We start from the raw sequence: 57231 nt of genomic DNA, 5'->3' as shown, positions 1-57231 counted from the left end.
AGGCCAGGATAAGAAATGAGCAATTTTCTGTCCAGAACTCATTTTTAAAATGCCTGATAATACAAAATCACAATTTTTTTAAAAAAATCTTAAAATATATAAAAAATAAAAAATATAAAAGTTTAAATCACCCCCCTTTCCGTATAATTAAAAAATAAATACCTAAATAACAATAAATATAAAATCATGGGTATAACCGCAACTGAAAACGCCCATACTATAAAAAAAAAAAAATTTATTCCAATACGGCAAATGGCGTAACAGAAAAAAGGGTCAAAATGGCCAATTTGCAATTTTTTCATTGCTTCTGTTACAAAAAAAAGTTGTAAAATGTGATCAAAAAGTGTAAAAAAAAGTTATGGGGGTCAGAATATGGTGATGTAAATTTTTTTTAATCAAAGTTTACATTTATTTTTACACTATTTAGACATAAAAAACCTATACATATGGGGTATCGTTGTAATCGTACTGACCCAGAGTAAAAAGGACATGCAGTTTTGCCACAAACGAAATGCCGTGGGAACTAAACAAAACCCCTAAAACGGTGGAGGTATTTAATTTTTCCAATTCCACCCCATTTGGAATGTTTTTACCGCTTCCCACTACATTTTATGCCATAATTAATGGTAGCATTAAAAAGTACAACTTGTCCCGCAAAAAATAAGCCCCCATACAGCAATGTGAGCAGAAATATAAAAAAGTTATGGCCCAAGGGAGATGGGGAAGAAAAATAAAAACGCAACAACGAAAAAACATCTGGTACCCTAAGGGTTAATGCTTCCTAAATGCTGTTAAGACCGGCTCAGGCAACATGGCTGCCCCCTTAATCATGTTCAGAAAATAGAAAATCTGTTTTTTATCTGGCAGATATCATTTTTGGTGACACATTTCCTCTAAGTTGGTCAGTAAAATTTAGGGTCAGCGCGGCACGTGTCCATTTTATAAGTTCAGATATGGACATGTGGCGGCACTACAATGTGTAGGAAGGGCATCTGTTTAGGGAGGAGATGAGCGGGAGACATGAGGATGGTGTGAAAGTCCTATTATATAGGGAGCAGCCTATTGACTTCTTTTATTTAGCCTATCCTATAAAGCTTTAGGGTAGAAAAAACTAAATCAATAAATACAAGGGGCCTGCAAGTTCCCAACGGAGAGGTAACGAATTGTTAAAGAGAATGCAACGTCTGTGGACCACTACATCATTATTTCCCCTCGTCATCATGCACTATTGAGCACACTGGTGGTCACTAAGACAAAAAGTCACGTGGGTGGTTGGTAACCTAAAATCATACTCGCTAACTTTAATGAGCAGGCTCTGAAATGTTTTCTGGGCATCCTCGCCCTGTTTCCTGCATAGTCACGCCCTTCAGAGTACATATGGGCGCTGAGGTTGCAGTATCCCACAACTGCATAAAGTTAGGGCTCATTGAGGTCTTCTTTCCAGGAAAATCAGTCCTCTCCATGATCCGCAGGAGATTCACCAGATCTTCCAGGAGGCCTCCCCTTTTTCGTGGGCATCCAGAACATTCCGAGAGAGTATGCCCAAAATTCTGCAGGTTAGAGGTTACAAAGGGGGGAAGGACCCCGATCATGTTTTTCTTCTGCACATTATAGTAACCATGGCAGATGACGGTTCTCTGACGTGTGCTTTACAGGAAATAATGGGATACGTTTGACATTACAATCTCAAAAAAATTCTCCTTGCAGTAACTGGTTTCTCCACATTGTTAGCTGTGATGACGTGTGTGACTGTTACTGTTACAGGTCATATCCGCCATCCACTGAACACGTACAAACGGAGGCATTCCTCACTGTTATGTTCAAGCTTCTTCCTACATAGGGCTGTCCGTGTCTGCACTGAAGGTGTGGGCCGATTAATGCCATAGAAAAGATAAGGATTTTCCCCCTTTAATAAGTGGGATTTCTTGCCTTATAAATGGGGTTGGGACCATCAGTTGCGTTGTGGAGAAGTCAGGTGGATACACAGCGGATAGTCCTACTGAATAGACTGTTAGAATTTGTATTATGGCAAGAAAAAAGCAGCCAAGTAAAGAAAAACTAGTGGCCATCATTACTTTAAGAAATGAAGGTCAGTCAGTCCGAAAAATTGGGAAAACTTTGAAAGTGTCCCCAAGTGCAGTCACAAAAACCATCAAGCGCTACAAAGAAACTGGCTCACATGCGGACCGCCCCAGGAAAGGAGGACCAAGAGACACCTCTACTGCGGAGGATAAGTTCATCCGAGTCACCAGCCTCAGAAATCGCAGGTTAACAGCAGCTCAGATTAGAGACCAGGTCAATGCCACACAGAGTTCTAGCAGCAGACACATCTCTAGAACAACTGTTAAGAGGAGACTGTGTGAATCAGGCCTTCATGGTAGAATATCTGCTAGGAAACCACTGCTAAGGACAGGCAACAAGCAGAAGAGACTTGTTTGGGCTAAAGAACACAAGGAATGGACATTAGACCAGTTGAAATCTGTCCTTTTGTCTGATGAGTCCAAATTTGAGATCTTTGGTTCCAACCACCGTGTCTTTGTGCGACGCAGAAAAGGTGAACGGATGGACTCTACATGCCTGGTTCCCACCGTGAAGCATGGAGGAGGAGGTGTGATGGTGTGGGGGTGCTTTGCTGGTGACACTGTTGGGGATTTATTCAAAATTGAAGGCATACTGAACCAGCATGGCTACCACAGCATCTTGCAGCGGCATGCTATTCCATCCGGTTTGCGGTTAGTTGGACCATCATTTATTTTTCAACAGGACAATGACCCCAAACACACCTCCAGGCTGTGTAAGGGCTATTTGACAATGAAGGAGAGTAATGGGGTGCTGCGCCAGATGACCTGGCCTCCACAGTCACCGGACCTGAACCCAATCGAGATGGTTTGGGGTGAGCTGGACTGCAGAGTAAAGGCAAAAGGGCCAACAAGTGCTAAGCATCTCTGGGAACTCCTTCAAGACTGTTGGAAGACCATTTCAGGTGACTACCTCTTGAAGCTCATCAAGAGAATGCCAAGAGTGTGCAAAGCAGTAATCAAAGCAAAAGGTGGCTACTTTGAAGAACCTAGAATATGACATATTTTCAGTTGTTTCACACTTTTTTGTTATGTATATAATTCCACATGTGTTAATTCATAGTTTTGATGCCTTCAGTGTGAATCTACAATTTTCATAGTCATGAAAATAAAGAAAACTCTTTGAATGAGAAGGTGTGTCCAAACTTTTGGTCTGTACTGTATATGGTGTATGTATATGTAAACATGTCGTGATGCCGCGTATTTGCCGCTGAGTAGGGAACCTGTTCTTAAAAATTTGAATCCCACCCCTGCTCCAGGCCCCTCTTGAATTCCTTTATTGTACTCACCATCACCACCTCCTCAGGCAGAGAGCTCCATAGTCTCACTGCTCTGAGCGTAAAGAATCCTCTTCTATGTTTGTGTAGAAACCTTCTTTCCTCCAGACGCAGAGGATGTCCCCTCGTCACAGTACGATGCATCCGAAGTTGGGCCGGAAGCCACAGTATTATAAATCATGAATATGCGTTCATGTGACAGGAGCAGAGTTCAGCCCGGGAAATACTGTTGTCACACGGAGCGTGTTTTCCGGACTAAATACATACTCCTGTGGTATTGCCCATACATTGGTTTGACACGGCGACATTTGCCAATGAGTATACAAAAAAAATTACGGAAATTATTCATCAGTTTGCTAAAAAAAATAAAAAATATGTACGTCTCTAGCTATGAACGTTTGGCTAGTTTTTCACTTTCACTGTTGCTTTTTCAGGGAATTCTGGGAGAACCATCAGTGCCCCTGCTAGTGCCCCTAGTGCCATCAGTGCCCCTGCTAGTGCACCTAGTGCCATCAGTGCCCCTGCTAGTGCCATCAGTGCCCCTGCTAGTGCACCTAGTGCCATCAGTGCCCCTGCTAGTGCCCCTAGTGCCATCAGTGCCCCTGCTAGTGCCCCTAGTGCCATCAGTGCCCCTGCTAGTGCCTTCAGTGCCCCTGCTAGTTTATGGGAAGACTCTGGCTGTAAAATGTACATTGGAGCAGATTCTCTAATCCTAATATTTAGACCATGTAAACTTCGAATAGGTAAGGGTCCATTCAGACGCCCGTATTTTGTAATCCGCATCTGTTCTGCAAAATTTGCAGAACAGAATGTGGACCCATTCATTTCAATGGCCCCGCAAAAAATACGGACAGCACTCAGTGTGCTATCCGCATCCCTTGTTCCATTCCGTTCTGCGCATCCGCAAAAAAAAATATAGAGCTTGTCCTACAATTGTCTGCAAAATGCGGTCCATGGTCCCATTGTAGTAAATGGGTCCGCAAAAATGCGGATGACATGCGGAATGCATCAATATGTCATCTGCATGTCATCCGTAATTGCGGATCTGTTTCCAGGAAATAGAAAGAAATTTTATTTTTGTACCCTAGCAACATATTTCGCCTTCCGTTTTTTTGCAGAAAAACGGAACGGATGCGGATGTACAATTGGTAAAAACAGAAGATTTTTGCGGAAACACGGATCCGCAAAAAAAAAAAACGGAACGAAAATCTGGAAAACAAAAATACTGACGTGTGAATGGACCTTAAGGGCTTGTTCACACGACCGTATGGCTTTTTCAGTGTTTTGCGGGCCGTTTTTAACGGATCCGTTTTTTGTTTCAGTAGCAGTTTCCGGTTCCATTCCGTTTTTCCGTATGGCATATACAGTATACAGTAATTACATCAAAAAAATTGGGCTGGGCATAACATTTTCAATAGATGGTTCCGCAAAAATGGAACGGATACAAAAGACATACGGATCCACAGACTTGAATGGAGCCACGGAATGTGTTCTATCTTTCAACAGAACGGAAAAACGGAAACGGAATGCATACAGAGTACATTCAGTTTTTTTTGCGGAACCATTGAAATGGATGGTTCTGTATACGGAACGCCAAAAAAACGGAACGGAAACAGGAAGAAAAAAACGCTCGTGTGCAAGAGGCCTTTGTTTAACGCTCTGTTTTTAACGGATTCGTTCCGTTTTTCCATATGGCATATACCATAATTACATTAAAAAATTTGGGCTGGGCATAACATTTTCAATAGATGGTTCCGCAAAAACGGAACGCATACAAAAGACATACGGATCCATAGACTTGAATGGAGCCACGGAACGTGATTTGCGGGCAATAATAGGACATGTTCTATCCTTCAATGAAACGGAAAAGGAATGCATACAGAGTACATTCAGTTTTTTGGGCGGAACCATTGAAATGGATGGTTCCGTATAGGGAACACAAAAAAACGTAACGAAACTGGGAAAAAAAAAACGGTCGTGTGAAAGTGGTCTTTTTTTAACTTGCTGTTTTTAACGGATCCGATTTTCCGTTTCAGAAGTGTTTCCGGTTCCATTCCGTTCCCATATACAGTAATTACATTAAAAAAATTGGGCTGGGCATAACATTTTCAATAGATGGTTCCGCAAAAACGGAACAGATACGGAAGACATACGGATGCATTTCCGTATCTGTTCAATTTTTTTGCGGACCCATTGACTTGAATGGAGCCATGGAATGTGATTTGCGGGCAATGATAGGACATGTTCTATCTTTGAACGGAACAACGGAAATGAAATGCATACGGAGTACATTCCGTTTTTTTTGCAAAACCATTGAAATGAATGGTACCATATACGGAACTCAAAAAACGGCCCATATACCCTAAGGCCTCTTGCACACAAACGTTTTTTTCTCAGTTTACGTTCCGTTTTTTTGCGTTCCGTATACGGAACCATTAATTTCAATGGATCCGCAAAAAAAAAAAAAGAAGGTACTCCGTATGCCTTCCATTTCCGTATTTCCGTTCAAAGATAGAATATGTCCTATTATTGTCCGCATAACGGACAAGGATAGTACTGTTCTATCAGGGGCCAGCTGTTCCGTTCCGCAAAAAACAGAATGCACACGGAAGTCATCCGTATTTTTTTGCAGATCCGTTTTTTGCGGACATGCAAAATACTGAAAAATCCATACGGTCGTGTGCAAGAGACCCAAGGGCTCGTTCACATGAACGTGTGCTGCCCGTTGCCGTATTGCAGACGGCATTTGCGGATCCCCAATACACGGGAACCGTTCCCTGTGCATTCCGCATCACGGATGCGGACCCATTCACTGCGGAACGGAAGCACGGAACGGAACACTATGGATGACAAATTTGGTGCATCCTTAAGGCCTCATGCACACGACAGTATTTTTTCACTGTCCGCAAAACGGGGTTCCGTTGGTCCGTGATCCGTGACTGTTTTTTCGTCCGTGGGTCTTCCTTGATTTTTGGAGGATCCACGGACATGAAAAAAAAGTCGTTTTGGTGTCCGCCTGGCCGTGCGGAGCCAAACGGATCCGTCCTGAATTACAATGCAAGTCAACGGGGACGGATCTGTTTGACGTTGACACAATATGGTGCAATTGCAAAAGGATCCGTCCCCATTGACTTTCAATGTAAAGTCAGGAGTCCCTTTTATACCATCGGATCAGAGTTTTCTCCAATCCGATGGTATATTTTAACTTGAAGCGTCCCCATCACCATGGAAACGCCTCTATGTTAGAATATACCATCAGATTTGAGTTACATCGTGAACACTCATATCCGACAGTATATTCTAACACAGAGGCGTTCCCATGGTGATGGGGACGCTTCAAGTTAAAATATACCATCGGATTGGAGAAAACTCCGATCCGATGGTATAAAAGGGACTCCTGAAAACTCAGCTCTGAAAAAGCTTTTATGCAGACGGATCTTCGGATCCGTCTGTATGAAAGTAACCTACGGCCAGGGATCACGGACACGGATGCCAATCTTGTGTGCATCCGTGTTCTTTCATGGACCCATTGACTTGAATGGGTCCGTGAACCGTTGTCCGTCAAAAAAACAGGACAGGTCATATTTTTTTGACGGACAGGATACACGGATCACGGTCTCGGCTGCAAAACGGTGCATTTTCCGATTTTTCCACGGACCCATTGAAAGTCAATGGGTCCGCGAAAAAAAAACGGAAAACGGCACAACGGCCACGGATGCACACAACGGTCGTGTGCATGAGGCCTAAAGGGAACCTGTCACCAGGATTTTGTGTATAGAGCTGAGGACATGGGTTGCTAGATGGCCGCTAGCACATCCGCAATACCCAGTCCCCATAGCTCTGGGTGCTTTTATTGTGTGAAAAAACCGATTTGATACATATGCAAATTAACATAAAAGAGTCATATCTTACTTGTGTGACCAGAGAAGAGTCATATTTTCAAGCTCTGACTCATCTCAGGTTAATTTGCATATGTATCAAATCTTTTTTTTTTTTACACAATAAAAGCACACAGAGCTATGGGGACTGGGTATTGCGGATGTGCTAGCAGCCCTCTAGCAACTCATGTCCTCAGCTCTATACCCAAAATCCCGGTGACAGGTTCCCTTTAAGCGCCTTTCACACGGATGAGAATTCCGTGCTGGTGCAATGTGTTAACTTCCCGTGAACGCATTGCACCCGCACTAAATCCGGACCCATTCATTTCAATGGGGCTGTTCAGATGAGCGGTGATTGTCACGCATCACTTGTGTGTTGCGTGGTGAGCGCGATTACGTCATTAAAGCTCCTTTTGCAGGTCCTGAAAGAAGAAGAAAGAAGACGATGGCGGCTGCACGATCAAGCAGATGAGGTGAGTTAATTTTTTGGTATTTGTTAACCCCTCAATGCACATTTTAGTAAAGCATTCTGTATTGAGAATGCTATTATTTTCCCTTATAACCATGTTATAACGGAAAATAATAAAATCTACAGAACACCGAACCCAAACCCGAACTTCAGTGAAGAAGTCCAGGTTCGGGTTTGGGTACCACATTCAGTTTTTTGCACCCGCGCGATAAAAACTGAACAACGCAATGGCAGTAAAAACTTACTGAAATTGTGTGTGCACTCGCGCGGGTTTCCCGCAATGCACACGCGACGCATCCGGAGCAAATCCGGGACACCGTGTGAAAGAGGCCTCAGTCACACAGCTGTGCCCATTTGACGTTAGTGGAAAAATGGTCAGTGTTTCATCCGTGACTATGGCCGCGTGTAATCCGCATTCCGTTTTCACTGAGCTGTAGACTCCAATGGGCATGTTTGGTCAGCAACACGGACCAAAGCAGTGCATGCCTACATGGTCAGTGGAAAAACAAGGATGTGCGAATACGTACATTATTTTGCAATTAGCGGCACCTTGACACTGGCCGGTTGTCAGTAACAAGAGTTAAAGGGGTTGAGCCATCTCATACATTGGGAGCATAGTAGTAGGATATGCCCCAATGTCTGACAGGTGCGGGTCCCACCTCTGGCACGCACAGCTATTTTCGGAAGTCCCATTGAAATGAATAGGAAGCGTACCGAAAGTGCAGCCACCGCTCCATTCTATCAGAAGTCGCCAAGTCGTGCATGTGTGGGGCGACCTTCACTTTGTGGGCTCCGCACCCATGAGACATTGGGGGACATATCCCAGCGATATGACCCAAATGTATGAGATGACACAACCCCTTTAATGACCGTATGCCCGCTTTTATTTCTAATGTCGCTCTCGGACTATGAAAGCTGCCCCGTCATTGGTTGTTAAGGGTTGCCCCGTTGTGTTACATTTTGCCAATTACCTTTGATGACAGAATTGGCTTTGTGTGAACACACCCTTGCAGAGCAGTGCTCCGTTCTGGCTTTAAGAAGGGATTCCAAAACGAAGGACCCCCTCTAGGATGCCGATATGCAGGGGCAGGGTAGGTTACCGTATATATGATTGCTTCTATTGTGCAGTTATTGCTGGTGAGATTTTAGTTGAGTCTCATTTTGGTGGCATTTTATTAGGTCATTTTTTGTTCCACACTCCTGTTGCCTTAGGCCTCTTGCACACGACCGTATGTATTTTGCGGTCTGCAAAAAAAAAAACGGATGACATCCGTGTGCATTCTGTAATTTCCAGAACGGAACAGCTGTCCCTTCATAGAACAGTACTATCCTTGTCCGTAATGCGGACAATATTAGGACATTTTCAATTTTTTTGCAGAACGGAAACAGAATGCACACGGAGTAACTTCAGGTTTTTTTGCGGACCGATTGAAGTGAATGGTCCGCCAAAAAAAATGGAACGACATGGAAAGAAAATACGTTCATGTGCAAGAGGCCTTAGGGCTTGTTCACACGACCGTGCAGTTTTTTTGCGGTCCGCAAAAAAGGATGCTGCCCGTGTGCCTTCTGCAATAGGAGCGGTACAGGAGGCCCATTATAGAAATGCCTATTACAGAACTCATAATTTGTGCGGGGCCACGGAACGGAGCAACGGATGCAGACAGCACACAGAGTGCTGTCCGCATCTTCTGCGGACCCATTGAAATGAATGGTTCCGTATGCGGAATGTATGCGGAACGCAGAAAACGGCCCATATACGGAATGCTAAATATGTTCGTGTGCAAGAGGCCTTAGGCTTTATTCACACATCAGTGAATCACGGATGTGTGCTGTCTGTGTTCTCCACTGGTTTTCATCTGCTCAGTCACACATTCTTGTTTTTCCACTGTCCGTCAGACATGCATGTTGTGGAGCAAATAAACCTATTGAAAACCGCTGATGGCATCCGTGATCTGACAGTGTTTTTCACTGACCAGAAGACAATCCCATTTTCAGCTTAGGCTACTTTCACACTTGCGGCAGAGGATTCCAGCAGGCAGTTCCGACGCAAACGGATGGCATTTGTCAGATGGATCCGGATCTGTCTGACAAATGCTTTGAAATACCGGATCCGTCTCTCTGGTGTCATCTTGAAAAACGGATTCAGGTATTTATTTTTTGCATTCTTAAAGGTCTGCACATGTGCAGTTCCGGCAAGTGTTCAGGATTTTAGGCCGGAGAGAAAACTGCAGCATGCTGCGGTATTTTCTCCGGCCAAAAAACGTAAGAGGGACTGAACTGATGCATCCTGAACGGAATGCTCTCCTATCAGAATGCATTAGGATAAAACTGATCAGTTTTTTTTTCCAGTATTGAGTTCCTGTGACGGAACTCAACACGGGAAAAGAAAACCGCTAGTGTGAAAGTACCCTTAGCCGTGCACATAGAATACACATGACACAAGGAGGGCAAAAATCGGACATGGTCCAACAACAGACCCTTCACAGATGGAAGTTAACTGGGCATGGACATATGAAGAAGACCTTAGGCTGGTTTTACACGGGCGAGATTTCCGCGCGGGTGCAATGCGTGAGGTGAACGTATTGCACCCGCACTGAATCCGGACTCATTCATTTCTATGGGGCTGTGCACATGAGCGGTGATTTCCGCGCATAACTTGCGCGTTGCGTGAAAATCACAGCAAGCTCTATTTTGTGCGTTTTTCACGCAACGCAGGCCCCATAGAAGTGAATGGGGCCTGCGTGAAAATCGCAAGCAAGTGCGGATGCGGTGCGATTTTCACACACGGTTGCTAGGAGACGATCGGGATGGAGACCCGATCATTATTATTTTCCCTTATAACTTGGTTATAAGGGAAAATAATAGCATTCTTAATACAGAATGCATAGTACAATAGGGCTGGAGGAATTAAAAAAAAAAATTTTAACTCACCTTAATCCACTTGTTCGCGCAGCTCGGCTTGTCTTTTGCCTTCATCTGTGAGGAAAGGAACCTATGATGACGTCACTGCGACCATCACATGGTCCATCACATGATCCATCACCGTCACTGCGCTCATCACATGGTCCATCACACGATCCATCACCATGGTGATGGATCATGTGATGGACAATGTGATGAGCGCAGTGACGTCACCACAGGTCCTTTACCCAGGTCCTGAAGAAAGAAGAGAAGCCAGGCTGCGCAAACAAGTGGATTAAGGTGAGTTAAATTATTATTTATTTATTTTTAACCCCTCCAGCACTATTGTACTATGCATTCTGTATTAAAGAATGCTATTATTTTCCCTTATAACCATGTTATAAGGGAAAATAATACAATAATACAATGTACACAACACCTAACCCAAACATTACCAAACATGCAGATTTTTCTCACGCGCATGCAAAACGTATTATACAATGTTTTGCACTCACGCGGAAAAATCGTGCATGTTCCCGCAACGCACCCGCATCTTTTCCCGCAACACCCGTGTGAAACCAGCCTTAGTCTGGTTTAAGTTATAAATTTTTAGGCTACGTTCACATCTCTGGTGAATGTTTCCAGCAGGTTGCTCCGGCAGAGAACAATCTGCTGGATGCAACACATCTCCACCAAATCCCTATTGACTATAATGGGATCCGGCTGTTTTCTAGCATAAAAGCCGTGTTTCTGTCCGTCTGACATCTAGCATTTACAGTTGCAAGAAAAAGTATGTGAACCCTTTGGAATGATATGAATTTCTGCACAAATTGGTCATAAAATGTGATCTGATCTTCATCTAAGTCACAACAATAGACAATCACAGTCTGCTTAAACTAATAACACACAAAGAATTACATGTTACCATGTTTTTATTGAACACACCATGTAAACATTCACAGTGCAGGTGGAAAAAGTATGTGAACCCCTAGACTAATGACATCTCCAAGAGCTAATTGGAGTGAGGTGTCAGCCATCTGGAGTCCAATCAATGAGAAGAGATTGGAGGTGTTGGTTACAGCTGCCCTGCCCTATAAAAAACACACACCAGTTCTGGGTTCGCTTTTCACAAGAAGCATTGCCTGATGTGAATGATGCCTCGCACAAAAGAGCTCTCAGAAGACCTACGATTAAGAATTGTTGACTTGCATAAAGCTGGAAAGGGTTATTAAAGTATTTCCAAAAGCCTTGCTGTTCATCAGTCCACGGTAAGACAAATTGTCTATAAATGGAGAAAGTTCAGCACTGCTGCTACTCTCCCTAGGGGTGGCCGCCATGTAAAGATGACTGCAAGAGCACAGCGCAGACTGCTCAATGAGGTGAAGAAGATCCTAGAGTGTCAGCTAAAGACTTACAAAGTCTCTGTCATATGCTAACATCCCTGTTAGCGAATCTACGATACGTAAAACACTGAACAAGAATGGATTTCATGGGAGGATGCCACAGAGGAAGCCACTGTTGTCCCAAAAAAACATTGCTGCACGTTTACAGTTTGCACAAGAGCACCTGGATGTTCCACAGCAGTACTGGCAAAATATTATGTGGACAGATGAAACCAAAGTTGAGTTGTTTGGAAGAAACACACAACACTATGTGTGGAGAAAAAGAGGCACAGCACACCAACATCAAAACCTCATCCCAACTGTGAAGTATGGTGGTGGAGACATCATGGTTTAGGGCTGCTTTGCTGCGTCAGGGCCTGGACGGATTGCTATCATCGAAGGAAAAATGTATTCCCAAGTTTATCAAGACATTTTGCAGGAGAACTTAGGGTCATCTGTCCACCAGCTGAAGCTCAACAGAAGATGGGTGTTGCAACAGGACAACGACCCAAAGCATAGAAGTAAACCAACAACAGAATGGCTTAAACAGAAGAAAATACGCCTTCTGGAGTGGCCCAGTCAGAGTCCTGACCTCAACCCGATTGAGATGCTGTGGCATGACCTCAAGAAAGTGATTCACACCAGGCATCCCAAGAATATTGCTGAACTGAAACCGTTCTGTAAAGAGGAATGGTCAAGAATTACTCCTAACCGTTGTGCACGTCTGTTACGCTGAGCGCTCCGGGTCCCCTGCTGGCCTCGGAGCGCTCACAGCGTATGCCCCCAGGCAGCACTCCAGTGTCTCGGCGTGTGCGTCCTCGCTCTCTAGGGCGCGCGTGCGCCGGGACTCTTAGATTCAAAGGGCCAGTGCACCAGTGATTGGTGCCTGGTCCAAAGGGGTTATTAAGGGTTAAGGTTTGTGAGAGGCAGTGCTGACTTAATTAGGCTGCACCTGTGCACTGCCCATTTATACCTTCTCCTCCCACAGCTTCCTGCTGGATCTTTGTGCCTTGTGCCTCAGAGAAAGCGTTCCACTGTGTTAGTTTGCCTTGCCTGTTGCCGAACCCGTTGCTACCGTCTACTCGCCTTTGAACCTTGCCGCCTGCCCTGACCTCTGTTACGTCCGACTACGCTCTTGCCTTCTCCCTGTGTACCACGCCTTATCAGCTGCCAGAGAGGTCGAGTTGTTACTAGGGGACACGACCTGGTAGTTACCGCCGCAGCAAATCCATCCCGCCTTGTGGCGGGCTCTGGTGAAGACCAGTAACTGCTTAGAACCGGTCCTTTAGTACAACCCGCGCCATCGCCTCTCTGGTCCAGAGGATCCACTACCTGTCCTGCCGGTACGTGACAGTAAGATCCGGCCATGGATCCCGCTGATGTTCCCCTGCCAAGCCTAGCGGACCTCACCACTATTGTGGCCCAGCAGGGTCAACAGCTGGCCCAGTTGACCGCTATGTTGCAGCAGCTCCTGCCTTCTCAGCAACAGCACGCTCCTCCGTCTGCTCCTGCTGCATCACCTCCGCCTGCAGTTGCCACCGGTTCCAGAATCCGTTTGTCCCTACCAGACAAATATGACGGAGATCCTAAGCAGTGCCGTGGGTTCTTGTCGCAGTGCTCTCTCCAACTCGAGCTTCTGTCCGACCAGTTTCCTTCTGAGCGAGCCAAGGTAGCCTTTATTCTCAGTTTACTGTCCGGGAAGGCCCTGGCCTGGGCTACACCACTATGGGACCGCGCAGATCCTGCCACCGCTTCCGTCCAGAGCTTCTGCCTAGAGTTCCGGAATGTTTTTGAGGAGCCTGCCCGGGTTACCTCCACAGAGACTGCCTTACTAAATTTGACCCAAGGAGGTTCTTCCGTGGGTGACTATGCCATTCAGTTCCGCACCCTGGCCTCTGAGCTGAACTGGAACAATGAAGCCCTTTGCGCCACCTTCAAGAAGGGACTTAACAGTGAAGTAAAGGACGTTCTGGCTGCACGTGAGCTTCCTTCCACTCTTAGTGACCTCATCTTGCTGGCCACTAGGATAGACAAACGTTTCGCCGAAAGACAAGAGGAACTCCTCCTTGAAAAGGAAAAAGCTCGTCCTAGACGCTTTCCTCGTCTGGCTCCCGTTTTTCTGCGTCCACCTCAACCCGCTACTGGGTTTTCCGCCATGGAAGCCATGCAGGTGGATCGGTCACGCCTGACTCCGCAAGAATGAAGCCGTCGCAGAAACGAGAACCTGTGTCTGTACTGTGCCAGTACCGAGCACTTCCTTAGAGATTGTCCTCTCCGTCCACCGCGTTCGGGAAACGCTCGCACCTAGTAAACGTGGGAGAGGCGTTGCTAGGTGTGGATTCTTCCTCTCCACGTCTCATCATACCCGTGCAGTTGATCATCTCTTCCAAGTCCTCTTTCTCCGCAGCCGCCTTCTTGGATTCCGGTTCAGCTGGCAACTTCATTCACGCCTCCTTGGTTGACAAGTACCGTATTCCAGTAATCCGTCTACCCAAGCCGTTTTTTATCTCTACTGTTAACGGTGAGAGACTCTCTGCCACCGTGCAGTTCCGTACGCAGCCTCTGCAGATAGACATCGGAATATTTCATACCGAGACTATAGAGTTCTTTGTCCTTCCCTTCTGTTCCTCTGAACTCCTCCTGGGTCTGCCGTGGCTTCAACGTCATAGTCCTGTCCTGAATTGGTCCACCGGTGAGATCCTGCGTTGGGGTTCCTCCTGTTCGGACCGCTGTCTCAAGCCTGCTCTGGTCAAACAGAACCCGCAAGTTTCTCCGCCTTCTGGGCTGCCCAAGCCATACCATTCCTTCGCGGATGTCTTCTGCAAGAAACAAGCTGAGGTCCTTCCTCCTCACCGATCCTATGATTGCCCGATCGACCTGATACCCGGTTCTACTCCACCTCGGGGCAGAATTTATCCTCTCTCACCTCCTGAGACTCTTGCCATGTCCGACTATATACGTGAGAACCTACAGAGAGGATTCATAAGAAAATCTTCTTCTCCTGCTGGGGCCGGTTTTTTCTTCATGACAAAAAAAGACGGCTCCCTCCGCCCCTGCATTGACTACAGAGGTCTTAATAAAATTACCATCAAGAACCGTTACCCTCTGCCTCTAATCTCTGAGCTATTTGATCGTCTCCGAGGGGCTAAGATCTTCACTAAATTGGACCTTCGAGGGGCCTATAATCTGATCCGTATCCGTGAGGGAGACGAATGGAAGACCGCCTTTAACACAAGGGACGGCCATTTTGAGTATTTGGTGATGCCCTTCGGCCTCTGCAACGCACCTGCTGTCTTCCAGGAATTCGTCAATGATATTTTCAGGGACTTACTTTACACCTGCGTGGTCGTATACCTGGATGATATCCTCATCTTTTCCTCCAATTTGGATCAACACAGGGTCCATGTGCAACAAGTTCTTACTCGTCTTAGGAGAAATCGCCTGTACGCTAAACTTGAAAAATGTCTTTTTGAACGGACCTCCCTGCCTTTCCTGGGATACATTATCTCAGCCCAAGGACTTCAAATGGACCCAGCCAAGCTCTCGGCGGTTCTGGATTGGCCACGCCCCTCTGGTCTCCGAGCCATACAAATATTTCTGGGCTTTGCGAATTACTACAGGCAATTCATCCCTCACTATTCCACTCTGGTAGCTCCTATCGTGGCCCTCACAAGAAAAGGAGCTAACCCCAAATCCTGGCCTTCCCAAGCCGAGGAAGCCTTCCAGTCCCTGAAATCCGCCTTTGCCTCTGCACCCGTTCTCTCTAGACCAGATTCCACCAAGCCTTTCTCTCTTGAAGTGGATGCCTCCTCGGTGGTAGCCGGAGCTGTCCTCACCCAGAAGTATTCCCGGGGCAAGACTTCTACTTGTGGCTTCTTTTCAAAAACATTCTCTTCCGCAGAGAGAAATTACTCCATTGGGGACAGGGAACTGCTGGCTATTAAATTGGCACTGGAGGAATGGAGACATTTACTCGAGGGCGCCACACATCCTGTGTACATCTTCACGGACCACAAGAACCTGGTTTATCTCCAGTCTGCTCAGAGATTAAATCCCCGTCAGGCTCGTTGGTCTCTGTTCTTCGCCCGCTTTAATTTTGAGATCCATTTCCGTCCGGCTTGTAAGAACATTAGGGCAGATGCTCTGTCTCGCTCCTCTGATGTGGTGGGCGACGAGTTAACACCTCGATATATTATCCCTCCAGAACGCCTTATTACAGTCGCTCCCGTGGACCTGCGCCTTCTTCCTCCTGGCAAATCCTACGTACCTCCAAGTCAGCGGCTGCGAATTCTCAAGTGGGGCCACGCCTCCCCTTTTGCCGGTCATCCAGGGGTGCAAAAGTCTCTCCAACTAATCTCCCAAAGGTACTGGTGGTCTTCTCTGGAGAAAGATGTCTCGGACTTCGTCCAGGCCTGTATGATTTGCGCCCGGGATAAATCGCCTCGCCAGAAACCAGCGGGTCTCCTCTTGCCTCTACCTGTTCCTGAAGTTCCCTGGTCTCACATCGCCATGGACTTTATTACAGATCTTCCCTCCTCCCATGGCAAGTCCGTTATTTGGGTCGTGGTAGATCGCTTCTCCAAGATGGCTCACTTTGTACCCCTGCCCGGTCTACCCTCTGCACCCATGTTGGCCAAACAATTTTTCCAACACATCTTCCGTCTCCATGGCCTTCCCAAACATATTGTCTCGGATCGTGGGGTACAATTCGTCTCCAAATTCTGGAGGGCTCTATGTGCTCAGCTCGGGATCAAATTTGACTTTTCTTCTTCGTACCATCCTCAGTCTAACGGCCAAGTAGAACGGGTGAACCAAATTTTGGGTGACTATCTGCGTCACTTTGGATCCTCACGCCATGACGACTGGGCTGATCTACTTCCCTGGGCGGAGTTCTCCTACAACTACAAACAATCCTCTGCCTCTAACAAGTCTCCTTTCTTTGTAGTTTTTGGCCGTCATCCTCTTCCACCTCTGCCGCAGTCTCCCACTCCTTCTTCTGTACCTGCCGTTGACAGTCTTGTACAGGATTTTTCCTCCATCTGGCGAGAAACCCACACTGCTCTCCTCAAGGCTTCCGCCCGTATGAAGGTTCAAGCTGACAAGAGACCCAGATCTCCTCCGGAATTTCGCCCGGGTGACAAGGTGTGGCTCTCCTCTAGGTACATCCGATTTAGGGTCCCAAGTTACAGGTTGGGCCCTCGTTTCTTGGGACCCTATAAAATCAACAGTCGTATCAATCAAGTTTCTTATCAGCTCCATCTTCCTCCCTCCCTCCGAATCCATAACTCCTTCCATGTCTCCCTTCTTAAACCTGCTGTCTTTAACCGTTTTTCTCCCAAGCTTGTTTCTCCCACCCCTGTCGCCGGTACCACCGATATATTCTCTGTCAAGGAGATCTTGGCGACCAAGATCTCCCGGGGGAAAAGATTTTTTTGGGTCGACTGGGAGGGCTGCGGTCCTGAGGAGAGGTCATGGGAGCCGGAGGAGAACATCCTGGACCGCAGTCTCATCCGCAAGTTCTTCGGTACCAAAAAGGGAGGGAGACCAAAGGGTACTGTTACGCTGAGCGCTCCGGGTCCCCTGCTGGCCTCGAAGCGCTCACAGCGTATGCCCCCAGGCAGCACTCCAGTGTCTCGGCGTGTGCGTCCTCGCTCTCTAGGGCGCGCGCGCGCCGGGACTCTTAGATTCAAAGGGCCAGTGCACCAGTGATTGGTGCCTGGTCCAAAGGGGTTATTAAGGGTTAAGGTTTGTGAGAGGCAGTGCTGACTTAATTAGGCTGCACCTGTGCACTGCCCATTTATACCTTCTCCTCCCACAGCTTCCTGCCGGATCTTTGTGCCTTGTGCCTCAGAGAAAGCGTTCCACTGTGTTAGTTTGCCTTGCCTGTTGCCGAACCCGTTGCTACCGTCTACTCGCCTTTGAACCTTGCCGCCTGCCCTGACCTCTGCTACGTCCGACTACGCTCTTGCCTTCTCCCTGTGTACCACGCCTTATCAGCTGCCAGAGAGGTTGAGTTGTTACTAGGGGACACGACCTGGTAGTTACCGCCGCAGCAAATCCATCCCGCCTTGCGGCGGGCTCTGGTGAAGACCAGTAACTGCTTAGAACCGGTCCTTTAGTACAACCCGCGCCATCGCCTCTCTGGTCCAGAGGATCCACTACCTGTCCTGCCGGTACGTGACAACGTCTGATCTGCAACTACAGGAAACGTTTGGTTGAAGTTATTGCTGCCAAAGGAGGTTCAACCAGTTATTAAATCCAAGGGTTCATATGCTTTTTCCACCTGCACTGTGAATGTTTACATGGTGTGTTCAATAAAAACATGGTAACATTTAATTTGTTGTGTGTTATTAGTTTAAGCCGACTGTGATTTTATTACATGACACGGAGGCTCCTATTGCTATCTCTTTCTTTACTTAAATTAATAGAAGCAAAGAAAAAAGGTACAACTAACACGTTACCAAGGCAACAGAACCCTCCCTATATGTCCTAGTATAAAAGGTCTGAACCCAAGACACTCCTCCTCTTTCTTTGCTGCTGTCCACAAGATAAGTACTTTGTTCTGTGGGCAGAATTTTGTGGGAAGATTACCTTTATCTAAGATAGTTTTTTCTTCCTCTCCCTTATTTTTATTCCCTTATGATTATTCCCCTTATCTCTATCTGTTAACTGTTTTTCCGTTTTGGTTGTTTCTGTTTTCACAGCGTTTGGTCTGTTTTGTTCAGGGGGGGGGGGTTTCTCCACAGGTTACTGCCTGGTTTTTTATCCACAGGTCCCCCCTCCTGTTCCTTTCTTCCCCAGGGCAGAACTCTGTTTGTTCTCCCTTTGTGCTTACCTCCGGTCTCTCCCGCTCTTGCGCTCCTCTGCTGGCGGCCGCAGTCTCGGGGGACTTCGGCCGCCATTGCCGTTCTTCTTCTTCTTCCCCTCTGCAGGTTCGCGCCGTTTTCCCCTTCTATCGCGAGATCTCGCCGCATCGCGAGATCTCGCTCCTTGTGGAGTGTATACCGCTCCTTGCTGTCCCCTACATCCGGTTTTCCCTGCTCTTGCTGCCGGCCGCTGGTTGCTAGTTATAGTGGGGTTTACAGTACCTTGGCCTTATCGGGGGTTATAGATTTGCTTGTCATATTCCTGCTGCATTTGTCTTCAGTGTATCCATCATGTCTGATCATAATCAGCGCACCTCCACTCCTAGGGACTTGGAGCAGTTGTCCCTTGTTCAGGATCCCTCCTCTGCTCAGCCTGATGATCAGGCTTTAGCTATACAGCGCTCAGTGGCTATGGCCATTCAGTCAGCTATGGGGTCTATGGCTAATGCCATTTCTCACTCCATTTCTGAGGCCTTTTTGGCACATAATCCGCCCGCCAAAGCCAGTGGTGTCCCTTTGCCCTCTGGTTCTCAGGCAGCTGCCCCTGATTTACCAGCCTCCAGAACTACTACTGTTGGTGAGTTACCTGCCACCCAAGATAGCGTGCCTTGTCCGCGCAAAAGAGCCTACGCCCGCCAGGCAGAAAAGGCGCGGCACTGGAAATGCGCCAGAGCGCAACATGACACTGATTCAGACTCCGACCATGGTTCGGATGAGGAGGCTCAGGATATATCTTACCTTAGCGCAGAGGAGGAGGGGTTGGCCCTATTAGATACTGACCTTCAGGGGCCATCTACTGCCCCGGCCGCATCCCTTGCCACTAATTCTGGCGGTCTGTTTGAGTCATCTTTGACGGTTTTAGACCCATCAGGTGAACCCCTCTTTGACCCGGATGCTCTCCACCATCCGAGGTCCTCTGAATGGCTCTCCTCTGACCATGTTGCTAAATACTTGGAGGCCAGAGTGCGCCAACCTCTCAGTAAAGAGGCGAGAAATAAGTTGAGGGCTGAATGCCCCAGACCGATTGTCCCTAATAAGGTCTGTGAGACCCCTGTTGTGGACCCCAAGATGTCTCAATATTTGACTAAATCGGGTTGGAATCCCCGCAGAGGACTTGAATCTGCTCTGAAAGCCTGTCAAGACAAGGTTTTGTAAATTTTAGGCCCCCATGACAAAAATTTTGAGTTGGCTGAGTCCGCTAAAGCTCAAAACACGCTAGTTGACCCAGAAGAGCTACGTGGCTGGGTTCAGCGTGCTGTGTGTATCACAGGTAATATTAATACTTCTCTCTCTATTGAGAGACGGAAGGCTATTCTGTTTAAGATTGAGCCAAAGCTCTCTAATCTGGCATTAACAGAGGCGGGTAACGACGCTCAGGGTCTCCTTTTTGGAGACTCGTTCATAAAAGATCTCTCCCGTTTTGTTGGAGCCTTTACGGCCTTGGATAAGGCTCAAACTTCTATGAGACGCGTTTTCCAGGGGCGGGTCTCTACCAGGGCCGGCAGCTCTAGGGGCCGCCTGTCCGGCCGTTCGTCCGATCCAGACCCGTGGTTCGGGTCGAGGCTCCCTCACCTACCGTGGCTTGAATCCAGAGTCTAGACAGCAGTCTTCCTTTTTCCCCTCCCGTGGTTCGGCTTGGAGATCCAGAGGTTCCAGAGGCTTTCCAACCTCAAGACGCCCATTCGGTAAGTCTACCAACCCCATTCCTTTCTTCAGTAACCTGGGTAGGGGGCAGACTCCGTCTTTTTTCCCATGTTTGGGCCACAATTACTTCAGACCCATGGGTCCTCTCGACTGTGCAGGGGTTCCAGATAGAGCTAATCAACTCTCGTATTTATATTCCCCCTCCGATGCCTTACTACCTCCCTGCGCAGAAACTTCTGCTCTTACACAAGGAATTACTCGCCCTATCTATGAAAGGCGCGATAGAGCCGGCCCCTGCCTCCTCCATGGGAATTCTCAGCAACATGTTTCTTGTGGCCAAAAAAGGAGGCCAGATGCGCCCGGTTATCAACCTTCTGCCGCTAAACGCCTTCGTCCGTTACCGCCATTTCAAAATGGAGGGCATCCACCTCTTAAGGGACATGCTCCTTCACGGCGATTGGATGGTCAAGTTAGACTTAAAGGACGCCTATCTCACAGTCCCTGTGTCCAAATCTTCCAGGGACCTCCTTCAGTTTTGTTGGGGGCGCGGAGACATGGAGATTTACTTGTCTTCCATTCGGGCTTTCCTCAGCTCCTTGGGCCTTTACAAAGTTGCTTCGTCCGGTGGTATCTTGTCTCCGCAGTCGAGGAATCCGTCTAATTATCTATCTAGACAATATCCTTCTTTTGGCCCAGGAGAAAGCTACCCTTCTAGCGCATTTGGATTGGACCATGGACCTTTTGTCCCGTCTGGGTTTCCTGCTCAACCTGGAGAAGTCCTGCTTGACTCCGGGTCAGGAGATGGAGTTTTTGGGCTTCACAATAAATTCTGTTGCAGAGACTCTCAGCCTGCCGTCTTCCAAGGTCCAAGCCATCCGCAAGGAACTTCGCCGGGCTCTTTCCCTCCCTCAGGTCTCCCTTCGTCAACTGGCCCGTATCATTGGCCTTCTCTCGGCCTCTATCCAGGCGGTTTTTCCAGCCCCGCTTCAATACCACGCCATGCAACGCCTCAAGAACTCTCATCTTCAGGCAGGACTCTCTTATGCGGATTTGATATCCCTGGATGAGGCAACCAGGACCGAACTGACTTGGTGGATTTCCAATTTAGAGGTTTGGAACGGCAAGGCGATCTTTGCTTCACGTCCGGATTTTACAGTCGACTCGGATGCCAGTCTTCTGGGATGGGGAGCCTACTGCAACGGAGTGACCACCAGGGGATGCTGGTCTGCGGAGGAGTCTTCCTTACACATCAACGCCCTGGAGCTTCTCGCGGGCACCTTTGCGATTCGCAGTTTTGCGAATGGTTTGACCGGGACCTGCATCAAACTACGGATGGACAATGTGTCAGCAGTTCGCTATGTCATCGCCATGGGAGGCACACATTCTCCGACTCTGTCCCGTCTAGCTCGAGAATTTTGGACCTTCTGCCTCTCCAGGGACATCACCGTAGTCGCGGAATATTTACCCGGTCTGCACAATACCAACGCGGACTGGAGTTCACGCTTTCTTTCCGACTCCAGCGATTGGAAGCTAGACACGACGATATTTGCTTCTATATCCTCCCTTTGGGGTCCTTTCTTTTTAGACCTCTTCGCATCCCGCTTGAACACTCAACTTCTCAGTTTCTACAGTTGGCGCCCGGATCCAGACGCACTAGCAGTAGACGCCCTCTTGCAGGATTGGTCGGGTCATCTGATGTATGCCTTCCCACCATTTACTCTGATTCCCCGTGTCCTGGCTCAGATTCGCCAACAGAGGGCCGAGTTAGTTCTGATTGTCCCGTTCTGGACCACTCAGTCCTGGTTTCCTCAACTATTGGAAGTCCTCATTCAGTGCCCCTTGCTTCTCCCTACGTTTCCGGAACTCTTATTAGATCCTTCGGGCCTGCAACATCCTCTCATACTAGAAGGATCTCTACAACTCCTGGCCTGCAGGGTCTCGGGATGCCCTGGCACGTCTCTACAATTTCGGACTCGGCTAGATGCCTTTTGGAAGACGCATGGGCTCCCGGAACCAGACGTTCCTATCATGCGGCCTGGAAGTCTTGGGCTGACTGGTGCTTGGTTAGTGTCATGGAACCATGAACCAGACGTACAACAAGAGATAAGTGGAAATAAGAAGGCTTTATTTCAAATCAAGCTGTAAGCAAAAGTCCAAACGGATGGCTAAACCGAAGCAGGGTCTTGCGTAGACAGGGGTCAGGAACTAGAAGGGTAGTCAGACGAAGCCAGGATCAGGAACCAGCAGGGTAGTCAGACGAAGCCAGGATCAGGAACCAACGGGGTAGTCAGACGAGGCCAGGATCAGGAACCAGAAGCAGCAGTCTTAGAAGCATGTGAACACAGGAGGACCAAGCAAGGAACTGAAGCCACAGACCTCCTATATATATGAGCTAGGCATCCAGCTCCTCCCAGTGGGAAGGAGAAGCCGCAGGGTGGGAGGCTACAAGAAACCCAGGAACCAAGATGGCCGCCAGCACATGTCAAACGAAGGAGAACAGTAAGAAGGTAAGACCATGACAGTACCTCCCCCTCAAGGGCCCCTCCTCCGCGGAGTAAGGAACGGTTTCTGAGGGAAGCGTGCGTGGAAGGCTCGGAGCAAAGCAGGAGCATGGACATCTGCGGAGGGAACCCAGGAACGCTCCTCTGGACCATAACCACGCCAATGGACCAAAAACTGCAACCGACCGCGGACCAGGCGTGAGTCCAGGATATTGCTCACCTCATATTCCTCACGATTGCCCACTTGGACCGGACGGGGCCGAGGAACCGAGGAAGTGAAACGATTACACACCAATGGCTTCAACAGGGAGACATGAAACACGTTGGAGATCCGCATGCCAGGAGGAAGCGCAAGGGCATAGGCTACCGGGTTTACCCTGCGAAGCACTCGGAAGGGACCAACAAAGCGAGGCGCCAGCTTGGGAGTGGGCACTCGAAGGTTGAGGTTGCGGGTGGACAACCATACACGGTCTCCGACCTGGTAGGAAGGAGCGGGCGCTCGTCTGCGATCAGCCTGGAGTCTCTGGCGCTGCGCAGAGACCTCAAGGGACCTCTGGATCTGTACCCAAGAAGCACGTAGGACGGAAAGGTGATCCTCCACAGCCGGAATATCCTGGGGAGAGAATACCTCCGGTAACACGGCAGGTTGGAACCCATAATTGGCCATGAAGGGAGACGTCCCAGAGGAAGAGTTCACCGCCGTGTTCCTGGCAAACTCAGCCCAAGGCAGGAGGTCAACCCAATTGTCTTGGTGATCGGAGACATAGCAACGAAGGAATTGCTCCAAGGCCTGATTGGATCGTTCTGCGGCCCCATTGGACTGAGGGTGGTAGGCCGAGGAGAAAGAGAGATGAATCCCCAACTGGGAGCAAAAGGCGCGCCAGAACCTGGACACAAACTGACTCCCCCGATCCGACACAATCTCCTTGGGCAAACCGTGCAACCGGAAGACCTCCCTGGCGAAAATCGTGGCCAACTCTTGTGCAGAGGGTAACTTCTTGAGAGGAACACAGTGGCACATTTTGGAAAACCGATCCACAATCATGAGAATGACCGTATGGCCTCGGGATGCAGGGAGGTCCACAATGAAATCCATCCCCAGGTGTGACCATGGGCGCTCCCCGGTGGCTATGGGTTGCAAAAGGCCCAACGGAAGGTGCCGAGGGGACTTACTCTGGGCACAAACGGAGCATGCCGCTACATATGCGGCGATGTCGGAACGTAGAGAAGGCCACCAGAACAGACGTGAAACAGCCCAGGACAGCTGATTCTTACCAGGATGCCCCGCGGCCTTGGAGTTATGGTAGGTTCGCAACAACCGAGTGCGCAACTCCTCAGGCACAAAACACCTGCCGTTGGGTCTCCCAGAGGGAGCACCAGATTGAGCCGCCAAAATCTGCTCACCCAGGGGAGAGGTCAGGCTGGTGCGAATGGCGGCCAGGATCTGATTCGGAGGTATGACCGAAGTCGGAATCGACTCCTCCCCGGACAGCTCGGAGTACTGCCGTGATAAGGCATCCGCTCTGATGTTCTTGGAACCGGGTAGGTAGGAGACCACGTAATTAAAACGTGACAAGAACAGAGCCCATCTGGCCTGATGTGGTGTCAATCTCTTGGCCTCAGAAAGGTAGGTCAGATTCTTGTGGTCCGTCAGGATGAGAACCGGAACCACCGAACCCTCGAGCAAGTGCCTCCATTCTTTAAGGGCCTGCACGATGGCCAATAACTCCCTGTCACCAATCTGATAGTTGCACTCCGCGGAAGACAGTTTCCGGGAGTAAAACCCACAGGGAAGAAGAGGACCCTCTGGTGTTCTACGCTGAGACAGAAGGGCGCCTACTCCCGTCTCAGACGCGTCCACCTCGAGGACAAAGGGCAACCCAGGGTTGGGATGCGACAGAATCGGAGCCGACACAAAGGCGGACTTTAGAGCCTCAAAAGCTCGGATGGCCTCGAGCGGCCAGACCTGGAAATTACTGCCCTTCCTGGTCAGATCCGTGAGAGGCTTGGCTAGCATAGAAAAGTTCCTGATGAACTTCCGATAATAATTGGCGAAGCCCAAAAAGCGCTGCAGGGCACGGAGACCACTGGGCTGGGGCCACTGTAAGACAGCCGAAACCTTCTCAGGATCCATGGAGAACCCCTCAGCGGAAATGATGTAACCTAAGAAGGTTACCTGGGATCGGTGAAATTCGCATTTCTCAAGCTTACCGAACAGCCTGTTCTCTCGTAACCGTTGCAACACTCGTCTGACATCCATAATGTGGGCCTCCATGGATTCAGAATATACCAAGATGTCATCCAAATAGACCACCACACACTGCTGCAACAGGTCACGGAAAACATCGTTGATGAATTCCTGGAAGACTGCGGGCGCATTGCACAACCCAAAGGGCATAACCAAGGATTCATAATGACCGGTCCTGGTGTTAAACGCGGTCTTCCACTCATCGCCCGCCTTGATCCTTACCAGGTTATATGCCGCCCTCAGGTCGAGTTTGGTAAAGACCGTGGCCCCTTTGAGGCGATCGAACAGCTCGGAAATCAAGGGTATCGGGTAAGCGTTCTTGATCGTGATGCGATTGAGACCCCTGTAATCGATGCAAGGCCTCAACTCACCGCCCTTCTTTTTCACAAAGAAAAATCCAGCCCCTGCCGGGGACGAGGATTTGCGAATGTGTCCGCGTGAAAGCGCCTCCCTCACGTACTCCTCCATGGCCTCATTCTCCGCTACCGACAGTGGATAGACTTTGCCACGAGGAGGAACGGCACCAGATTGTAACTCTATGGCACAATCGTATGGGCGGTGCGGAGGTAGGGCAACCGCGCGCACCTTATCGAATACATCCCGGTACTCTTCGTATTCAGGAGGCAACAGAGAGTCCGAGGAAGTACACAGCAACTTGACAGGCCCATGGATGCAACTAGCCCCACACTGCGGTGACCACGAGAGGATCTCGGCCGATCTCCAATCGAAAGTCGGATTATGCTTCTGGAGCCAGGGGTACCCCAAGACCACCGGGTAGTGTGGAGACGAAATCACCTGGAGACAGACCGACTCTCTGTGAACGGCACCAATGGCTATCCCCACTGGAGGGGTCTCATGAGTCACGTGTGGCGGCAGAAGGGGTCTGCCGTCTATCGCCTCAAGAGCCAGTGGGGAACCTCGAGGCTGCAGAGGAATGGAATTGGCGGCAGCGAACACACTATCAATGAACAAACCACCAGCACCAGAGTCCACCAACGCCTGGGTCGTCACCGAGCCCCCGACCCAGGAGAGGACAACAGTGATCAGTGGTTTGTCAACACGGGAAACCGGGGACGAGGAGACTCCACCCAAGATCTGCCCCCGACAGGATCTCAGGTGCGAGCGTTTCCCGGACGGTTCGGACATGCCAACCGAAAATGCCCACCGAGACCACAGTACATGCATCGGCCCTCGCGTCTCCGGAGTACCCTCTCCCCCTCGGACAGGCGAGCAAACCCCAGCTGCATGGGTTCACCCCCAGACAAGTCATCCCCAGGAGGCGTGGGAGGAGAGGGAGGCACGGGTGGGACAGCAAACGTAGGCGCCAATCTGTTAGAAGACCTCCGCAGGCTCTCCTTAAAGGAAGGCCTCTCCCTGAGTCTGGTGTCAATCAAAATCAGGAAAGAAATAAGAGACTCGAGCTCCACTGGTAGGTCCTTAGCTGCAACCTCATCCTTCAAGGCATCCGAGAGACCATGAGAGAAAGCAGCGACCAGAGCCTCATTATTCCAGCCCACCTCTGCTGCCAGGGTACGAAACTCAATGGCGTATTCAGCTACGGATCGTGAACCCTGTCTGATGGACATAAGGAGCTTCGCAGCAGAGGCAGCACGAGCCGGCACATCGAATACCTTCCGAAGAGAAGCAACAAAACCGGAAAACTCGGCAACCACCGGATTGTTGTTCTCCCATAAAGGGCTGGCCCAGGCCAAGGCCTTGTCCGAGAGCAGCGAGATCAAGAAGCCCACCTTTGATCTCTCAGTAGGAAAGGCATGTGGCAGCAACTCGAAATAAATGCCCACCTGGTTAAGGAAACCTCTGCACTGAGTTGGCTCTCCCCCAAAGCGCTGTGGAAGGGGGGCAGAACCGGTCATACCCCGAGACACCGCAGGCGCAGCAACAGGTGTCGGGGTAGACTCTGGCGCAACAACCGGAGCGGCAGTAGGAGCGGGCCCAGGAGCGACAACGGAAGCGAAATGAGCCGTGCGTTCAAGCAGGGTTTGCAACGCCACAGCGAACCGACCCAACAGGTGATCCTGCTGATCAAGTCTGGCAACCAGCGTAGGTAGCGAGGATGGCCCTGTACCGTCAGAATTCATGGCTTGGTCCTAATGTCAAGGAACCATGAACCAGACGTACAACAAGAGATAAGTGAAAGTAAGAAGGCTTTATTGAAAGTCAAGCTGTAAGCAAAAGTCCAAACGGATGGCTAAACCGAAGCAGGGTCTTGCGTGGACAGAGGTCAGGAACCAGGGGGGTGGTCAGACGAAGCCTGGATCAGGAACCAGCAGGGTAGTCAGACGAAGCCAGGATCAGGAACCAGCAGGGTAGTCAGACGAAGCCAGGATCAGGAACCAACGGGGTAGTCAGACGAGGCCAGGATCAGGAACCAGAAGCAGCAGCAGTCTTAGAAGCATGTGAACACAGGAGGACCAAGCAAGGAACTGAAGCCACAGACCTCCTATATATATGAGCTAGGCATCCAGCTCCTCCCAGTGGGAAGGAGAAGCCGCAGGGTGGGAGGCTACAAGAAACCCAGGAACCAAGATGGCCGCCAGCACATGTCAAACGAAGGAGAACAGTAAGAAGGTAAGACCATGACAGTTAGGAACATGGATCCCTTTTCAGTTCCTGTGGCGGAAATTCTGGAATTCCTCACGTCCCTTTTTGATAAAGGCAGAGCTTATCGTACGATCAATCTTTATCGTTCAGCTATTTCCGCCTCTCATCTGGGTTTTAACGGAGTTCCTGCGGGTCAGCACCCTTTAGTGTGTCGTCTTCTTAAGGGTTCCCGCCTTTCTCGCCCTCCTAGGCCCCGTTTTTCTTCTACCTGGGACGTCTCCTCGGTCCTGTCTCTTTTCTCGTCCTGGCCGCCCAACTCTGATCTTTCCTTTCCGCTAAGTTGGTTTCATTATTTTGTCTGGTCTCTTGTAAGAGAGTCTCAGATGTTAGAGCTTTGGATTTCGACGCTCGTTCTTTTTCTCCGGAGGGTGTGGTGTTTAATATCACGCGCCACACTAAAACTAATATTCGGTCGGTGTCTTACCCGTGTTTTCCTGATTCTCCTTCTCTCTGTCCAGTCGCTTGTCTTAGAGAGTATGAATCTCGCACTTCTCAACGTGTTTCCTCTGGCCCTCAGCTTTTCCTCTCTTATCGGCATCCTTTCCACCCTGTCACCAGCGTCACCTTGGCTCGATGGGTTAAATGGATTATGGCCCAAGCGGGTATTGATACTGCGATTTTCACCGAACATTCCACAAGAGGTGCTGCTGCAACTTCCATGGCAGTCGCCGGAGCGCGTTTGGAGGACATTATGCGACTGGCAGACTGGTCCTGAGTTTCGACATTTCGTGAGTTCTATTTTCGCCCTTCTTCTCATGTTTTTTCTTCTGTAGTTTCTCAGCTTTAAACTCGCAATAGGAGCCTCCGTGTCATGTAATAAAATTGCATGATTTTCCTATCCTGTGACGTAAAGTCATGATTTTATTAAAGACACGGAGGCGAGTATTGCCCCTCCCTTTTATCTGGTTCTGTATTGAATTTAGTCTTTTTCTAAGGATCTTGCTAATTTTGTTTTATCCAAACCCTTACTTGGTCAATTACCCTTTGTTTTATGATTTCTATTTGTTATAGGATGAGTCTACCTCGAGCGCTACTACTGATGTCGGCAGTTTCTACGTTCTCGCTCTCCAGCTCGGCAAGTCCGGTTTCCTGAGGACCTCGTCATAGTTTGGTTGTTCAGCTGGAACTTTTTTCTTCAAGTTGGAATGTTCGGGGTCAAGTGTGGACTCTCCATCAAAGAAAGAGGAGAAGTGTCTTGGGTTCAGACCTTTTATACTAGGACATTTAGGGAGGGTTCTGTTGCCTTGGTAACGTGTTAGTTGTACCTTTTTTCTTTGCTGCTATTAATTTAAGTAAAGAAAGAGATAGCAATACTCGCCTCCGTGTCTTTAATAAAATCATGACTTTACGTCACAGGATAGGAAAATCATGCAATTGTCTATTGTTGTGACTTAGATGAAAATCAGATCACATTTTGTGACCAATTTGTGCAGAAATCCATATCATTCCAAAGGGTTCACATACTTTTTCTTGCAACTGTATGTCGGACCATCTATAATGGAGTTGTGAACGTAGTGTCTTTTTATTTTTTTCAATGAGTAGTGTTTTTATAACTGTATATTGCCTAGATGAGCATTTCATCTATGTACTCTTTATTTTTTTGTAGTTTTCTGTGCTGTCCTGTTTTGTCCATATTTCACTATATGTTGTTTTTGTTACTGATGTCCTAAAATGGAGACCAGATGTTTGTAGTAAGAAAATTATAAGGAAATTATTAAATCCACTACAAACAGTGGCTGTTTTTTTGTGGCTTGTGGTGAGTTTTTTTTGGGACCATGACATTATTTTTTCAAAATGCAGTATGCTGTAGGTATGGCATTTTTTCAGGCGTTTACTCGGCTGATTTCTTTATGGGGGAAAAAACACCTGAAAAAATTGTGTGAAAGTCAAAAATGTGTAACAAGAAAAACTTTATCATAACAAAAACGATTTTAAAAAATAAGTGCACAAATTTCATGGCATTCTTTTTAGAAGCCCCCCAAAAAAACTGTCTCTGAAGGAAGCCTAAGACGACCTCTTTGAATCGACCTTAATAATTTCTAATACTAAGGCCTCTTTCACACGGGCGTTGCGGTAAAATGTGCGGGTGCGTTGCGGGAACACGCGCGATTTTTCAGCGCGAGTGCAAAACATTGTAATGCGTTTTGCACTCGTGTGAGAAAAATCGCCCATGTTTGGTACCCAAAACCCGAACTTCTTCACAGAAGTTCAGGCTTGGGATCGGTGTTCTGTAGATTGTATTATTTTCCCTTATAACATGGTTATAAGGGAAAATAATAGCATTCTGAATACAGAATGCATAATACAATAGCGCTGGAGGGGTTAAAAAAATAATTCAACTCACCTTAATCCACTTGATCGCGCAGCCGGCATCTCCTTCTGTCTTCATCTTAGCTGTGTGGAGGAACAGGACCTGTGGTGACGTCACTCCGGTCATCACATGATCTTTTACCATGACGTCACCACAGGTCCTGTTCCTCCACACAGCTAAGATGAAGACAGAAGGAGATGCCGGCTGCGCGATCAAGTGGATTAAGGTAAGTTGAATTATTTTTTAACCCCTCCAGCGCTATTTTACTATGCATTCTGTATTCAGAATGCTATTATTTTCCCTTATAACCATGTTATAAGGGAAAATAATAATGATCGGGTCTCCATCCCGATCGTCTCCTAGCAACCGTGCGTGAAAATCGCACCGCATCTGCACTTGCTTGCGGATTCTTGCGATTTTCATGCAACCCCATTCATTTCTATGGGGCCTGCATTACGTGAAAAACGCACAAAATAGAACATGCTGCGATTTTCACACAACGCATAAGTGATGCGTGAAAATCACCGCTCATGTGAACAGCCCCATAGAAATTAATGGGTCGGGATTCAGTGCTGGTGCATCCGCGCGTAATACTCGCCCGTTTGAAAGGGGCCTAATGCCTGCATGTGGCCAATCCGCAAAATACATACAATGCATGACTGCATGTATTTTGCGGATTGACAACATACGGATAGATACCGGCTGGGTGCATGCCGCATTTTCCTAATAGAACTGTGTGGACAAGAGTCCACAAAATGGACGAGAATAGGACAGGTTCTATAGTTTGCAGAACGGCGCAACGGATGACATCCGGGCGCTGTCCACATTTTTTAGACCCATAGAAATAAATGGGTCCATGGGCAATTTGCAAAAAATGCAGATCCAAACGATGGTCGTGTGAATGAGGCCTAATGAAGTACATCAGTGTAAATCGGTTACATAAATTTAATAATAAGCAATTTTAATCACAGGATCCAATGTGATCTAATTTCTTCACTGATCTTTGGGTGTCCGGTGCTTAGTGGAAATATGTCATTGCATTTCCAGTTTCCAATCATATGTGATAAAGTTAAAAGGGTTGTGCCGAATTTTAAAGTTAGGCTAATTTCACACTCGCGTTTGGTGCGGATCCATCATGGATCTGCACAAACACATCCGTTCAGATAATACAACCGCATGCATCCGTCATGAACAGATCCGTTTGTATTATCTTTAACATAGCAAAAACGGATCCGTCTTGAACACCATTGAAAGTCAATAGAGGATGGATCCGTTTTCTATTGTGTAAGTAAAAACGGATCTGTCCCCATTGTGTCAGTGACTTACGGATCCGTTTGGCTCAGTTTCGTCACACGGACACCAAAACGTTGCAAGCAGCGTTTTGGTTTACACCTCCAAAGCGGAATGGAGACTGAACTGATGCATTCTGAGCGGATCCTTATCCATTCAGAATGCATTAAGGGCAAAACTGATCCGTTTTGGATATCACAAATGGAAACCAAAAGGCTAAGGCTACTTTTACACTTGCGGCAGGACAGATCCGACAGGCTGTTCACCCTGTCGGATCAGTCCTTCCGCTATTTCGCCATGCCGCCGCTCCGTCCCCATTGACTATAATGGGGACGGGGGCGGAGCTCCGGCGCAGTACGGCAGTGCACGGCGAAAGGCCGCCGGACTAAAAGTCCTGCAGGTCAGACTTTTTAGTCCGGCGGCCTCTCACCGTGAACTGCGCCGGAGCTCCGCCCTGTCCCCATTATAGTCAATGGGGACGGAGCGGCGGCACGGCGAAATGACGGATCCGACAGGGTGAACAGCCTGTCGGATCCATCCTGCCGCAAGTGTGAAAGTAGCCTAAGCTGATCACAGAGATCCCATTCTGATGGAGCGAGAGGTTACATATGCGCACTGCCGCTCCATTCATTCTCTACAGGGGTTCCGGTGATGGGCACAGTAGTAGCATTGCTGTGGGTGACATTTCATGATATCTCATCCACATGCTGCAAAGTTGCTTTTTAAACATAAAGGGCAAGATTTATCATTAGCTCAGGTCAGAATAATGGAGTGAAAAAGTCGCAAATATTTGCGCAATCGCTTAAACGGCGCAAAAATTTGAGACTTTTTTCTGCTCTGCACTATGCTCGCCAGTTTTCTGAAAGTGGGCGTGTTTTCCTGTGTAAATGAATCTCTAGACAGATTTACTATTGGGACTATTTAAAAAGTCGCAAAAAAGTCGCAATTTCACTCCAGTGAGGACCATGCTTATCTTATGAGACTTTTTAATAGAACATGCAACTTTTTCGTAAAGATGTGCGACTTTTGTAAAGCTGCTTACTGACGGATAAACTGCTACCGGCAAACCACATTTATTACAGTCTTAAAGGGCCGATCATAAATCTGACTTGGCTAAAACTGACTTTAGCTATATGTTAAAGTGGAGTGAGCTGTCAGAGTCATGATAAATCTGGCCCATAGTGCGGATTTCCCCCTTCAATGTGACTTGAATCTTTCATTCATTGAGATCACTTTCCATTTGGTGTTTTTTTTTATGTAGCATGCGGAAGCAAAAGCTTTATTCCGGATGTTTATTCATCACCTTCTCTATAGGAAAAAGAGCACGTGGTATTCAAAAAGCCACGTGCGTTTTTACGGAATTTCTAAAGGTAAAAAAAAACACCAAGACAGATTTGTGTGTCAAGGGAGCCTTAAAGGGATTTTCTACGTTAAAGGGGTTTTTCTAATATTGATGATCTTCATTCATTAGAATGAGACTGAGCTGTGCCTAGGCCATGTGACTGATGAACGTGGCGTCACTGGCCTAGACAGAGGCTGCAGCGATCACCGGTGAGCAGCGGCCTCTTCAAAGAGATGATCATGAGATGCCAGGACCCCCTCTGAGTTGATATTGATGACCTATACTGAGGATAGGCCATCAATATGAAAATCCTGGGACCCCCTTTAAAAGGGTTGTGTAAGAATAGGAGAAGGGGGGAAACTCCCCCCCCCCCCCAATTCTGTCGGACCTGCAAAGGGAGGATGACTTGTCTGCTTCCTGGCGTCGGCTCTCTGCTCCTTTTCCTGCAGGCTTGCGATGCCCCGCTGGATTTGACATGGCCGCGGTGGTTACAAGATCCCCTTGCATCATGTGACCATTTGTCATGATGTAAGAGGAGCAGAGGCCAGTGATTGGCTGCGAAAATATCAAACTGGATGTTGACGGTGATGGAGCACAGCGGAGCATTGCAGGCCTGCAGGTGAAAGAGCGGAGAGCCGGCGGCAGGAAGCAGGCAAGTCATGTTCCCTTTGCAGGTCCAGCAGAATGGGGAAGTTTGCCAACCCCTTTAATGTATGCCATCAATTTCTGGTGTTGACCGCTGCATGCAACTTTTTTTATTTGTCCGCTCGACAGCCAGAAATCCTAAATGGAGATATGAACGCAGTCTTGAAAAAACATTTACAAAGAATAGGTGCACTGCTGTGGTGGATGCAATCAACCAAATCTGACTAAACCCTCACACTGATGTTAAAATGAGACTTTAGCCAATATATCCTTGTATTAAAGGGGTTCTACAGTTTTTTTAAACTGATGATCTATCCTCTGGATAGATCATCAGCATCTGCTCAGCGGGGGTCCGACGCCCGGGACCCCCGCCGATCAGCTGTTTGAGAAGGCAGTGGTGCTGGCAGTAGTGCCGCGGCCTTCCCGCGGTTTACCGCAGGCCCAGGTGACCTCATGACTAGTATCACTGGCCTGGGCGCGGCTAAGCTCCATTCAAGTGAACAAAGCTTAACCCCACCCGGCCATTGATACTAGTTGTGACGTCACTGGGCCTGCGGTAAACATCGAAAAGGAAGCAGCGCTACTGCCAGCGTCGCTGCCTTCTCAAACAGCTGATTGGCAGGGGTCCCAGGTGTCGGACCCGCGGATCAGATGCTGATCATCTATTCAGAGGATAGATCATCAGTTTAAAAAAACTGCAGAACCCCTTTAAGGACATACCGGAGACCGCACACCACACCAAGGTGGCACGGGACCTAACGCTAACTCCAAATTTTTATGTGCCTTGATTTCCATCTATAGGCAACATTTAGGTGCACCTGTGAGGCCTGCATTAGATTAGTCAGCCATGGGTGGGACTCAGAGGCTCCTCCCTCCTCATATTGTATGTGTCGTTTCACACTGGAGGCAACTGGGAGCTAGTTTGCTGTGAGTCAGACCTTACGCTCCCGTAATTCGCCCACTGGCCCCTGGTACTGCCCATACGGCACAGGTAGGTTAGTGTTAGGTCCCGTGCCACTTGAGATACCTTGACGTGGTGCGCGGGCTCCGATATGTACTTAATATAAGAATATATTGACTAAAGTCTCATTTTAACATCAGTGTGAGGGTTTAGTCAGATTTGGTTGATTGCATCCACCACAGTAGTGCACCTATTCTTTGTAAATGTTTTTTTCATAGAGTCATTTGCCATCTGGTGTAGGATGTCCTTGTAGGCACTTATAGGTCCGCTGCGGGCATCCCCCATTGCATGCATTTTTTGCTAGGGATCACCATTAGCAACGGACCACATGTGCAGGATTTGCTCCCCTGGGTATAGATGCACAGCTGCATATGGCGTTGAGCATTTCCTGCCTCTTAAGACTACGTTATTTTGTCTTACCTGTATCTAAAATGCCTTTTTTCCCCTCAAAACCATGCCTCTTCTTACTGTTTGCTTAGTGGAAATTCCAATGCAATCTTGGGTCATAGTTTCAAAAGGGTACAATGCAAGATACATGGCCCTTTTTTCTAGGGATCTATGCAAGTGGCAGTAGTCTGACCCCACTAATCCGACACTGATGGCATAAGTGCGTAAAGGAGAGGCATAGAATTTCTTGCTATATTTTCTTCATCAGTTTCTCAAGGATTCAAATACCTCTGCTTGCAGTCAATCAGTTCGAGCCCTCACTATCTACTCTCCTGGGCTCAAACTGTGTTCTGATCCTGCGAGGGTCACCCAGTTTCACAGCTCGTTAGAAGACACGGCTCTGATATCTGTCCTGTAACAAGCAGTAACTTTCAAATCAGGGCTTTGTCCTGAAAACCAATATAGCTAATCCCCACAGGTCAATGTCCAGTGTTCGTCGAGAAACCTTCCAACGTCAGCAGATCCTGGTGAAATCAGTAGGTTCAGTCAACATTTATCTGAGTATGGCAGTGTGATGAAATGTCTAATGTCAGATTTTGCTTCTGCCGTAGATGGCTATAAGACAGGATTCCAGGATGCTGGAAATATTGGATGACGTGGTTGTCAAAGTGATGAGCCACCATTTAAAAAGTGGCAGCAAAACTGTGACATGGAAGCCAACCATATCACCCTAGAGAAGGGATCAGCAACCCTCGGCACTCCAGCTGTTGTGAAACTACAACTCCAGAACTCCTGGCATGCTTCCTTTACTTGTATGGGAGTTCGAGGACAGATAAGCAAGTGTGCATGTTGGGAGTTGTAGTTTCCCAACTGCTGGAGTGCTGGAGGTTGCTGATCCCTGCCCTAGAATTTCGGGTGATATATGGATACCCTGGTCCCAGCTAAGAAAATGCAATCTAGACATGGATCTAGTAAATAAAGCAGACCGGTGGTTAGTTTTATGTGATGGGAGGGTAAGTCCTCATACACACAACTGTATCCGTTTTGCAGTCCACGGATCGGCAAAATACGGATGCGGAAGGAACATTATATAAAGATTTCTGATTGTTGTCAGTAAATAGAGAGATTTGTTTTACTTTAAAGGGGTTCTGCATAGATCATCAGCATCTGATCGGCAGGGGTCTGACAACTGGGACCCCCGCCGATCAGCTGTTTGAGAAGGCAGCGGCGCTTCAGCAGCGCCGCGGCCTTCTCACTGTTTACCGCAGGGCCAGTGACGTCACGACTTGTATCAACTGGCCTGGGCGGGGCTAACCTCCATTCAAGGGAACGGAGCTTAGCCACGCCCCGGCCAGTGATACTAGTCGTGCCGTCACTGGGCCTGCGGTAAACAGTGAGAAGGCCGCGGAGCTGCTGGAGCACCGGTGCCTTCTTAAACAGCTGATCGGTGGGGGTCCCGGGTGTCGGACCCCCGCCAATCAGATGCTGATGATCTATCCAGAGGATAGATCATCATTTTAAACAAAGTGCAGAACCCCTTTAAAGAGGTTATAGAGGAGGAACCTCTACCTGTCTAATAGTTGAGGATCCCGTTTATGGGACCCCCCCCACCTATCAGGAGTTTGGGGATCCTGTAACCCCAATTTAGTTGTACACACCAGCCAGGAGCTGCAGTGCAGATGGGTAGAAGAAAGACCAGGTTGGCAGCAGTTCTCTCCATTGTAGTCTTTGGCTCATAACTTGCCGTCTTCCATTCGTAGCCTATACTTCTCACCTGTATGATTTCATCTTGAAGCTGGGTGATTTCTTACACAATGCTGCCTGCTAGGATTCACTCTAAGAAAGTCTGTGCCGCGCGGACCATCACAGACCATCCCAAATGGTAATAATACTAGGCTTAAAGGGGTTTTCCAGGATTACTATTGTGTTTAACAGATATACTTCTGTAGTTGCTTACCACATGTACATCTTCACCAAGCTTTTTTTTCCCCAATTTGGATTCCCCTGACCAGTTTTCACCATGTAATCCAATCCCTCTGGTTTGTATACATCCTGTATGTAGCACTTCCTGTTGCTGTGTCCAACCAAACCCATGATGCACTTCTCCTTCCTCTGCTGCAGCTCCAGCACCGCCCCTAACAACATCCAGCTAGTTTATAGCTCCTCCCACCCAGCTAGTTACATAGACACTCCCCTATCACTGACACACTCATGGACATAACATTACAGGAAATAAGATGTATTGATATGGTCATGGGACCACAGCCTAAAATAGGAGATGGGAACAATAAAGGCAAAATAAATACATTATAGCTAACTTCATAAATGATAATTTTAAAGGATGTTGATGGGAACCGGAAAACCCCTTTAAAACAATCTTCTGTAGATTTTTCTGGCTTTAAACATCTTTGAATCCATGCTTGAAGTGCTACAAATATTTTTTTGCTTTAATATGCAAGAATATGCAAAGCATTATGGGTAGTGTCACATATAAAAAAAAAAAAGTATTAAAACAGGAAAAATCAAAAAAAAAAAAAGGTGTAGACATGGAAACCAAATACAAGCTCAGAGGACATGGTTTCAAATATAAATATATATGGTAGTCATCCAATATCTGGTTCAGGCCTCATGCATACAACCGTGTCCAAATTGCACTTTCAGGTCCTTCACCTAATGTATAAATGTCTATTCTTGCCCGCAATACGGACATGTTCTATATATATTTTTTTTTTGCGGGGCCTTGAAACGGACATACGTCGTATGCTGTCCGCATCTTTTGCGGCCCTATTGAAATGAATTGGTCTGCATCCAATCCCCCAAAAATGCACATCAGATGCTGACAAAAAATACGGTCGTGTGCATGAGGCCTTACAAAAACGGTACGGTTAGCGACACAATTTTTACAAAGGTTATGGACCAACATACATGGACAAACAGCGGTAACCTTATCATACGTAGGTTTGTTCCTGAGGTGCACCGTGAGTATCAACACTTGATGCCGTTTTAAGAAAGAACATTAAAAATTGCTAAAAAGAAACAAATACATTACATTGTATGCTGTCACAATCTAGGTTACAGCATGTAAGGGTACTTTCACACTAGCATTTTTCTTTTCCGGCATAGAGTTCCGTACTAGCGGCTCAATACCGGAAAAGAACTGATCCGTTTTATCCTAATGCATTCTGAATGGAGGGCAATCCGTTCAGGATGCATCAGTTCAGTCTTTTTGACTGTTCAGGACGGAGATAATACTGCAGCATGCTGCGGTTTTATCTCCGGCCCAAAAAACTGAACACTTGCCTGAATGCCGGATTCGGCATTGTTTTCCATAGGAATATATTAGTGGCGGATTCGGCATTAAAAATACCGCAATGCCGGACCCGTCCTTTCAGGATCAGTTTGTCCGTATGACAGACGGATCCGTTCTTGCAATGCATTTGTGAGACGGATGCGCATCCGGATCAGTCTTCAAATGCTGTCCGTTTGCATGCAGATTGCCGGATCCGGCAGGTAGTTCCGTCAACGGAACTGCCTGCCGGATCACTCTGCCGCAAGTGTGAAAGTAGCCTAAAATGTGTGAAAAAAAGCTATCCGCCTATAGAAGAACACAGTATATACAGAGAGGCTTTACTCATCTTTTCGGTGATTTTCCTATTTACTATAAAAGATATACAATAGGCCAAGTTGTGACAAACTAGAGCTATATTTAAGGAATGTTGGAGTTTCTGCAGGAACTATTCCTATACAGATTTCTATAAGCTTCCAGCTCCTTCAGCAGCTGCTGGTTATGCATCTCCAGGAAGGCATTGTGGCTCTCCAGGCATCTAATGTACTCTTTCCTCCTGAGTCGACATGCCTTCGCTGCTTCCCTGCAAGCGGTGAAAGGCAAAAATATCAAAAAATAAAATGATGCATGCAATTAATTATATAAAATACACTATCTTACAAAGAATTAAAATAATTCATATTGTGATTTACACTCCTGATTCGTCGGAAACCTAAATGAACGGGACTTCCTCCCAGACTCATCGCAGTCCACCTTGGAGTCTGAAATGCAACCGTTAAGGCCAACGACTCTAACCAAGTCCAAAGTCCCAAAAAAGTTACTCCGCTTTATGACAATATAGATCTTTGAGGGCCTTCAGTTCCTCAATCAGAGTCTTGTTCTGGTTCTCAAGTACCGCCACGCGATTTTCCAGACATTTCACATATTCTTTCTTCTTTTTACGACATTCCCGCGCCGCTTCCCTAGGACCGACATAAAATGTGTAAATATGGCAGCAGCAGCCACGGTGAGAAACGCGAGGAGCGGCCTCCACCTTCACACTGCAATGGAGCCTGCGGGATTCCACGGAAACGCAGCGAAGCCTCAAGGAGACACAAGCCATGAGAGAGCAAAGCATGATGGGAGCACAACACCGCAGAGCGCGGAGTCCGTGGATAAAAGCAGATAGAAGTCAGGGCCGGGATGATGCAATGGACACATTTCAGCAACAAGATTGCAACAGGAGTAAGACAAACTGCATGCAAAGCTAAGGCACGAGAAAGGAAGTCGAATCTAAGGAGAGGAGATTAAAAACAAAAACGCCCAAGACACCTGCAAACAGCATACAATGTAGTAACAAAAGATATGAATGAAGCCAGGTCGTTGGAAAAGCAAGTCACCTGAGTCATGGCCATTTAAAAAATCTAACAGGGCGGTGACCTATGGGTGGCGCTAGCGAGACAGCTTCAATTCTTCTGGAGGAAAGCCGCTTCGAATACGTTTTCCCAGGGAGCGCTGCTAAAGATTTTCAACTAGCTGGATCTCCGCAAGGAGAAGCGGTTAGAAGCATGGCTATAGCACTAGCATCTAGCGAGATCACGAAAGGAGTAATGTAGATAGAGTGGTCCCAGCGGCCATGCCCCTACTGATCAAATATTTCTGCCATATTGATAGGAAAGAAAACCGCGCTTACCACCGTCCTCTGTAAGCTTTTCCGTGACGCAACACAGAGGCACCAAGTGCTTTGCTCAGGGCCCCCTCTATAAGCAGAATAGAGCCCCTCCGATGGACGCGAGCCATTCATTTATTACATAGATGACCATTCATTCAAATGGCCACAAAATTCTACAATGATCAGACGGCAGGAACGGCTATGGTTAAAATCAGTTGTTTGCCAGGGGGTCTCTGAAGCCAGACCTCAGATAAAAGGGGTTGACTTGCCGGGAAGATAAAGCCTGACTGATTTTAAAAGATAATTCTAAAATACATGCAATACTTTATAGGGGTTCACTGGGTTTACTTGACCATAGAATTAATAGAGTAACTGTCCTTTAAAGGGAGACTATCAGCAGTTTTGACCATGCTAATCTGCTGACTGAACCAAGCAGGGGCTGCAGAGCAGGACAAACATACCTTTTGTCTTTTATCAGGGGCAGTGTGAAGATGAACATTTATTCTACCAGGTTCTACTCCTGTTAGTGGCCAGGAGGCAGAGCTTCACCGTGAAGTGCCCTTTGCGCTGAGCTGCTTCACATGCCCTCCTCTTTGCTCTGAGTGACAGCTGTAGTGCTCTCTTAGGGCTCATGCACACGAACGTATTTTCTTTCCACTCCCGTTTCTTTTTTGCGGACCGTATGCGGAACCATTTACTTCAAAGTGTCCGCAAAAACAACAGAAGGTACTCTGTGTGCATTCCATTTTCATTCCGCAAAAAAGTAGTGCATGTCCCATTATTGTCTGCAAATCACGGTCCGAGGCCCAATTCAAGTCAATGGGTCTGCAAAAAATACGGAAAGCACACGGAACACATCCGTATGTCACCCATATTTTGCGGATCCATACTGTAGAAATGCTATGCCCAACCCATATTGTTAATGTGTTTGGTGATTAATATGTTACTGTTTCCGTTCCTGCAAAAAACGGATTGCATACGGAAACCATACAAATATTTTTTGTGTTTTGTGGAATAACGGACCGGAAGAGGACTTAAATAGGAGAAAAAGAAACCTCAGATACGGAACAACGGATCCGTGAAAAACGGACCGCAAAAACGGTCGTGTGCATGAGCCCTCAGTTGGATGCTACAGCTGTCACTGCTCAATAGACAGAGCATTTCCCAGTGAAGATCTGCCTCCTGGGCACTTACAGGAGCAGAACCTGTCAGAATAAAAGTTCATATTCACACTACTCCTGATAATAAAACCTCAAAAGGAGGTATGATTGTAATGCTCTCCTCGGCAGATTAGCATGGTCAAAACTGCTGACAGACTCTTTAAATTTTGTTATTTAAATACTTATAACTGCCCTGATGTATATGTTTATGGTCACATCCCGCTATTTATAAAGGAAGCGCACACTATCCTGCATGTGCAGAAATATGTCACAGTATCTGTATGCTACCCAGGTGTAGTGTTATGTAGAACAGGAGCCAAAAGAGGTCATGAAGAGTGTGAAGAGAGAACTGAACTAAAAATGCAGGGAACAGATGGGATATGTAGTTTGTGAAGAACTAGCTGCAATCACCCATCCTCTTATGAAATCAGATGGGCAGTCCCCCCCCCCCCCACCCCCCCCCTTCAAACCTGTAGAGTGAAGCATACTGCTATCCGCTGGAAACTTCAGTTTACCATGTTTCAGATCCCTGCTTGTTAACTTCCAGAATGGACGGGGGTCATACATGCCCCATCCACTCTGGAAGTCCCCGTCCACAGCAGTACACGGGGCCCCCATCCACTCTGGAAGTCCCCGTCCACAGCAGTACACGGGGCCCCCATCCACTCTGGAAGTCCCCGTCCACAGCAGTACACGGGGCCCCCATCCACTCTGGAAGTCCCCGTCCACAGCGGTACACGGGGCCCCCATCCACTCTGGGAGTCCCCGTCCACAGCGGTACACGGGGCCCCCATCCACTCTGGGAGTCCCCGTCCACAGCGGTACACGGGGCCCCCATCCACTCTGAAAGTCATTGGCTGCAGCGGGACACGTGACCCCTGTCCACTCTAGAAGTCTACAGTGGTACATGTGACCCCCGTCCACTCTGGAAGCCCCTGTCTACAGCGGGACATGTGACCCCCGTCCACTCTGGAAGTTGATAAGCATAGAACTGGAGGGTGGTGGAACCAAAGGAGGTGGAAGAGAGCAGCAGGGAGCAGGTAAGTATGCTTCCCACCACAGGTCTGGCAGGGAGAGGGGGGGCTGCCGAAATAGTTTTCAAAGCAACCCCTTTAAGCACCGGCAACCAAACCATGCAAAGCAACACGCAATGGAAGTGCAGAAGAACAAGGTACCAATCCTGGCATGCACTGGAAGTTCATACAGCTCTGCATACGCCAAAGTTTTACCTAACTGGAAAGCGCTGTAGCTCCTGAAGCCTGCACTGGCCATGCTGACTACGTGACCCCCAGGCAGTGCTCCAGGGTGGCTCACAGTGGCACTTTTCATGTTGCCATGCCCAGCACTGGTAATGTTGGGGGTATGCAGAGCTCCATGACATGCATCTTGGGCTTCTCATGTAGTCTTGGTCTTTCCGCACATTTACCGTCTGGGCCTAATTACCTGTTTTTCATCAGTCGCAGCTCCCGCTTCCGCGTTACTTCTTCTGTAATCTGCTGGGGGACGTGCAAGCTTGTGGACGACGCTGCCACGACTATTCCCTGAGACAATAGTGATCCCGGCGTGTGGATCTGGTGCGCGGGCATCTCTCCTGTGGCAGCTGCAATGGAAAAATAAAGACGTTCCCGTTAACAGGCGTTGGGTCATTTGTGATGTGGAGCGCTCCCTCCTCCCATATCCATGTAGACCCGGTTGGATCTTTACCATATTACATTAGAAAAGGGAGGCTAGTCTCCAGCAGCCAGCCACTACACAGCTATGTTATACAACCCCGCCCCCACACTGATGACGTCACTACCGCAGGCTCACTCATCTGAATCAGCAGTAGATATGTGACATCATCCCTCCAGAAAACAAAAAAGAATCGAAAGGTTTAAAGGGGGATAATAGTTTAACTGTTTTCTAATATCAATTCCTCAGTTTTCAAGATCTCTGCTTGCTGTCACCCAATAGGAACCTTCATGGTTTACTCCCAAAGGATGAATTACTTTCCTGGGGACATGAAGGACACGTTGCGGAGGCGGTACAGTGATCAGAGCTGCGTCCATCACGTGCCCAGGACAGAACGATGAACGGAAACTGAGGCAGCAAGCAGAGCTCTTACAAACCATAAGGAATAACTTGGGCTCTGTTCACATCTAGGAGGTCTGCGCAGATTCTGTTCAGAAATCTGGACAAAGTAGCGCAGGATCATGAGCCCTTTTGTCTGATCAAATCCCTGGCCCTGACGTATCCCGCTACAGTCCATGGGATCTGTTGGGGGCCATTCACTTCCGGCCTAGGAAAGATCAGCGCTGCAGGTTTTCTAGAATGGAACAGAAAAACTGGTACAGGTGTGAACGTGGCCTCATCTGCTAAAACAGTAATAACCGGGTGCACTGTCCACTACTCAGGCCCCACGCACAGGACCGCATTTTCCATCTCCAAAGAAGATGGACGCATCTGTGTGTCCGTTTCGCAAATTATAGAACATGTCTTATTCTTGTCCATATTGAGGACAAGAATAGTCATTTTTAGTTATGGCAGTGAAAAAAATATGGATTGCGCTCAGGACTGATTTATTCTGCGGATCTGTGCTTTTCACACTGACACATAAGTCTGCATGGGGCCTAGAGAAACGCAATGCAAATTACATATAGCAAGAGTTGGTCAATTTTTGTTTTAGTCCCCATTTCCGCAACAGGAAATGCAGCCATATTGGTTGTGACTTTAGAATTATTACCAAAATCTCAAATCTGGCATTTCTCCATCTTCTTCTAACAGGGATCGTTCTAACATTAGTTGCTTTTGCTGTAAAAAATCCCCCTGTGTCCCTGACACCCTCTACTGAATTGATATATACATTTCCAGGAGGAAAAATGGAGGGACTACACAACTCAGAATTCGAAAAAACAGATGTTTCAGCATTGTTGCGTTATGGGTGATTTGGGGCCTCAGTCGTAGATTCTGTCAAAAACCGTGACTAGAAAAGTCCTGCACACAGGGTTATATTCTCCACTAATAAAGCGGACTCCACTGGAAACTGAACGCACCCCATTACAGTCATTATATACACACACTACTGTACATATATACCATATACACACACACTACTGTACATATATACCATATACACACACACACACTACTGTACATATATACCATATACACACACACACACACACACTTGAAAAAATTCAGGGACGCACACCTTGTGAAACAGCAGTTGGGTGCCAGCGGTATTGCACTTTACCAAAGTGATGATCCAAGAAATGAATAAATACACTGCAGCACTGTTTTTCACCTACTGGATGTGCTGCGGTGTATTTATTCATATATATATATATATATATATATATATATATATATATATATATATACCGTATACACACTAGGTAAAATAAAAACTTCTGGGCAGCACCACCAGACCAAAGTACGACCGGAGTGCCAGCGGTTGGGGCGGTGGTCCTACCACCCATGCATCAATAAGAATAAGAACACCGCGGCACTTCCATTAAAGTGACATGTGCTTTATTCACCAAAGATGCGACTAGTGTTGAGCGAATTTGTGTTCTAAGTTTGGCATCTAAAGTTCCGCTATTACGGACCATAACGGAATTTAGAATCCATAATGCGATTCTTTGATAACCCGAACTTTAGATGCCAAACTTAGAACACAAATTCGCTCAACACTAGTCGCATCTTTGGTGAATAAAGCACATGTCACTTTAATGCAGGGTTTCTCAACTCCAGTCCTCGGGACCCACCTACCAGTCTGGATTTGAGAATATCCCACAGAATGAATACCTGTGGTAAGTCCTGATGCATTGACACTAATTAGATCACCTGCTCAATACTAAGGAAATCCTGAAAACATGACTGGTAGGTAGGTCCCGAGGACCGGAGTTGAGGAACACTGCTTTAATGGAAGTGCCGCAGTGTTCTTAAAGGGAACCTGTCACCGGGATTTTGTGTATAGAGCTGAGGATATGGGTTGATAGATGGCCGCTAGCACATCCGCAATATCCAATCCCCATAGCTCTGTGTGCTTTAGTTGTGTCCAAAAAAACGATTTGATACATATGCAAATTAACCTGAGATGAGTCCTACACACTAGATATATACATTAGGTACATATATACCGTATACACACACTAGATATATACATTATGCCCATATATATCGTACACACACTAGATATACACATTAGGTACATACCGCACACACACACTAGATATATACTTTAGGTACATATATACCGTATACACACACACACACACTAGACATATACAGTATACACACACACACACACACACACACACTAGACATATACATTATACACATATATACCGTACACACACACTAGACATATACATTATACACATATATACCGTATACACACACACACTAGACATATACACATATATACAGTATACATACACACTAGACATATACATTATACACATATATACCGTATACACACACACACTAGATATACACATTAGGTACATATATACTGTATACACACCACTAGACATATACATTATACACATATATACAGTATACACAGACTAGATATATACATTAGGTACACATACCGTATACACACACTTGATATATACATTAGGTACATATATACTGTATATACACACACTACGTATATACATTAGGTACATATATACCGTACACACACTAGATATATACATTAGGTTCATATATATATATATATATATACCGTACACACACTAGATATACACATTAGGTACATATATACCGTACACACACACTAGATATACACATTAGGTACATATATACCGTACACACACACTAGATATACACATTAGGTACATATATACCGTACACACACACACACTAGATATACACATTAGGTACATATATACTGTATACACACAAACACTAGATATACACATTAGGTACATATATATACCGTATATACACATTAGGTACATATATACTGTATACACACACACACTAGATATACACATTAAGTACATATATATACCGTATATACACACACCAGATGAATATATAAGATTATAATACATATATACAGTATATACCCAATGACACTCAATATCGCAGCCGGGAAGTTTCTCTCGCTCCGGCCTCTGTACAGACTGAGCGGTCACCTTCCGGCAGCCAGGATTCAGTGCCCGGCACTCACCCCACATGTTGCCCGGTGCTGTGCGGTCTGGCAGCGGTTAGGTGTAGAGAGAAGGCTCGGTGTGCCTGGCGGGGAGCAGCATGATGATGACGATGATGATGACGGCGATGATGAAGCTGCCCGCGCTGACGTCAATGTACATCTTGTTTAGAGTGTAACATTTCCATTTCTCCGGCTGTAACCAGATTCCAGGAAATCTCATGACGTCAGTGTCTACGTCAGAGGAGGCGGAGCCGAGGCAGCTGACACCCCGGGCCACCACCCCTCTCCGCCAACCCAGCAGACCCTCACACATCGTGCGGTGCCCCGGCACCTGAGAAACTGCAGGACATGGTGGGAGTCGTAGTACCCAGGCACCATGGTCTACAGCACTGCAGGCAGAGAACAGGGCTCCTGGAAGTAGATACATGACAGACCCCTCTTACCGTAGCCGTCTCTGGTGACTGCTCTGTCCCCACTCCTAGGGCTGACGCCACTTATTAATATGTGCGGCTGCTGACATCATCGTGACGTCACTGTCTCGCACACTCCTGCAGGCTGACTGAGGTAACCCTTACCACTATGTGCTACCAGGAGGGTACATGAAGTGTCACCCAGTCCACAGGGAGTATACAGCCATATATGACGTCCAGGGGCGTAGCTAAAAGCTCATGGGCCCTGGTGCAAGAGTTCATCTTGGGCCCCCGTCCATCAGTGCTTGTTGGCAAGGGGCAGGGGAGCAGATATCCTTCCTGCTGCCTGAGGCAAACATTGAAAGGGCACCCCCTCATGACAAATTCTTAACCTAACCCCTTCCCTCCAGCCAGAGGTGTAAATTGACTAGTATGCACTTTCTATAATGCCAGTGTCTTATGCAGCACAAAGGTCTTTGGGCCCCCTCAAGCTCCTGGGCCCGGTAGCGACTGCTACCTCTGCACCCCCTATAGCTACGCCCCTGATGACGTCACCAGGTGCTCAGGTTCAGCTCCTGCCTCTTTTTATGTAAAAGTCCACGGCCACTGATGGTAAGACTGGCACCATTATTTTCAGCAGGAATCATCTGTGCCCTTTTAGTTACCAATGTGTCCGCCACTAACGCAGAAAAACACCAGAATGTCCCCTGGAATTAAAGCGGCAAAAAAAAAAAAAAAGTGGCACCATGTTGTAGGGGGGTCCAAACTGGCAGGGCCAACAATACCATGTTGCCGTACAAAATACCGCCCCAACAGAGAAAAACACAGAGGGGTAGCACGAAATACCTCTCCAGAAAGGTGCCCCTCTGGTGGCCAGCGCATGCTGCCATGTTACGTCCTCCTACTCCAGCTGCCATGTTACGTCCTCCTACTCCAGCTGCCATGTTACGTCCTCCTACTCCAGCTGCCATGTTACATCCTCCTACTCCAGCTGCCATGTTACGTCCTCCTACTCCAGCTGCCATGTTACGTCCTCCTACTCCAGCTGCCATGTTACATCCTCCTACTCCAGCTGCCATGTTGCGTCCTCCTGCTCCAGCTGCCATGTTACGTCCTCCTACTCCAGCTGCCATGTTACGTCCTCCTACTCCAGCTGCCATGTTACGTCCTCCTACTCCAGCTGCCATGTTACGTCCTCCTACTCCAGCTGCCATGTTACGTCCTCCTACTCCAGCTGCCATGTTACGTCCTCCTACTCCAGCTGCCATGTTACGTCCTCCTACTCCAGCTGCCATGTTACGTCCTCCTACTCCAGCTGCCATGTTACGTCCTCCTACTCCAGCTGCCATGTTACGTCCTCCTACTCCAGCTGCCATGCTACGTCCTCCTACTCCAGCTGCCATGCTACGTCCTCCTACTCCAGCTGCCATGTTACGTCCTCCTACTCCAGCTGCCATGTTACGTCCTCCTACTCCAGCTGCCATGTTACGTCCTCCTACTCCAGCTGCCATGTTACGTCCTCCTACTCCAGCTGCCATGTTACGTCCTCCTACTCCAGCTGCCATGTTACGTCCTCCTACTCCAGCTGCCATGTTACGTCCTCCTACTCCAGCTGCCATGTTACGTCCTCCTACTCCAGCTGCCATGTTACGTCCTTCTACTCCAGCTGCCATGTTACGTCCTCCTACTCCAGCTGCCATGTTATGTCCTCCTACTCCAGCTGCCATGTTATATCCTCCTTTTCCAGCTGCTGCCATGTTCCTTCCTCTTACTCCAGCTGCTGCCATGTTCCTTCCTCCTACTCCAGCTGCCATGTTCCTTCCTCCTACTCCAGCTGCCATGTTACATCCTCCTGCTCCAGCTGCCATGTTACGTCCTCCTGCTCCAGCTGCCATGTTACGTCCTCCTACTCCAGCTGCCATGTTATGTCCTCCTACTCCAGCTGCCATGTTATATCCTCCTTCTCCAGCTGCTGCCATGTTCCTTCCTCTTACTCCAGCTGCTGCCATGTTCCTTCCTCCTACTCCAGCTGCCATGTTCCTTCCTCCTACTCCAGCTGCCATGTTACATCCTCCTACTCCAGCTGCTGCCATGTTACATCCTCCTACTCCAGCTGCTATGTTATGTCTTCCTACTCCAGCTGCTGCCATGTTATGTCCTACTCCAGCTGCCATGTTACATCCTCCTACTCCAGCTGCCATGTTGCATTCTCCTACTCCAGCTGCTGCCATGTTATGTCCTCCTACTCCAGCTGCCGCCATGTTATGTCCTCCTACTCCAGCTGCCAAGTTCCGTCCTCCTACTCCAGCTGCCATGTTACGTCCTCCTACTCCAGCTCCCATGTTACATCCTCCTACTCCAGCTGCCATGTTACGTCCTCCTACTCCAGCTGCCATGTTACATCCTCCTACTCCAGCTGCCATGTTACGTCCTCCTACTCCAGCTGCCATGTTACGTCCTCCTACTCCAGCTGCCATGTTACGTCCTCCTACTCCAGCTGCCATGTTACATCCTCCTACTCCAGCTGCCATGTTACGTCCTCCTACTCCAGCTGCCATGTTACGTCCTCCTACTACAGCTGCCATGTTACGTCCTCCTACTACAGCTGCCATGTTACGTCCTTCTACTCCAGCTGCCATGTTATGTCCTCCTGCTCCAGCTGCCATGTTACATCCTCCTGCTCCAGCTGCCATGTTACATCCTCCTACTCCAGCTGCCATGTTACGTCCTTCTACTCCAGCTGCCATGTTACGTCCTCCTACTCCAGCTGCCATGTTACGTCCTCCTACTCCAGCTGCCATGTTACATCCTCCTACTCCAGCTGCCATGTTACGTCCTCCTACTCCAGCTGCCATGTTACGTCCTCCTACTCCAGCTGCCATGTTATATCCTCCTACTCCAGCTGCCATGTTACGTCCTCCTACTACAGCTGCCATGTTACGTCCTCCTACTACAGCTGCCATGTTATGTCCTTCTACTCCAGCTGCCATGTTATATCCTCCTGCTCCAGCTGCCATGTTACATCCTCCTGCTCCAGCTGCCATGTTACGTCCTCCTACTCCAGCTGCCATGTTACGTCCTCCTACTCCAGCTGCCTTGTTATGTCCTCCTACTCCAGCTGCCATGTTATATCCTCCTACTCCAGCTGCTGCCATGTTCCTTCCTCCTACTCCAGCTGCCATGTTACGTCCTCCTACTCCAGCTGCCATGTTCCTTCCTCCTACTCCAGCTGCCATGTTACATCCTCCTACTCCAGCTGCTGCCATGTTACATCCTCCTACTCCAGCTGCTATGTTATGTCTTCCTACTCCAGCTGCTGCCATGTTATGTCCTCCTACTCCAGCTGCCATGTTACATCCTCCTACTCCAGCTGCCATGTTGCATTCTCCTACTCCAGCTGCTGCCATGTTACGTCCTCCTACTCCAGCTGCTGCCATGTTACATCCTCCTAATCCAGCTGCTGCTATGTTACGTCCTCCAATCTAGCTGCTGCCATGTTACGTCCTCCTACTCCAGCTGCTGCCATGTTACGTCCTCCTACTCCAGCTGCTGCCATGTTACGTCCTCCTACTCCAGCTGCTGCCATGTTACGTCTTTCTACTCCAGCTGCTGCCATGTTACGTCCTCCTACTCCAGCTTCTGCCATGTTGCGTCCTCCTACTCCAGCTGCCATGTTGCGTCCTCCTACTCCAGCTGCCATGTTGCGTCCTCCTACTCCAGCTGCCATGTTGCGTCCTCCTACTCCAGCTGCCATGTTGCGTCCTCCTACTCCAGCTGCTGCCATGTTGCGTCCTCCTACTCCAGCTGCCATGTTTCGTCCTCCTACTCCAGCTGCCATGTTGCGTCCTCCTACTCCAGCTGCCATGTTGCGTCCTCCTACTCCAGCTGCCATGTTGCGTCCTCCTACTCCAGCTGCCATGTTGCGTCCTCCTACTCCAGCTGCCATGTTCCGTCCTCCTACTCCAGCTGCCATTTTGCGTCCTCCTACTCCAGCTGCCATGTTGCGTCCTCCTACTCCAGCTGCCATGTTGCGTCCTCCTACTCCAGCTGCCATGTTGCGTCCTCCTACTCCAGCTGCCTCAGGATTGTAATGCTGTTGAATTCGGCAACGGCTAAGAACAGGTGTTTGATGCCCCCAGCATTAAAGAGGACCTTTCATAGGTTCAGACATTATAAACTAAGCATCAGGATATGTAGGGCATAGTGCAGGGATCTTGCTGCACTTACAAAACAGGATTACCTTCCGTTTCTTTTGCGGACCCATTGAAATGGTTCCGTATATGGTCCCCAAAAGTAACGGAACGGACACGGAAAGAAAATACGTTTGTGTGCATGAGCCCTTACTCCGTGTGCATTCTGTTTCCAAATGTCCATTCCGCAAAAACTAGAACATGTCCTATTATTGTCCGCATTACATATGGAATGCACACAGACGTCATCTGTATTTTATGCAGATCTGTTTTTTGCGGACCGCAAAATACATACGGTCGTGTGAACAAGCCCTAACTTCTGTTTTTTTTTGTAGACCCATTGAAATGAATGGTTTTATATACGGTCCGCAAAAAAAACTGAACGGACACGGAAAGAAAATATGGTCGTGTACATGAGCCCTAAACTTTAGGCCTCGTCCACATTTTCTTTTTTCACTGACGTGTGCTACCTGCATTTTCCGCGGACACCACACGTACCCATCGATTTAACCCCTTAGGGGCTTAGGGCGTACCGGTACGCCCTGTTTCCCGAGTCCTTAAGGACCCAGGGCGTACTGGTACATCCTAACCTTTAAAACGCAATTGCGGCGGGGGTTAATGGGAACAGGATATCCGCTGAAATCATTCAGCGGGCATCCTGTCATTCAACGTGACCCCCCTCCCCCCCCCCCCCCCCCCGTGTCGGCAATCGCCGCAAGCCGCAGGTCAATTCAGACCTGTGGTTTGCGGCCTTTACCTGGTGTGGCAGCGGCGGTGCCATCGGGTCCCCATGCGGCTGTGAGGGGGACCCAATGGCATGGAAGGCAGCGCGATGCCTTCCGGTGACGAGCCTGTGAGATCCAGCCCCCTGGATCTCACAGGCCGGAAGCTGTACGAGTAATACACACAGTATTACTCATACAGCCAATGCATTCCAATACAGAAGTATTGGAATGCATTGTAAAGGGGATTAGACCCCCAAAAGTTCAAGTCCCAAAGTGGGACACAAAATAAAGTGAAAAAAAGTTGAAAAAAATAAAGTTTTCCCCCAAAAAATAAAAAAAAGTTGAAAGTAAAAATAAACAAAAACGTCATTTTCCCCAAATAAATTTAAAAAAATAGGGCGGGGGGAGTATACATATTAGGTATCGCAGTGTCCGTATCGACCGGCTCTATAAACATATCACATGACCTAACCGCTCAGATGAACACCGTAAAAAATAAAAACTGTGCTAAATAAACAATTTTTTTATCACCTTACATCACAAAAAGTACAACAGCAAGCGATCAAAAAGGCGTTTGCCCACCAAAATAGTACCAATCTAACCGTCACCTCATCCCGCAAAAAATGAGCCCCTACCTGAGACAATCGCCCAAAAAAAAAAAAAAATATGGCTCAGAATATGGAGACACTAAAACATCATTTTTTTTTGTTTTAAAAAAGCTGTTATTGTGTAAAGCTTACGAAAATAAAAAAAAGTATACATATTAGGTATCGCTGCATCCGTATCGACCGGCTCTAGAAAAATATCACATGACCTAACCCCTGAGATGAACACCGTAAAAAATAAAAACTGTGCTAAATAAACAATTTTTGTCACCTTACATCACAAAAAGTGTAATAGCAAGCGATCAAAAAGTTATATGCACCCCTAAATAGTGCCAATAAAACCGTCATCTCATCCTGCAAAAAATGAGACCCTACCTAAGATAATCGCCTAAAAACTGAAAAAATTATGTCTCTCAGATTATGGAAACACTAAAACATGATTTTTTTTGCTTCAAAAATAAAATCATTATGTAAAACCTACATAAATAAAAAGAAAGTATACATATTAGGTATCGAAGCGTCCGTAATAACTTGCTCTATAAAAATATCACATGACCTAACCCCTCAGGTGAATACCGTCAAAAAATAAAAATGGTGTAAAAAAAGCAATTTTTTGTCACCTTACATCACAAAAAGTGTAATAGCAAAAAGTCACACGCACCCCAAAATAGTGCCAATAAAACCGTCATCTCATCCCGCAAAAAAACATACCCTACCCAAGGTAATTGCCCAAAAACAAAAAAAAATAATAATGGCTCTCAGACTATGGAAACACTAAAACATTATTTTTGCTTCAAAAATTTAATTATTGTGTGAAACTTACATAAATAAAAAAATATATACATATTAGGTATTGCCGCATCCGTGACAACCTGGTCTATAAAAATATCACATGATCTAACCTGTCAGACGAATGTTGTAAATAACAAAATATAAAAACGGTGCCAAAACAACTATTTCTTGTTACCTTGCCTCACAAAAAGTGTAATATAGAGCAACCAAAAATCATATGTACCCTAAACTAGTCCCAACAATACTGCCACCCTATCTCGTAGTTTCTAAAATGGGGTCACTTTTTTGGAGTTTCTACTCTAGGGGTGCATCAGGGGGTCTTCAAATGGGACATGGTGTAAAAAAAAACAGTCCAGCAAAACCTGCCTTTCAAAAACCGTATGGCATTCCTTTCCTTCTGCGCCCTGCCGTGTGCCCGTACAGCAGTTTACGACCACATATGGGGTGTTTCTGTAAACTACAGAATCAGGGCCATAAATATTGAGTTTAGTAACTGGGGCTACTATGTCAGCCCCAGTTACAGGAGAAATCAACAGTGAAAAAAAAATGAAAAAGTGAAGCAAATGTCCCCCAGAGGTCTTGTATGACCTTATGGGGGACGAAAAGTGTAAAAAAAATAAATAAATAAATAAAGGGTTGAAAAAATAAAATAAAGTATTACATGTAAAAAAAAAAAGGTCCCCAAGTAAGGAATAAAAAAAAAATAATTTAAAAATAGAAAAAATAAAATAAAATAGACATATTTGGTATTGCCACGTCCGTAAAAACCAGCTCTATAAAAATATCACATGACCTAACCCCTCGGGTGAACACCGTAAAAAAAAAAAAAAAAAACAGTGTCAAAACAAGCAATTTTTGTCACCTTGCATCACAAAAGGTGCAACACCAAGTGATCAAAAAAGCGTATGTCCCACAAAATGGTACCAATAAAACCGTCACCTCATCCCGCAAAAAATGAGCCCCTACATAAGAAAATCTCTCAAAAAATAAAAAAAACTATAGCTCTTAGAACACGGAGACACTAAAACGTCATTTTTTTGTTTCAAAAATGCTATTATTGTGTAAAACTTTAATAAATGAGAAAAAGCATACATATTAGGTATCGCCACGTCCGTAACAATCTGCTCTATAAAAATGTCACTTGACTGAACCCCTCAGGTGAACGCTGTAAAAATAAATAAATAGAAACTGTGCTAAAACAACCAATTTTTTGGTCACCTTGCCCCATAAAGTGTTATAATGAATGATCAAAAAATCATATGTACCCAAAAATAGTACTAATAAAACTGGCACCTTATCCCCTAGTTTCCAAAATGGGGTCACTTCTTGGGAGTTTCTACTGTAAGGGTGCATCAGGGGGCTTCAAATGGGACATGGCATCTAAAAACCATGTGGAGTTCCTTTTCTTCTGCGCCCTGCCGTGTGCCCATACAGCAGTTTATGACCACATGTGGGGTGTTTCTGTAAACCGCAGAATCTGGGTAATAAATATTGAGTTTTGTTTGGCTGTTAACCATCGATGTGTTAAAGAAAAAATTGGATTAAAATGGAAAATCTGCCAAAAAAGTGAAATTTTAAAATTTGATCTCCATTTTCCTTTAATTCTTGTGGAACGCCTAAAGGGTTAACAAAGTTTGTAAAATCGGTTTTAAAAACCTTGGGGGGTGTAGTTTCTACAATGGGGTCATTTATGGGGGTATCCACTATGTAGGCCCCACAAAGTGACTTCAGACCTGAACTGGTCCTTATAAAGTGGGTTTTGGCAATTTTCTTAAAAATTTGAAGAATTTCTTCTAAACTTCTAAGCTTTGTAACGTCCTAAAAAAATTAAATGGCAATTCCAAAATGATGCCAACATAAAGTAGACATATGGAGAATGTTAAGTAATAAATATTTTATGAGGTATCACTTTCTGTTTTAAAAGCAGAGAAATTTCGAAAATTGCGAATTTTTCAAATTTCTGGGTAAATTTGGGATTTTTTTATAAATAAAGGTGAAATATTTTGACTCAAATTTATGACTATCATGAAGTACAATGTGTCACGAGAAAACAATCTCTGAATGACTTGGATAAATAAAGGCGTTCCAAAGTTATTACCACATAAAGTGAGATATGTCAGTTTTGCAAAATTAGGCCTGGTCAGGAAGGGGGCAAATGGCCCAGATGGGAAGTGGTTAACATGAAGTAGACATATGGGGAATGTAAAGTAATAACTATTTTTGGAGGTATTACTATGTATTATAGAAGTAGAGAAATTGAAACTTGGAAATTTGCAATTTTTTTAAATTTTTTAGGGTAAATTTGGTATTTTTTTATAAATAAAAATGATTTTATTTTTACTTCATTTTACCAGTGTCATGAAGTACAATATGTGACGAAAAAAACATCTCAGAATGGCGTGGATTAGTCAAAGCGTTTTAAAGTTATCAGCACTTAAAGTGACACTGGTCAGATTTGCAAAAAATAGCCACGTCCAGAAGGTGAAATAGGGCCGAGTCCTTAAGGGGTTAAATGTGTGTTCACATTTCAGTATTTTTCTTACTGACTGTGGGTCTGTAAAAAAATCACGGAGACATGCACTACTTTCATCCGTGATGCGGACAAAGCACGCCCATAGAAGTCTATGGGTCGGTGAAAATCACGGACACACCACGGATGGCATCTGTGTTGTGTCCAGTGTTGTGTCTGTTTTTCACTTGAAGACTGATAGGAGATTCTTTGGAAAATAATTTTCACCTGAGCAACGTCAGTGGATTATGGATGACACACGGATGGTAAAGACAGACACACGGATCCCTCATGGACATCTTCACGGATGAAACACGTACACGTTTTTTCACGGACACGTCACTGACACGGAAATGTGGATGAAGCCTTATTGATATGGTTAAAATTGCCCCTATATGTGGTTAAAAATGGGCGTGCTCCCTCAGTTAGGAACAGGGTAATGAGAGTATTTAGTATACATTGTAGAAATAGTGCAGTCAAAGGTTAGAGGGGTATTTACTCGTGTAAGGGCTCTTTCACACTTGCGTTGTCCAGATCCGGCGTGTACTCCACTTGCCGGAATTACACGCCGGATCCGGAAAAACGCAAGTGAACTGAAAGCATTTGAAGACGGATCAGTCTTCAAAATGCGTTCAGTGTTACTATGGCAGCCAGGACGCTATTAAAGTCCTGGTTGCCATAGTAGGAGCGGAGGAGCAGTATACTTACAGTCCGTGCGGCTCCCGGGGCGCTCCAGAATGACGTCAGAGCGCCCCATGCGCATGGATGACGTGCCATGTGATCACGTCATCCATGCGCGTGGGGCGCCCTGACGTCACTCTGAAGCGCCCCGGGAGCCGCACGGACGGTAAGTATGCTGCTCCCCCGCTCCCCACTACACTTTACCATGGCAAACAGGACTTTAGCGTCCCGGCAGCCATGGTAACCATTCAGAAAAAGCGAAACGTCGGATCCGGCAATGCGCAGAAACAACGTTTAGCTTAACCCCTTAAGGACACAGCCTTTTTACACCTTAGGACCAGGCCATTTTTTACAAATCTGACCAGAGTCACTTTAAGTGCTGATAACTTTAAAACGCTTTGACTTATCCAGGCCGTTCTGAGATTGTTTTTTCATCAGATATTGTACTTCATGACACAAGTAAAATGAAGTCAAAAATTTTTTGCTTCTCTACTTCTGTAATACATAGTAATACCCCTAAAAATTGTGATGACGTTACATTCCCCATATGTCTACTTCATGTTTGAATTATTTTGGGAATTATATTAAATTTTTTGGGGATGTTACAAGGCTTAGAAGTTTAGAAGCAAATCTTGAAATTTTTCAGAAATTTACAAAAACACAATTTTTAGGGACCACTACAGCTCTGAAGTCACTTTGCGAGGCTTACATAATAGAAACCACCCAAAAATGACCCCATTCTATAAACTACACCCCTCAAGGTATTCAAAACTGATTTTACAAACTTCGTTAACCCTTTAGGTGTTGCACAAGAGTTATTGGCAAATGGGGATGAAATTTGAGAATTTCATTTTTTTGCCTAATTTTCCATTTTAACCCATTTTTTCCACTAACAAAGCAAGGGTTAACAGCCAAACAAGACTGTATCTTTATTGCCCTGACTCTGCCGCTTACAGAAACACCCCATATGTGGCCTGTAAACTACTGTACGGCCACACAGCGGGGCGTAGAGTGAAAGGTGCGCCGTATGGTTTTTGGAAGGCAGGTTTTGCTGGACTGGTTTTTTGACACCATGTCCCATTTGAAGCCCCCTGATGCAACCCTAGAGTAGAAACTCCATAAAAGTGACCCCATCTAAGAAACTACACCCCTCAAGGTATTCAAAACTGATTTTACAAAGTTTGTTAACCCTTTAGGTGTTGCACAAGATTTAATGGAAAATAGAGATACAATTTCAAAATTTCCCTTTTTTTGCGGGAAAATGCGCGATTTTT

General features: G+C 46.9%; 1 protein-coding gene and 1 long non-coding RNA gene across 2 annotated transcripts; one reads left to right on the top strand and one right to left on the bottom strand.

Moving 5' to 3' along the window:
* The first annotated feature begins 38279 nt into the window (after nucleotides 1–38279).
* Nucleotides 38280–38889, top strand: LOC122939064. Its single transcript, XR_006390085.1, has 2 exons — nucleotides 38280–38312; nucleotides 38358–38889. It is a non-coding gene; the product is annotated as an uncharacterized LOC122939064 (long non-coding RNA).
* On the bottom strand, nucleotides 38487–46262 carry CREM (cAMP responsive element modulator). The gene is made up of 3 exons (XM_044295010.1): nucleotides 46064–46262; nucleotides 42343–42499; nucleotides 38487–39050 (listed from the first exon to the last, which is right to left on the bottom strand). Exons 1-3 carry the CDS (start codon nucleotides 46068–46070, stop codon nucleotides 38906–38908), a joined length of 309 nt encoding a protein of 102 aa, XP_044150945.1. The 5' UTR covers nucleotides 46071–46262; the 3' UTR covers nucleotides 38487–38905.
* Between the last annotated feature and the right edge of the window lie 10969 nt (nucleotides 46263–57231).

The sequence above is a fragment of the Bufo gargarizans genome, chromosome 5 (assembly GCF_014858855.1).
Source record: "Bufo gargarizans isolate SCDJY-AF-19 chromosome 5, ASM1485885v1, whole genome shotgun sequence".
NCBI classification, from domain to species: Eukaryota; Metazoa; Chordata; class Amphibia; order Anura; family Bufonidae; genus Bufo; species Bufo gargarizans.
This window is presented reverse-complemented; position numbering and strand designations above follow the sequence as displayed.

Bases quoted from the DNA above. Each gene is read 5' to 3' on its own strand.
- CREM (XM_044295010.1), bottom strand. The intron at 39,051-42,342 runs GTAATTAGGCCC...TGTCGGTCCTAG, and splicing joins CTGCGACTGATGAAAAACAG to GGAAGCGGCGCGGGAATGTC.